The sequence below is a fragment of the Salvelinus alpinus genome, chromosome 5, assembly GCF_045679555.1.
Source record: "Salvelinus alpinus chromosome 5, SLU_Salpinus.1, whole genome shotgun sequence".
In the NCBI taxonomy this organism is placed as follows: Eukaryota; Metazoa; Chordata; class Actinopteri; order Salmoniformes; family Salmonidae; genus Salvelinus; species Salvelinus alpinus.
Genome location: NC_092090.1, coordinates 22391119 through 22442967, shown reverse-complemented (window position 1 = coordinate 22442967; position 51849 = coordinate 22391119). Strand labels below are relative to the sequence as shown.

The 51849-nt window shown below is 44.3% G+C and overlaps 1 protein-coding gene across 4 annotated transcripts; it reads left to right on the top strand.

Annotated features, from left to right (window-relative positions):
• The first annotated feature begins 16972 nt into the window (after positions 1-16972).
• On the top strand, positions 16973-30578 carry LOC139575744 (E3 ubiquitin-protein ligase TRIM39-like). 4 transcript variants are annotated; one of them, XM_071400992.1, is made up of 7 exons: positions 16973-17081; positions 17616-17680; positions 20713-20807; positions 21490-21603; positions 21926-22406; positions 22546-22930; positions 29557-30578. In XM_071400992.1, the coding sequence occupies exons 3-7, from the start codon at positions 20770-20772 to the stop codon at positions 30099-30101; spliced, it is 1563 nt and encodes a 520-aa protein (XP_071257093.1). In that variant the 5' UTR covers positions 16973-17081; positions 17616-17680; positions 20713-20769; the 3' UTR covers positions 30102-30578. The 4 variants fall into 4 exon arrangements, with proteins under 4 accessions (XP_071257093.1, XP_071257095.1, XP_071257094.1 ...); XM_071400994.1 differs by having other exon boundaries at positions 20713-21074; XM_071400993.1 differs by having other exon boundaries at positions 20713-21180.
• Positions 30579-51849: the final 21271 nt, after the last annotated feature.

The following is a 51849-nucleotide window of genomic DNA, read 5'->3' as shown; positions in this document are numbered from 1 at the left end:
CAGAGCCCTGACCTCAACCCCATCGAACACCTTTGGGAGCCAGGTCTATCGCCCAACATCAGAGCCCTGACCTCAACCCCATCGAACACCTTTGGGAGCCAGGTCTATCGCCCAACATCAGAGCCCTGACCTCAACCCCATCGAACACCTTTGGGAGCCAGGTCTATCGCCCAACATCAGAGCCCGACCTCACTAATGCTCTTGTGGCTGAATGGAAGCAAGTCCCCACAGCAATGTTCCAATATCTAGTGGAAAGCCATCCCAGAAGAGCGGAGGCTGTTATAGCAGCAAAGGGGGGACTAACTCCATATAAATGGCCATGATTTTGGAATGAGATGTTTGACGACAAGGTGGCCACATACTTTTGGCCATGTAGTGTACATGATTACTAACGAAAATACACACAGGCCAATTTAATTATTAATAACCTATAGAGTGATAAACATTACGGCAAATGTATTATTTTGCAATGGGATTTATTTTCTCCCGGTCATTTGGGCCAAAAACAGTTTTATTTATCAGCTTTCATGTAATCATTTTTGGGCCAAAAGCCGCTATGCCATGGTGTGAGTGTGTGTTAAAGACAGAGCCCTGGGTGAGCTCTACGGGTCTCAGTGTGAGTGGTAAAGACAGAGCCCAGGGTGAGCTCTACGGGTCTCAGTGTGAGTGGTAAAGACAGAGCCCTGGGTGAGCCCTACGGGTCTCAGTGTGAGTGGTAAAGACAGAGCCCTGGGTGAGCCCTACGGGTCTCAGTGTGAGTGGTAAAGACAGAGCCCTGGGTGAGCCCTACGGGTCTCAGTGTGAGTGGTAAAGACAGAGCCCTGGGTGAGCCCTACGGGTCTCAGTGTGAGTGGTAAAGACAGAGCCCTGGGTGAGCCCTACGGGTCTCAGTGTGAGTGGTAAAGACAGAGCCCTGGGTGAGCCCTACGGGTCTCAGTGTGAGTGGTAAAGACAGAGCCCTGGGTGAGCCCTACGGGTCTCAGTGTGAGTGGTAAAGACAGAGCCCTGGGTGAGCCCTACGGGTCTCAGTGTGAGTGGTAAAGACAGAGCCCTGGGTGAGCTCTACGGGTCTCAGTGTGAGTGGTAAAGACAGAGCCCTGGGTGAGCCCTACGGGTCTCAGTGTGAGTGGTAAAGACAGAGCCCTGGGTGAGCCCTACGGGTCTCAGTGTGAGTGGTAAAGACAGAGCCCTGGGTGAGCCCTACGGGTCTCAGTGTGAGTGGTAAAGACAGAGCCCTGGGTGAGCCCTACGGGTCTCAGTGTGAGTGTTAAAGACAGAGCCCTGGGTGAGCTCTACGGGTCTCAGTGTGAGTGGTAAAGACAGAGCCCTGGGTGAGCTCTACGGGTCTCAGTGTGAGTGGTAAAGACAGAGCCCTGGGTGAGCTCTACGGGTCTCAGTGTGAGTGGTAAAGACAGAGCCCTGGGTGAGCTCTACGGGTCTCAGTGTGAGTGGTAAAGACAGAGCCCTGGGTGAGCTCTACGGGTCTCAGTGTGAGTGGTAAAGACAGAGCCCTGGGTGAGCTCTACGGGTCTCAGTGTGAGTGGTAAAGACAGAGCCCTGGGTGAGCCCTACGGGTCTCAGTGTGAGTGGTAAAGACAGAGCCCTGGGTGAGCTCTACGGGTCTCAGTGTGAGTGTTAAAGACAGAGCCCTGGGTGAGCCCTACGGGTCTCAGTGTGAGTGGTAAAGACAGAGCCCTGGGTGAGCTCTACGGGTCTCAGTGTGAGTGGTAAAGACAGAGCCCTGGGTGAGCTCTACGGGTCTCAGTGTGAGTGGTAAAGACAGAGCCCTGGGTGAGCTCTACGGGTCTCAGTGTGAGTGGTAAAGACAGAGCCCTGGGTGAGCTCTACGGGTCTCAGTGTGAGTGGTAAAGACAGAGCCCTGGGTGAGCCCTACGGGTCTCAGTGTGAGTGGTAAAGACAGAGCCCTGGGTGAGCCCTACGGGTCTCAGTGTGAGTGGTAAAGACAGAGCCCTGGGTGAGCTCTACGGGTCTCAGTGTGAGTGTTAAAGACAGAGCCCTGGGTGAGCTCTACGGGTCTCAGTGTGAGTGGTAAAGACAGAGCCCTGGGTGAGCTCTACGGGTCTCAGTGTGAGTGGTAAAGACAGAGCCCTAGGTGAGCTCTACGGGTCTCAGTGTGAGTGGTAAAGACAGAGCCCTGGGTGAGCTCTACGGGTCTCAGTGTGAGTGGTAAAGACAGAGCCCTGGGTGAGCTCTACGGGTCTCAGTGTGAGTGGTAAAGACAGAGCCCTGGGTGAGCCCTACGGGTCTCAGTGTGAGTGGTAAAGACAGAGCCCTGGGTGAGCCCTACGGGTCTCAGTGTGAGTGGTAAAGACAGAGCCCTGGGTGAGCTCTACGGTTCTCAGTGTGAGTGTTAAAGACAGAGCCCTGGGTGAGCTCTACGGGTCTCAGTGTGAGTGGTAAAGACAGAGCCCTGGGTGAGCCCTACGGGTCTCAGTGTGAGTGGTACATCTTTAGACCTAATGTGGTTCTGGAGGTTTCTTTCCCCTGAAATGGACCCTGACATCTCTGAGGGATACATAAACGGCCTATAGTGCACTATCTTTTCACTATATAGTGCACTACTTTTAGTGCATGACCAGATCCCATGGGCTCTGGTCAAAAGTAGTGCACTATATAAGGAATAGGGTGCCATTGTGGACGCAACCAGACACTGAGCCACCAGCCCTCAGGGATGGAACCCAATACTAGTCGTTAGGCCTATGCTGTCAGATGTAGTAGTATAGGCCAATGCATTCATCATTTTATGTAAGATGGAATTGTATTATTTTAAACAATACAAAACATACACGTAGAAACGACAACATCACACAAAGATCAACTGCATCACCCCGGCTCAGACCCACATGCTCACACCCCCATTTCCAGGGCCTGTATCTCTCCACCACATGGCATCAAAATTCACCATTTTGTTAGGCCAATGCATTTGTAAAGAAAATGTCTCATGAGGCTGTTATAAAAGCTTTATGAATGTGCCTACAATAACGTGTTACCATGTTTTCCATGTTATGCTAGCCATGTTATGCTAGCCATGTTATGCTAGCCATGTTATGCTAGCCATGTTATGCTAGCCATGTTATGCTAGCCATGTTATGCTAGCCTATGTCCCAAAGCAGGTAGCCTCTAGCTTAGGTTCCATTCCCATGGTTGTTTCACCACATACTATAAGCAGCTGGTTGAAAATCACTACACTGTACGCTATTATTAATAACATTTAGAAGTCTGAATATAGAGAACGCCCTGAGCGCCGACCATGTGTGTGTGAGTGACATGAAAGTGTTTAGTATTATCCCTCTCGAGCAAGTTTCACACAGAGGACAACATTATGTACCACAAGCAGCTAATGTGAGCAATGATGAGGTTCTCATATCTCTCAAAACACAATCAGGGGGAAATAGTTTGGACAGCAAATGGCTATTGCTGTCAAGAGAAGACAGTGAAAAGACTATTCTTTTACAGTTATGAAAATTCTCAACCTGATTGAGCGAACAGTACCATCTTATTGACACCAGCGGAGAGCATCGGCCATATCCCCGGTGAGTGGGAATATTCACTCTTTATCATTGTTGGGTCAGTCAGTGCCACATCAAAGTTAGTTTCTGGACAATAATTTCCTCCTCCAGGTCAGATGGATGTCCTATTGTAGGCTGTGTGTCTCCTCCTTCTCGTAGGCCTTTTATATGGATGAGACAGCGTTGTTTTATTGATCTGATCTGTCAGTCAGCCCAGTATTCTACCCTGTCATTTTTGTCATATTAAAAAAAGATGATCCTAATGTCTCCAGTAATACAAAGTTTAGTAGAATTACATGAAATGTGTTTATAAAAGGCGACATTTATCCCGTGCAGAGAAAGGAGAACAAATGTATCTGATATAGCCTAGAGTCCACTGAACGGTCTATTTTGTGAAAAGAGTTATATTATTAGCCTAGATTATGACTATCCAATCTACTCATCACATTAGGAATAATAGGCTTCTTTACATAAGTCTGCAAATGTGCTGCATGGAATGCTTTATTATTAAAGAAGAATTTTTAGGTTAAAATTTGCTTCCCCAAACTTGAAACTCGTGTACCGCATATAGCACCGACGTCCGGGGCACTAACCTCCGCTCCCCTTCCTGCATTTCAACACATTTTTGCCATGGTGCAGAGAGAAAAATTTGCAGTTTTATAATGCTATTCTACACATTTTGACATGAGGCTTACAGAAAATATTGCAGTTTTAAAGCTAATTTCCTGGAGGCCCAAGACATCACCCATAGGAGACAGTGAACCCGACCTAATAACACACCCTGAGACTGTACCACTACAGCTCCTGTACCTCCCCATAGAACTACAGTATGTGAGTGTACCACCGTCTCTGACAGGGGGTCTTTGTGGCGCAGCGGCTAGTGAACAGCTTACCCTGCCACTGCAGGGGTTACTGGTTCAAATCCTGCTTAGGCTGTTCCCTCTCGTCAGCTCTGAGATGCTGCAGCTCAGTGTGTAGGCTAGTATCAGATAGACTTCACTGTTAGGCTAGCTGTATGTAGGCTAGTATCAGATAGACTTCACTGTTAGGCTAGCTGTGTGTAGGCTAGTATCAGATAGACTTCACTGTTAGGCTAGCTGTATGTAGGCTAGTATCAGATAGACTTCACTGTTAGGCTAGCTGTGTGTAGGCTAGTATCAGATAGACTTCACTGTTAGGCTAGCTGTGTGTAGGCTAGTATCAGATAGACTTCACTGTTAGGCTAGCTGTGTGTAGGCTAGTATCAGATAGACTTCACTGTTAGGCTAGCTGTGTGTAGGCTAGTATCAGATAGACTTCACTGTTAGGCTAGCTGTGTGTAGGCTAGTATCAGATAGACTTCACTGTTAGGCTAGCTGTGTGTAGGCTAGTATCAGATAGACTTCACTGTTAGGCTAGCTGTGTGTAGGCTAGTATCAGATAGACTTCACTGTTAGGCTAGCTGTATGTAGGCTAGTATCAGATAGACTTCACTGTTAGGCTAGCTGTGTGTAGGCTAGTATCAGATAGACTTTACTGTTAGGCTAGCTGTGTGTAGGCTAGTATCAGATAGACTTCACTGTTAGGCTAGCTGTATGTAGGCTAGTATCAGATAGACTTCACTGTTAGGCTAGCTGTGTGTAGGCTAGTATCAGATAGACTTCACTGTTAGGCTAGCTGTATGTAGGCTAGTACCAGATAGACTTCACTAGCTAGCTGTGTGTGAGAGCTAAGGCCAAAAGCCATTCAGGCTACTGTCAGCAGATGGTACATTCTTACAGGTCATCATATCCATATAATAGGCCCACTTCTAATGGGATTTCTATGATCATTATTGTACTTCAGATAGCCTGCTACTCTGTTACACAATCATACAGAGAACAGTTCCATATGCTCAATCACTCACTCACAGAGGGATAGGCAATCTATTACACAAACACAGACACAGGCTAAAAAAAGGAATTTCAAGACAGACAATGCAAACATCGCTCATGTATTAATCAATAGACCAAAGTAACTTCCGCTCTGTCGGGCTGGCAGCAAACCAGGATAGTCAGACAGGACACTAATACACCTTTCAAACCAAGACGTTTTCCCACTAAGTTTAGCATCCAGACAACTGTTTGTCTACTTTTCTTTATATGAAAGGTACTGCAGGCAACAAAGCCTATGCTTTTATTTCCGCCAACTGACCTAGTCATGATTGAGGTAAAGTTCTGCCTACGGCTTAGTACTGTATATGCATAATGCTGAGGCACTAAGCTCTTGATGGTTGCTAGGCAGCGCACTTTTCTACTATAAATCCGGTAAAGGTGCCAATGGATACAGACTGTCCCATTGACCAGACTGGTGCACATTCAACAAATCTGATCTAACAAAGTGGAAATTCGTCAAATTCTTCATGATTGATATATTGTAATAGTCCCACAATGGATTACTTAAGTCCAAGTTGGATATATTGTTTTGGTTGAGTTTGATTGACCTCTTGACCTCTACCGCATCTATCCTCCTGTCCTGGCAGTTGTAAACTTTGTGAGGCATGTCACTTTACCCATCTCTTTGCATAGGCTAGCCCACCACATGCACTGTTTTCTTAACCACAACTGGATGGATCCAGAAAGAATTACTGTGGGAATAAATAAATATCACTGAATGACAAAATATTGGAATAAAGTAGGCTAATGCAATTGAAGGCATCAAATTGTTGCTTACTGAAACTCCCAAAGTCATCTAATTGTTATAATACATTATATTATATTATAATACATAGCCTGCCCGCGTGGTCAACTATTTCAGCACCGTTTCACGCTGCTTTAAAACAAGCGTGGGGACTTGATAAATCAATCAGTGGAAATGAGTGCTGCTCATGATCATCTTGTCTAGTCCACTCATTCATTATCACTGATCAGAACATGTTGACAGCATGCTATGTATCGTAACATTCATTATCACTGATCAGAACATGTTGACAGCATGTTATGTATCGTAACATTCATTATCACTGATCAGAACATGTTGACAGCATGTTATGTATCTTAACATTCATTATCACTGATCAGAACATGTTGACAGCATGTTATGTATCGTAACATTCATTATCACTGATCAGAACATGTTGACAGCATGTTATGTATCTTAACAAGTGGATAATTTTGCTCTTCACTTGACCCCCGACCAAAAGCCTGGGTCTTAATCCATCAATGTGATTTTGTTTCACTGAATCTCTCTGTCTGTATACAGAATGGTTCATTCTCTGGCTGGGAAAACAAGTGGAGGTGGAATAACTATCTTTGTTTCCTCATCTATCCCTGATCTGAAACATTTAGCATGCTATATTTAAGCAATAAGGCCTGAGGTGGCCAATATACCACAGCTAAGGACTGTTCTTATGCACAACGTAATGCGGAGTGCCTGGCTACAGCCCTTAGCCGTGGTATATTGGCCATATTCCACAAACCCCAACTTAATTAGAGCAGTAAAAAAATATATATTTTGTCATACCCGTGGTATACGGCTGTCAGCCAATCAGCATTCAGGGCTCGAAGCACCCCGTTTATAATGTAGCCTAAATCAACAGTAGGGCTAGTATTTTGCTTGATCCGGTATAGGCAACTCCAAAAGCCTGCAGAGGTTGTTGAATATGAACACGGACTCACATGAAAATATGATTGTCATGATATTGATAAAAAATAATAGCAAAGACCCTACGCCTGCTCCCTAGCAAAGACCCTACGCCTGCTCCCTAGCAAAGACCCTACGCCTGCTCCCTAGCAAAGACCCTACGCCTGCTCCCTAGCAAAGACCCTACGCCTGCTCCCTAACAAAGACCCTACGCCTGCTCCCTAGCAAAGACCCTACTTCTGCTCCCTAGCAAAGACCCTACGCCTGCTCCCTAGCAAAGACCCTACGCCTGCTCCCTAGCAAAGACCCTACGCCTGCTCCCTAGCAAAGACCCTACGCCTGCTCCCTAGCAAAGACCCTACGCCTGCTCCCTAGCAAAGACCCTACGCCTGCTCCCTAACAAAGACCCTACGCCTGCTCCCTAGCAAAGACCCTACGCCTGCTCCCTAACAAAGACCCTACGCCTGCTCCCTAACAAAGACCCTACGCCTGCTCCCTAACAAAGACCCTACGCCTGCTCCCTAACAAAGGAGTGATGGTAGGAAAAATATGAAACACAGATGAAAAAACCATGGGATTGGGCTTGGTTTCAAAATATCACTTTTTTTGTATTTTATTCCACTATATTCTTACTATAAAATGTGTGTGTGTATTGACTGACCGGGTCGGTGTGTCTTGTCTGTTTAATGAACAAAATAAGGAACTATTGATTTCATTTGGAGGGCCTGTTTGTAAGGGGGTCCTATGAACATGAGGGGGGGGGGGGTATTTTTGAGGGTGACCAACATCAAATGAGAAAATGCACACTGACTAACTACTATATTTCCAAATGACTATCATATTATTCAGATGGATAGTAGATGGATAGTAAATGAGATATGATGCATGCACAATAACACGCAACCTCTTTGCGCTGAAAGGATGCCAGCTAGCTGTCTACGTCACCGCCTGCACAGCTGATGCTAGCTTGACAGCCGCTCGAGCTAATGACACTGACGCCAATGTTAGCTAGTCTCGCTCACAACACACACCCCCACACCAAGCCCTAGCCCCGGGATAGGTGTGGCGTTAAAATCATATCATTCAATGTATTGTTTGGATGCTGGAAAGAAAACTGCATTATTATCGATGTTATATGTGAAATTGAGTAAAAACATCAAAGGAATTCCCCTGTCGACCCTTGTTACACGCAGCATCATAAAGGTCATCTGACAGGCTTTCCGTCTTAGGACCAAAGCAAATAAACAGAACGTTAGCTCTGGCTCTATATCCTCTGCGAACATCGTAGGATAACCTTGAACACCCACTGTTAGCTGGCTAATGCCGACCGTTAATGTCAGGGCGAATGAATGATGTGGTGGATTGGCAGCCTCACAGACCTGACTCAACGTTACCCGCGAATATATCGGTGCACTTCATGCAGACGACTCTGTGAATCTTGTTAGCGCTCTGTCTGTACATGGCTAGCCAAGATGCTATCTAGCGCTGCTTAGTTAGCAAGGATGCTATCGCTGACAGCTAGGTAGCTAATCATCGTCTCCCAAACAGCGTCAGATCAGTTCAATATCAAAATAAAACCTACGGTGAAAGGAATGTCGTTGACGCTCCCCACAGAATAGCAGCAGTCACCGGGGTTCACAGCTCCCGTTAGCACCTGGTGGAGATGCATTTTCCCCTTATTTTAGCTTCAACAGATGCCTGGATATTTAATTATTTACGACAGCGACTCGTCCACCCTCTGTTTCTCCATCTAACTCGCCACTGCTGCTGGGAATTGCGTCGGTCTGCCAGCGACTTGTTTTTTGTTTCTCCGAATATCCGCTAAAACGCCGCGGAGGTGGAGGATAATCTTCAGTCGGTTTGAATCAAATAGCAGGTTGTGTACATGTATGTGAAATAGGCTGCCTTCGCTGTCAGTGTCAAAACACACAGCGTCTGGATTCTACAGGCAGCGCTTCGCTGAAGGAAGAATATCTGCAGCGAACATGACATGCGCGTTCACGGCCATCCGAAGGCACGACTGCATGACCATAGACATATCATGTCTAGATTGTGAACGAGACTAGCGTATGTAGTTATATTTTCTAAGTGTCGCAATATTTAATCTTATTAAATTACCTTATCTGTAAATATGTTAAAATGTCTGAAAAATATTTCATGGCAAGTGTCTCCATTCGGTCAGAGACAATATACCCGCTCTAGTTTATCATTTCTATGTTTGATGACGCTCCAGGTGTGGGGATCACGCACCAGTGTGACGAATACGCAGGCGTTCATTGATCTTCCAGAGATACGTGGGGTTTGGGAAAAATGCTTCGATATCGATGATGTGCTGTCAATCAGTATAAGAGCTGGTCGAAACAGTTGGTCGAAACAGAGTCAATTATTAACAGTGTTAAAACAATTCCAACAGCCGCTGTCATATCTTGCTTTGTGTCTCTGGCATAACAGCGGGTGGTTAGGGAATCCCAACCCCCTACAAGAGAAGGCTTTTGGTGCATTCTGGAGAATATGACATGACTGCACATTAGTGTTTGCAAAGGTCCATTGCAAGTACACTGAACAAAAATATAAACGCAACATTCAAAAATTTCAACGATTTTACAGTTCATATAAGGACATCAGTCAATGTAAATAAATAAATGAGGCCCTAATTCTGGATTTCACATGACTGGGAATACAGATATGCATCTGTTGGTCACAGATCCCTTTAAAAAAAAGGGTAGGGATGTGGATCCGAAAGCATCAGATGGTGTCACCCCCATTTGCCTCCTGCAGCAAGACACATCTCCTTCGCATTGAGTTGATCAGGCTGTTGATTGCGGCCTGTGGAATGTTGTCCCACTCCTCTTCATTGGCTGTGTAAAGTTGCTGGATATTGGCAGGAACTGGAAAATGCTGTCGTACACGTCGATTCAGAGCCTCCCAAACATGTTCAATGGGTGACATGTCTGGTGAGTATGCAGGCAATGGAAGAACTGGGACATTTTCAGCTTCCAGGAATTGTGTACAGATCCTTGCGGTATGTGAGCGTACATTATCATGCTGAAACATGAGGTGATGGCGGCGGATGAATGGCATGACAATGGGCCTCAGGATCTCGTCACGGTATCTCTGTGCATTCAAATTGCTATCAATAAAATGCAATTGTGTTCGTTGTCCGTAGCTTATGCCTGCCCATACCATAACCCCACCGCCACCATGGGGCACTCTGTTCACAATGTTGACATCAGCAAACTGCCCGCCCACACGACGCCATACACGCTGTCTGCCATCTGCCCGGTACAGTTGAAACCGGGATTCATCCGTGAAGAGCACACTTCTCCAGCGTGCCAGTGGTCATCGAAGGTGAGCATTTGCCCATTGAAGTCGGTTACGATGCCAAACTGCAGTCATGTCAAGACTCTGGTGAGGACGACGAGCGCGCAGATGAGCTTCCCTGAGACAATGTCTGACAGTTTGTGCAGAAATTCTTCGGTTCTGCAAACCCACAGTTTCCTCAGCTGTCCAGGGGGCTGGTCTCAGACGATCCCGCAGGTGAAGATGCCGGATGTGGAGGTCCTGGGCTGGCGTGGTTACATGTGGTCTGCGGTTGTGAGGCTGGTTAGATGTACTGCAAGATTCCCAAATACGATGTTGGAGGCAGTTTATGGTAGAGAAATTAGCATTACATTCTCTGACAACAGCTCTGATGGACATTTCTGCATTCAGCATGCCAATTGCACACTCCCTCAACTTATTACATCTATAGCATTGTGTTGTGTGACACAACTGCACATTTTAGAGTGTCCTTTTATTGTACCCAGCACAAGGTGCACCTATGTAACGAGCATGCTTTTTAAAATCAGCTTCTTGACATGCCACACCTGTCAGGTGGATGGATTATCTTGGTAAAGGAGAAATGCTCACTAACAGGTATGTAAACAAATATGTTCACACAATTTGAGAGAAATAAGCTTTTTGTGCATATACAACATTTCTGGGATCTTTTATTTCAGTTCATGTAACATGAGACCAGCACTTTACATGTTGCATTTCAATTTTTTGTTCAGTATAGTAAGATGCTTTCTATATTGTCTTTTCGGGTGTAGTAATGAACTATATTCCATGTGCAGAGCTCCCATTTTCTTTATCTAGATGTAAATACTTAGAATATGTGATGACAATGATTTCATCATGCATAAATAGCCTAGAGTAGACAAGTAGGCCTACATCATAGAACAAGAGCTGTATATCTATGTAATCTATGGATCGGCATTGAACTTGATCGATGTTGTGACATTTCTTCTGTGCTGTCACAGATGTGTAGCTAATACACTAGCAGTATTCACAGAACAAGAATGAGATTTTGTTTCTATGGTGGTATTACTGTAGCTATGTGATACATAAAGGATATTGTTCCTTCAGATCAGGCAGAGGAGGCTTAGTGAGTCAGACAGTCAGGCCTGCAGTCAGAGGGCTGAGGGCTGCATCTCAATACTCTGATGCAACTTCCACTCATGTTCTTCTCTCCTCAAATATAAATAACCTTAATCTACACTGTGATAAAGAACTCAGAGCTGAATACAAATGTGTGATGTTTATTTGATCACCCTGTTGCAGGAAAACTTTACTGCAATGCAAAATGAAGATCCTTCATCTGTAGGTGAAAGCTAATTCATCCGTTGTGGTGCTTTCCCTCCGCCTGTTTTTCTTCTTCTTAAGATTTGTGGATAAGATCGAAGAGAGGAGACGAAGACAGGAAGCCGCTAACACACAGGGCCAGCTAGCAGCAGGGACACACTTGACAACAAACAGGGCATTGTGTGTGTGTGTGTGTGTGTGTGTGTGTGTGTGTGTGTGTGTGTGTGTGTGTGTGTGTGTGTGTGTGTGTGTGTGTGTGTGTGTGTGTGTGTGTGTGTGTGTGTGTGTGTGTGTGTGTGTGTGTGTGTTGTAATTAGTGAGAGTTGTCCTCTGGCTTATGCTGTGTCCAAGAGGCCGTCTGCAAACGGTGTGTGTGTGTGTGTGTGTGCTGCTGACACAGTATTGCTTTTGTCCTGAGAGAGCATGACACACACACACACACACATATATGTTTACACACACACACACAAACATGTTCATACACACGGAGGTAAACACTACCAAAATGCATTACTTACTGTACGCATCATGTGCAGTGAATCTTCCATAGGACCAAGACTGATGTGTTACTATTCTAAGTGTAGGACTCCTTACTGTCTAGAAGTTATCCCTATATTTTGAATTACCATCCTAATGTCAGTTGTACATGACTTTCAAAATCCTAACATGGCTTAACATTAAACAACCGTCTTTACTGTGCTTTGTTGTCTTGACAACAGAGTGGAGTGCACAAGAACACAACGGGGTCAAACCCTACAAGATTCCTTACTTGGTGGTGATTATTCTCCATATCATATCCTGTTATGATACCCTCAGGCTCTAAGAATATCTGTTTGCAGGCGGCCTCTTGGACACAGCATGAGCCAGAGGACAACTCTCACTAATTACAACACACACACACACACACACACACACACACACACACCAACCTCTCCAAGGGGTGAGTCTCAATAGTTCAACGTAAAATCCTTACATCTGCACCTCCTTGCTTTTTTATATAGCCTGTGTTTTCAGATTGGTGTAGATAAATGAGAGGAGGCAACGAGGGAACCGCTTCAGATTATTGAGACACAGTCCTTGGCTTCATCACAGACAGAGAGTACATCTGGCCAAAAGTGATGGCATTGCTGCTTCCTATAGGCTGTTCTCTGAGAGATACCAGGGCTGGGGAGGCAGACAGGGCTACTCTCTGAGAGATACCAGGGCTGGGGAGAGACAGGGCTACTCTCTGAGAGATACCAGGGCTGGAGAAACAGACAGGGCTACTCTCTGAGAGATACCAGGGCTGGAGAAACAGACAGGGCTACTCTCTGAGAGATACCAGGGCTGGGGAGAGACAGGGCTACTCTCTGAGAGATACAAGGGCTGGAGAAACAGACAGGGCTACTCTCTGAGAGATACCAGGGCTGGGGAGAGACCGGGCTACTCTCTGAGAGCTACCAGGGCTGGAGAGAGACAGGGCTACTCTCTGAGAGATACCAGGGCTGGAGAGACAGACAGGGCTACTCTCTGAGAGATACCAGGGCTGGGAGATCACCTGCACTAGGACACTCCGAGGCCCAGTTCCAAACCAACTCTTCACTCCTACCCGTATGTCCTTGTTCACTTCCATCTGCAGATCTGAGAGGACCGAATGGGTATAAACAACATGGTGGAAAGTCAACACACCCCAACAGAGCTGCATGGAGCCTGGGGACTATAGTAGCTATCCACTCAGAACCAAAAGGAGAAGAGATGGTGCAGCTTCCTTGAAAGCATTTGTTCTATGTCCGCAGACAAGAGGTCCTGACATTTATGACACAGGAGATAGTGTGCTTAACAGCAGAGTCACTGGTTCAAGTCCAGCTGTGACTTTATTCTCTTCAGCGCTACAATTGGCATCGAGGACCTAATGAGGTAGTGTGAGATTGGTTTGGGATCAGACAGAGAAAGTGCATTCAACCAATCCACTCCGATGTGTGTGTGTGTGTGTGTGTGTGTGTGTGTGTGTGTGTGTGTGTGTGTGTGTGTGTGTGTGTGTGTGTGTGTGTGTGTGTGTGTGTGTGTGTGTGTGTGTGTGTGTGTGTGTATCCATCCTCCTTCCCTGTGAGCAGATGTGGAGAGCAGGCCAGCCGGCGGCTCCAATTCATGTGACCAGCCAGCGTGCCCCAGTTAGGAAGTGCAGGAGGCTCTCAATGTACAAGTGGGTGTGTGTCTGTTTTGTGTGTGTGCAGTGAATGTGAGAGAGAGACAGAGAGAGAGAGCGAGACAGAGAAAGAGAGAGAGAGAGAGCGAGAGTGAGACAGAGAGAGAAATTTGATTTAAAGAAAGCTTTTGACTCAATTTGGCTTGAGGGTCTGCTATACAAATTGATGGAAAGTGGTGTTGAGGGAAAAATATACGACATTATAAAATCCATGTACACAAACAAAAAGTGTGCAGTTAAAATTGGAAAAAAACACACATTTCTTTCTACAGGGCCATGGGGTGAGACAGGGATGTAGCTTAAGCCCCACCCTCTTCAACATATATATCAACGAATTGGCGAGGGCACTAGAACAGTCTGCAGCACCCGGCCTCACCCTACTAGAATCTGAAGTCAAATGTCTACTGTTTGCTGATGATCTGGTGCTTCTGTCACCAACCAAGGAGGGCCTACAGCAGAACCTAGATCTTCTGCACAGATTCTGTCAGACCTGGGCCCAGACAGTAAATCTCAGTAAGACAAAAATAATGGTATTCCAAAAAAGGTCAAGTTGCCAGGACAACAAATATAAATTCCATCTAGACACCGTTGCCCTAGAGCACACAAAAATATATATTAACCTTGGCCTAAACATCAGCGCAACAGGTAACTTCTACAAAGCTATGAACGATCTGAGAGACAAGGCAAGAAGGGCATTCTGTGCCATCAAAAGGAACATAAAATACGACATACCGATTAGGATCTGGGTAAAAATCAGTTATAGAACCCATTGCCCTTTATGGTTGTGAGGTCTGGGGTCTGCTCACCAACCAACAATTCACAAAATGGGACAAACATCAAATTGAGACTCTGCATGCAGAATTCTGCAAAAACATCCTCCGTGTACAACGTAAAACACCAAATAATGCACGCAGACCAGAATTAGGCCGATACCCGCTAATTATCAAAATCCAGAAAAGAGCCGTTAAATTCTACAACCACCTAAAAGGAAGTAATTCCCAAACCTTAACAAAGCCATTTCACCTACAGAGAGATGAACCTGGAGAAGAGTCCCGTACGCAAGCTGGTCCTGGGGCATTGTTCACAAACACAAACAGACAGAGCCCCAGAACAGCAACACAATTAGACCCAACCAAATCATGAGAAAACAAATTACTTGACACATTGGAAAGAATTAACAAAATAAACAGAGCAAACTAGAATGCTATTTTGCCCTAAACAGAGAGTACACAGTGGCAGAATACCTGACCATTGTGACTGACCCAAACTTAAGGAAAGCTTTGACTCAGTGAGCATAGCCTTGCTATTGAGAAAATCCGCCGTAGGTAGACCTGGCTCTCAAGAACAGACAGGCTATGTGCACACTGCCCACAAAATGAGGTGGAAACTGAGCTGCACTTTCTAACCTGCCAAATGTATGACCATAATAGAGACACATATTTCCATCAGATTACACAGATCCACAAAGAATTTCAAAACAAACCCAATTGTTATAAACTCCCATATCTATTGGGTGAAATGCCACAGTGTGGAATCACAGCAACAAGATTTATGACCTGTTGCCACAAGAAAAGGGCAACCAGTGAAGAACAAACACCATTGTAAATACAACCCATATTTATGTTTATTTATTTTCCCTTTTGTACTTGAACCATTTGCACATAATATGACATTTGACATGTCTTTATTCTTCTGGAACGTCTGTGAGTTTAATGTTTACTGTTACTGTTTTTATTGTTTATTTCACTTTTGTTTATTATCTACTCCACTTGCTTTGGCAATGTTAACATGTTTCCCATGCCAATAAAGACCTTCAATTGAAATTGAGAGAGGGAGACAGAAAGAGAGCGAGACAGAGGGAGAGCGAGAGAGAGAGAGAGTGGTACATGATGTGTCCATGTTTATGAACTCCTTCCAGTCAGACAGTCAAGACTATACATACTTCACATCATGACTCTGCACATTCACCAACACACTATGATATACTACTATGTATTATATTACACAATTATATACTGTATACACCAATATATACACTAATAATAATGATATGAAAATACATTTCATAGAGTTTAAACAATTCATATTTAACATTCCTATTGTTCTACGTTGAACAGGGTTGAACAGGGTGACAGGCCCACATTGTGGTTGTTCTATTATAGGTCAGTCAGTGGGGCTTCAGTTGATACAGACCCTTTTATGATTCATCATTTAGTCTGTTCATCACTCCTCTGCTCTCTGTGCATGTGCCATTCCACTCACACACTTACACACGCACGCACGTAGACACACAGACACACAGACACACACACTCTCTTTCTCTCTGCTCCTATTCAGCTTACACTCATGTATACTCACACAAGTCTGTGTGTCTGCAGAGAATCTGGAAGATTGATGACAGTCCTGTTAAATCAGCAGGACTGACAGGTCAGATAAAGAACAGCAATAATACTGTTCAGCGATGAGTGTGTGTGGGTGCTCCCTGCAAAGCTGTTACAGGGTAACCAGTTTTTCATTTCTAAATCATAGCACATCACAAACGGCTGGAGAGAGAAAATTTCTGAAGTGTCATTTAAGTGGTGGGATCAAGGGCCTGACACACACACACACACCCCTCCCGTAGCACCTCATACCGGTGCCTTCTCAACAGGTTACTGGGTTGCGATGATTGTTTGTGTGTGTGTGTTGTGTGCATGTGTGTGTGTATGTGAAATGCCTTACTGAGTCAGTGCTCAACACTGTATGTTAGTGCTGCCTGCTGGTCAGTAGAAGACACAGCAGTCTTTATCAGACCAGTCAACTGTGTGGACTGAAGCTTTGTGAGAAATGTGTAAAATATAATATAATAATATATATTTCAATACATAAATATTAAGTAATTTATAATAAGCAATCTGAATGTCAATTATTAATTTAAATGTTTTCTTAAAACTATCTAAAATCACACATTTTCAAATGATTCAGTGTTTGGCCACTAGATGGTGGCATTGTACTACAATAGGTCTACCCAGCAGTAGAGCAGTTTTCAGAATGTAGTTTGGTCTCTAGCGGTTATACTGAAAGTAAAAGTAAAAGTTACAACACACACCATTTTAGAGGGCGCACAGTTCGATACTCCTGTTCCAATTGTTTGCAAAGATTGGGTAAGTCAGATGCAATAATCGCATTTAATGTTTTCTTCATAATTGAAAGTGTTATAGAAACACGTATTATCGTTACTTTATTCCATGAACAGTGTGCTGTATGTAACCACTGTGTTAGACGTACAGTGTTGGCCTAGGTTATGTAACCTGTTACATATTTGATTGTTCTGATAAAGTTCTGGTGAAAAATACCACTGAAATGTTTTATTTGTTTACCTGATGTACTGTGTAAAGTGACTACAGTATGAATGAAATACAGTACATTTTGGCTGTATTCTGTCGTTTTCAGGAGAGTAAGGGGGTTTCAGTATAGGTCTCTCACTAGGCCTGAATTGTATGGGGGAACACATATTTCTAAGGGGGTTACATGTAACACCACTTACAAATATCTCTAAATGGCAATGATATATCTGTAGAAGTAAAGAAATAAAAAATATATAATTCTTGAAAGTTTGTATTTATTTTTTACATTAAGCAACCAGCCAGCTTCCGCATACAGCCTCTTCCTGTTTGACATTGGGTTCTCTTTTTCAGAGAGGTTGAAAACGTGAACACGGGGCCTAGTTCACATCGCTACGACAGGTGATTTATGTGATCAGGTAAGAAGGCAGGGTTCCTCTTTAAACTAACAACACTTATAAAGGCTTTATATAACATATGTAAAGTCTTTAAGCACTACATAGATGATTCACAAGTCATCTATGAGCTTATGTAATACTCTATAAAGGGTGAAATAACTGCTCACTATAGGATCCATTACCAAACGTGACATAACATTTTGTTGATAAAAAACAACTGTGCTTTATAAAGGGTGACATAATGCATGATTACTAAGATACAATGCTGTATAAAACTACTTATAGATAGTCTTATATTGTACTGTACAGTCATGGCAAAAAAGTTTTGAGAATGACACAAATATTAATTTTCACAAAGTCTGCTGCCTCAGTTTGTATGATGGCAATTTGCATATACTCCAGAATGTTATGAAGAGTGATCAGATGAATTGCAATTAATTGCAAAGTCCCTATTTGCCATGCAAATTAACTGAATCCCCCAAAAACATTTCCACTGCATTTCAGCCCTGCCACAAAAGGACCAAATCAAATCAAATGTATTTATATAGCCCTTCTTACATCAGCTGATATCACAAAGTGCTGTACAAAAACCCAGCCTAAAACCCCAAACAGCAAGCAATGCAGGTGTAGAAGCACGGTGGTTAGGAAAAACTCCCTAGAAAGGCCAAAACCTAGGAAGAAACCTAGAGAGGAACCAGGCTATGAGGGGTGGCCAGTCCTCTTCTGGAGATTATAACAGAACATGGCCAAGATGTTCAAATGTTCATAAATGACCAGCATGGTCAAATAATAATAATCACAGTAGTTGTCGAGGGTGCAACAAGTCAGCACCTCAGGAGTAAATGTCAGTTGGCTTTTCATAGCCGATCATTAAGAGTATCTCTACCGCTCCTGCTGTCTCTAGAGAGTTGAAAACAGCAGGTCTGGGACAGGTAGCACGTCCGGTGAACAGGTCAGGGTTCCATAGCCGCAGGCAGAACAGTTGAAACTGGAGCAGCAGCACGGCCAGGTGGACTGGGGACAGCAAGGAGTCCTCATGCCAGGTAGTCCTGAGGCATGGTCCTAGGGCTCAGGTCCTCCGAGAGAGAGAAAAAAAGAGAGAGAGAATTAGAGAGAGCATACTTAAATTCACACAGGACACCGGATAAGACAGGAGAAGTACTCCAGATATAACAGACTGACCCTAGCCCCCCGACACATAAACTACTGCAGCATAAATACTGGATGCTGAGACAGGAGGGGTCAGGAGACATTGTGGCCCCATCCGATGATACACCCGGACAGGGCCAAACAGGCACTATATAACCCCACCCACTTTGCCAATGCACAGCCCCCACACCACTAGAGGGATATCTTCAACCACCAACTTACCATCCTGAGACAAGGCCGAGTATAGCCCACAAAGATCTCCGCCACGGCACAACCCAAGGGGAGGTGCCAACCCAGACAGGAAGATCACGTCAGTGACTCAACCCACTCAAGTGACGCACCCCTCCTAGGGACGGCATGGAGGAGCACCAGTAAGCCAGTGACTCAGCCCCTGTAATAGGGTTAGAGGCAGAGAATCCCAGTGGAGAGAGGGGAACCGGCCAGGCAGAGACAGCAAGGGCGGTTCGTTGCTCTAGAGGCTTTCCGTTCACCTTCACACTCCTGGGCCAGACTACACTCAATCATATGACCTACTGAAGAGATGAGTCTTCAGTAAAGACTTAAAGGTTGGGACCAAGTCTGCGTCTCTCACATGGGTAGGCAGACCATTCCATAAAAATTGAGCTCTATAGGAGAAAGCCCTGCCTCCAGCTGTTTGCTTAGAAATTCTAGGGACATCATGTCAGTGATTTTCTCGTTAACACAGGTGTGAGTGTTGACGAGGACAAGGCTGGAGATCACTCTGTCATGCTGATTGAGTTCGAATAACAGACTGGAAGCTTCAAAAGGAGGGTGGTGCTTGAAATCATTGTTCTTCCTCTGTTGTGAAGAAGGCTTCAGGGCGCCCAAGAAAGTCCAGCAAGCACCAGGACCGTCTCCTAAAGTTGATTCAGCTGCGGGATTGGGGCACCACCAGTACAGAGCTTGCTCAGGAATGGCAGCAGGCAGGTGTGAGTGCATCTGCACGCCCAGTGAGGCGAAGACTTTTGGAGGATAGCCTGGTGTCAAGAAGAGCAGCAAAGAAGCCATTTCTCTCCAGGAAAAACATCAGGGACAGACTAATATTCTGCAAAACGTACAGGGATTGGACTGCTGAGGACTGGGGTAAAGTCATTTTCTCTGATGAATCCCCTTTCCGATTGTTTGGGTCATCCGGAAAAATGCTTGTCCGGAGAAGACAAGGTGAGCGCTACCATCAGTCCTGTGTCATGCCAACAGTAAAGCATCCTGAGACCATTCATGTGTGGGGTTGCTTCTCAGCCAAGGGAGTGGGCTCACTCACAATTTTGCCTAAGAACACAGCCATGAATAAAGAATGGTACCAACACATCCTCCGAGAGAAACTGCTCCCAACCATCCAGGAACAGTTTGGTGACGAACAATGCCTTTTCCAGCATGATGGAGCACCTTGCCATAAGGCAAAAGTGATAACTAAGTGGCTCGGGGAACAAAACATCGATATTTTGGGTCCCAGGCCAGGAAACTCCCCAGACCTTAATCCCATTGAGAACTTGTGGTCAATCCTCAAGAGGCGGGTGGACAAACAAAAACCCACAAATTCTGACAAACTCCAAGCATTGATTATGCAAGAATGGGCTGCCATCAGTCAGGATGTAGCCCAGAAGTTAATTGACAGCATGCCAGGGCGGATTGCAGAGGTCTTGAAAAAGAAGGGTCAACACTGCAAATATTTCCTCTTTGCATCAACTTCATGTAATTGTCAATAAAAGCCTTTGACACTTATGAAATGCTTGTAATTATACGTCAGTATTCCATAGTAACATCTGACAAAAATATCTAAAGACACTGAAGCAACAAACTTTGTGGAAATTAAAATGTGTCATTCTCAAAACTTTTGGCCACAACTGTATATATAGACATAACTGTTTATGTTTACTGGCTAGGTTTTCTGAGTGAGATCTGTCTGAGCAGTCCATAGTCTAAATCAGACATTAGACTGGATGGAGCCTGAGGGAGACCCTGGAGTCCTGAGCAGGAGGTGAGTCAGAGAGAGAGAGGCTGTCTGAGGGAGATCCTGGAGTCCTGAGCAGGAGGTGAGTCAGAGAGAGAGGCTGTCTGAAGGAGATTCTGGAGTCCTGAGCAGGAGGTGAGTCAGAGAGAGAGGCTGTCTGAGGGAGACCCTGGAGTCCTGAGCAGGAGGTGAGTCAGAGAGAGAGGCTGTCTGAGGGAGACCCTGGAGTCCTGAGCAGGAGGTGAGTCAGAGAGAGAGGCTGTCTGAGGGAGACCCTGGAGTCCTGAGCAGGAGGTGAGTCAGAGAGAGAGGCTGTCTGAGGGAGATCCTGGAGTCCTGAGCAGGAGGCGAGTCAGAGAGAGAGGCTGTCTGAGGGAGATCCTGGAGTCCTGAGCAGGAGGTGAGTCAGAGAGAGGGGAGTCTGATGTTGAAGGTGATCAGAATGGCTGTGTATTTATTGGCGTTTACCTTGCCTTCTAAGGGGTTGAGTGGACCTCATCACATGCCAGGAAAATGCACGCTACACCATAACAGAGCCGCCAGAACCCTCATTTACTCAAGGGTTTCCTTTGTTTTGGCAGTTTACTGTATTTCACTGTTGATGAATGTGTTTAGTTTCATCTGCTTTCACTTTAAGACAACACAGAAGATAATGTGATGATATCACTACAGATACTATAATTATACTATAACTATAATATAATTGCAGAGCCAAGCGGGAGTTAATGGAGTCTCCTGCTCCCAGCTGTCTCTCTATGAACAGTGCCAGGTCAATGGAGCCACCCTTTAACTTTAAAAGAGAACCCTTGACCCCTGATCTGAGGTGAGTGTTGAAATGAGTAGCTTAAAAAAAAATAAATAAAAAAATACACCCCACACTCACTCACTCACTCACTCACTCACTCACTCACTCACTCACTCACTCACTCACTCACTCACTCACTCACTCACTCACTCACTCAGTCTCTCTCTCTCTCTCTCTCTCTCTCTCTCTCTCTCTCTCTCTCTCTCTCTCTCTCTCTCTCTCTCTCTCTCTCTCTCTCTCTCTCTCTCTCTCTCTCTCTCTCTCTCTCTCTCTCTCTCTCTCTCTCTCTCTCTCTCTCTCTCTCTCTCTCTCTCTCTCTCTCTCTCTCTCTCTCTCTCAGTCTGCTGACTGAGGATCGGTTCAGATGCTCTGTGTGTTCAGAGGTGCTGAGGGACCCGGTCTCCATTCCCTGTGGACACAGTTACTGCAGGCAGTGCATCAGCACATACTGGGTCCAGCCCGGCCCTGCAGGAGACTATGTGTGTCTCCAATGCAGTAAGAGATCCAGAGTCCGGCCTGTGCTCTGCACTAACCCAGCTTTGGCCAGGTTGCTCCAGGGCCTCCAGCAGGCAGGCTTCAGTCCTGCCCTCCCTGCTCTGGGCTATGCTGGTCCTGGGGACGTGGCCTGTGATATCTGCTCTGGACAGAAGCTCAGAGCGGTGAAGTCCTGTCTGACCTGCACTGTCTCCTACTGTGAGAGCCACGTCAGGCAGCACTACACTGTCCCAGCACTGCAGAGACACATCCTGGCTGATGTCACTGGAGACGGGGGACACAAAGGTCACCAAGGCAATGCTGGACAGACAGAGAGGATCAAAGAGGTGCTGTCATTAACAATACACTATGTGAAATGACTACAAACACTTATCTACAAGCACTTATAACACTATTAGAATGAGACGAACTGAAGTGTGAATGTATTATATTACCTGAACTGTGTGTTTCATGTTTTCTCTTAAGGAGGAGACTATGGAGACTGAGGAGGAGGAGAGAGAGAGTGTCTCTAAAAAGATGACGGAAGTTAAAGAGGAGGAAGAAGATTCTGATGAGGGACTCTCTGATCTGAAGAAGAACCCTAAAACTAAAACTCTTCTCTCTGAAGTGAAGAACATCTCTAAGTTCTACTCAGACTTGAAGCAGGAGAACTCTGAGCTTAAACATGTTGTTCGTGAACTCAGTAAAAAATATACTGTGTTAAAACAAGAGGCAACATTTGAGAAAGAACTGGTGGACATCAGAACTGCTGATCTGAATAAGATCACAGCTACTCTCATCTCAGACCCACAGCAACAGAGAGAGGCTGAGTATGTGAGAAGAAACCTGAAGAATATGACCATGGACTATGGTTCGTATGACAATAATGACTCCTTAAAGTGACAGTTTTTATTTTTTAAGGTAGTAGTAGGTGTCACGTTCCTGACCTGTTTTCTGTTATTTGTATGTGTTAGTCGGTCAGGACGTGAGTTTGGGTGGGCAGTCTATGTTATGTGTTTCTATGTTGGTTTTGGGTGACCTGATATGGTTCTCAATTAGAGGCAGGTGGTTTACGTTTCCTCTGATTGAGAGCCATATTAAGGTAGGTGGTTTCACATTGTTGGTGGTGGGTGGTTGTCTCCTGTGTCTGTGAAGTGAAGTTCGTTTTCGTTCCTTGTTTAATAAATATCATGTCAAATCACAACGCTGCATTTTGGTCGAATCCCTGCTCCTCCTCTTCGGATGAAGAGGAGGAGGAAATCCGTTACAGAACCACCCACCAAACCAGGACCAAGCAGCGTAAGTTCGAGCAGTGGAATACTAAACAGGAATGGACATGGGAGGACGTGTTAAACGGCAAGGGTTGCTACACATGGGAGGAGATCCTGGCTGGAAGGGATCGCCTCCCATGGGAACAGCTGGAGGCAGTAAGGAGAGCGGAGGCAACCGGAGAGAGGAACCGGAGATATGAAGGTACGCGGCTAGCACGGAAGCCCATGAAGAAACCCCAAAAATGTCTTGGGGGGAGGCTAAGAGGTAGTGGGCCGAGGGCAGGTAGGAGACCTGTGCCCACTTCCCAGGCTAACCGTGGAGAGCGGGAGTACGGGCAGACACCGTGTTACGCAGTAGAGCGCACGGTGTCTCCTGTACGTGTTCATAGCCCGGTGCGGGTTATTCCACCTCCCCGCACTGGTAGGGCTAGATTGGGCATTGAGCCAGGTGCCATGAAGCCGGCTCAACGCGTCTGGTCTCCAGTGCGTCTCCTCGGGCCGGCATACATGGCACCAGCCTTACGCATGGTGTCCCCGGTTCGCCTACATAGCCCGGTGCGGGTTATTCCACCTCCCCGCACTGGTCGGGCGACGGGGAGCATTCAACCAGGTAAGGTTGGGCAGGCTCAGTGCTCTAGGGAGCCAGTACGCCTGCACGGTCCGGTATTTCCGGCGCTACCTCCCCGCCCCAGCCCAGTACCACCAGTGCCTACACCACGCACCAGGCTTCCAGTGCGTTTCCAGAGCCCTGTTCCTCCTCCACGCACTCTCCCTGTGGTGCGTGTCTCCAGCCCAGTGCCTCCAGTTCCGGCACCACGCATCAAGCCTCCTGTGTGTCTCCAGAGTCCTGTACGCACTGTTCCTTCTCCCCGTACTCGCCCTGATGTGTGTGCCCTCAGCCCGGTACCACCAGTGCCGGTACCACGCACCAGGCCTATAGTACGCCTTGAGAGTCCAGTGTGCCCTGTTGTTGCTCCCCGCACTAGCCTGAAGGTGCGTGTCCTTAGCCCGGTGCCTCCAGTTCCGGCACCACGCACCAGGCCTACAGTGCGCCTCATCCGGCCAGAGCCATCCGTCTGCCCAGTGCCATCTGAGCCATCCGTCTCCCCAGCGCCATCTGAGTCATCCGTCTGCCCAGTGCCATCTGAGTCATCCGTCTGCCCAGTGCCATCTGAGCCATCCGTCTGCCCAGTGCCATCTGAGCCATCCGTCTGCCCAGTGCCATCTGAGCCATCCGTCTCCCCAGCGCCATCTGAGCCATCCGTCTGCCCAGTGCCATCTGAGCCATCCGTCTGCCCAGTGCCGTCTGAGCCATCCGTCTGTCCCGAGCCATTAGAGCCGCCAGTCTGTCCCGAGCCGTCAGAGCCGTTCGTCAGTCAGGAGCCGCTAGAGCCATTCGTCAGTCAGGATCTGCCAGAGCCGCCAACCAGACAGGATCTGCCAGAGCCGCCAACCAGACAGGATCTGCCAGAGCCGCCAGTGAGCCAGGATCTGCCAGAGCCGCCAGTGAGCCATGAGCGTCCAGAGCCGTCAGCCAGCCATGAGCGTCCTGAGCCGTCAGCCAGCCATGAGCGTCCTGAGCCGTCAGCCAGCCATGAGCGTCCAGAGCCGTCAGCCAGCCATGAGCGTCCTGAGCCGTCAGCCAGCCATGAGCGTCCTGAGCCGTCAGCCAGCCATGAGCGTCCTGAGCCGTCAGCCAGCCATGAGCGTCCTGAGCCGTCAGCCAGCCATGAGCGTCCAGAGCCGTCAGCCAGCCATGAGCGTCCAGAGCCGTCAGCCAGCCATGAGCGTCCAGAGCCGTCAGCCAGCCATGAGCGTCCAGAGCCGTCAGCCAGCCATGAGCGTCCAGAGCCGTCAGCCAGCCATGAGCGTCCAGAGCCGTCAGCCAGCCATGAGCAGCCCCTCAGCCCGGAGCTGCCATTAATCCAGAACTGCCCCTCAGTCCAGAGCTGTCTCTCTGTCCGGAGCTGCCCTTCAGTCCGGAGCTGCCCCTCTATCCTGAGCTATCTCTCTATCCTGAGCTACCTCTCTATCCTGACCTACCTCTCTGTCCTGAGCTACCTTATCCCGGTGCTGCCCCTTGTCCCGGTGCTGCTCCTTATTTCGATGTTACCCTTTAAATTAAGTGGGTGTAATGGGAGGGTGGTCATTCGGAGGGGGAGACGTAAGCTGGGATTGACTATGGTGGGGTGGGGACCTCGCCCAGAGCCTGAGCCACCACCGTGGTCAGATGCCCACTCAGACCCTCCCCTAGACTTTTGGTGGTGCGTTCGGAGTACGCACCTTGAGGGGGGGGGTTATGTCACGTTCCTGACCTGTTTTCTGTTATTTTTATGTGTTAGTCGGTCAGGACGTGAGTTTGGGTGGGCAGTCTATGTTATGTGTTTCTATGTTGGTTTTGGGTGACCTGATATGGTTCTCAATTAGAGGCAGGTGGTTTACGTTTCCTCTGATTGAGAGCCATATTAAGGTAGGTGGTTTCACATTGTTGGTGGTGGGTGGTTGTCTCCTGTGTCTGTGTTTGTCGCGCCACACGGGACTGTTTCGGTTTGTTTGTCCGTTCGTTCTTTTGTGTAGTCATTTTTCCTGTTCGTGAGTTCTTCGTTGTATGTAAGTTCGCATGTCCAGGTCTGTCTACTCCGTTTTGTTATTTTGTTAGTTATTCAAGTGAAGTTCGTTTTCGTTCCTTGTTTAATAAATATCATGTCAAATCACAACGCTGCATTTTGGTCGAATCCCTGCTCCTCCTCTTCGGATGAAGAGGAGGAGGAAATCCGTTACAGTAGGTTATTAGATAGTATTGTTAACAGGTTCTTATGAATGATAGTTCAACACTCATGGTGTTATGACTGGTTTCATAAAGATGTTATAAATGTCTTAAGTATACCCCATTCAAGTAAAGTGTTACCTTTTATATTTTAGATCTTGAAACGATCAGAAAATAATTTTGCCAGTTAGACTCAACAGTCCTGTACGTTACTCTTCAGTTAGACTCAACAGTCCTGTACGTTACTCTTCAGTTAGACTCAACAGTCCTGTACGTTACTCTTCAGTTAGACTCAACAGTCCTGTACGTTACTCTTCAGTTAGACTCAACAGTCCTGTACGTTACTCTTCAGTTAGACTCAACAGTCCTGTACGTTACTCTTCAGTTAGACTCAACAGTCCTGTACGTTACTCTTCAGTTAGACTCAACAGTCCTGTACGTTACTCTTCAGTTAGACTCAACAGTCCTGTACGTTACTCTTCAGTTAGACTCAACAGTCCTGTACGTTACTCTTCAGTTAGACTCAACAGTCCTGTACGTTACTCTTCAGTTAGACTCAACAGTCCTGTATGTTACTCTTCAGTTAGACTCAACAGTCCTGTACGTTACTCTTCAGTTAGACTCAACAGTCCTGTACGTTACTCTTCAGTTAGACTCAACAGTCCTGTACGTTACTCTTCAGTTAGACTTAACAGTCCTGTATGTTACTCTTCAGTTAGACTCAACAGTCCTGTACGTTACTCTTCAGTTAGACTTAACAGTCCTGTATGTTACTCTTCAGTTAGACTTAACAGTCCTGTATGTTACTCTTCAGTTAGACTCAACAGTCCTGTACGTTACTCTTCAGTTAGACTCAACAGTCCTGTACGTTACTCTTCAGTTAGACTCAACAGTCCTGTACGTTACTCTTCAGTTAGACTCAACAGTCCTGTACGTTACTCTTCAGTTAGACTCAACAGTCCTGTACGTTACTCTTCAGTTAGACTCAACAGTCCTGTACGTTACTCTTCAGTTAGACTCAACAGTCCAGTACGTTACTCTTCAGTTAGACTCAACAGTCCTGTATGTTACTCTTCAGTTAGACTCAACAGTCCTGTACGTTACTCTTCAGTTAGACTCAACAGTCCTGTACGTTACTCTTCAGTTAGACTCAACAGTCCTGTACGTTACTCTTCAGTTAGACTCAACAGTCCTGTACGTTACTCTTCAGTTAGACTCAACAGTCCTGTACGTTACTCTTCAGTTAGACTTAACAGTCCTGTATGTTACTCTTCAGTTAGACTCAACAGTCCTGTACGTTACTCTTCAGTTAGACTTAACAGTCCTGTATGTTACTCTTCAGTTAGACTTAACAGTCCTGTATGTTACTCTTCAGTTAGACTCAACAGTCCTGTACGTTACTCTTCAGTTAGACTCAACAGTCCTGTACGTTACTCTTCAGTTAGACTCAACAGTCCTGTACGTTACTCTTCAGTTAGACTCAACAGTCCTGTACGTTACTCTTCAGTTAGACTCAACAGTCCTGTACGTTACTCTTCAGTTAGACTCAACAGTCCTGTACGTTACTCTTCAGTTAGACTCAACAGTCCAGTACGTTACTCTTCAGTTAGACTCAACAGTCCTGTATGTTACTCTTCAGTTAGACTCAACAGTCCTGTACGTTACTCTTCAGTTAGACTCAACAGTCCTGTACGTTACTCTTCAGTTAGACTCAACAGTCCTGTACGTTACTCTTCAGTTAGACTCAACAGTCCTGTACGTTACTCTTCAGTTAGACTCAACAGTCCTGTATGTTACTCTTCAGTTAGACTCAACAGTCCTGTACGTTACTCTTCAGTTAGACTCAACAGTCCTGTACGTTACTCTTCAGTTAGACTCAACAGTCCTGTACGTTACTCTTCAGTTAGACTTAACAGTCCTGTATGTTACTCTTCAGTTAGACTCAACAGTCCTGTACGTTACTCTTCAGTTAGACTTAACAGTCCTGTATGTTACTCTTCAGTTAGACTTAACAGTCCTGTATGTTACTCTTCAGTTAGACTCAACAGTCCTGTACGTTACTCTTCAGTTAGACTCAACAGTCCTGTACGTTACTCTTCAGTTAGACTCAACAGTCCTGTACGTTACTCTTCAGTTAGACTCAACAGTCCTGTACGTTACTCTTCAGTTAGACTCAACAGTCCTGTACGTTACTCTTCAGTTAGACTCAACAGTCCTGTACGTTACTCTTCAGTTAGACTCAACAGTCCAGTACGTTACTCTTCAGTTAGACTCAACAGTCCTGTACGTTACTCTTCAGTTAGACTCAACAGTCCTGTACGTTACTCTTCAGTTAGACTCAACAGTCCTGTACGTTACTCTTCAGTTAGACTCAACAGTCCTGTACGTTACTCTTCAGTTAGACTCAACAGTCCAGTACGTTACTCTTCAGTTAGACTCAACAGTCCAGTACGTTACTCTTCAGTTAGACTCAACAGTCCTGTATGTTACTCTTCAGTTAGACTCAACAGTCCTGTACGTTACTCTTCAGTTAGACTCAACAGTCCTGTACGTTACTCTTCAGTTAGACTCAACAGTCCTGTATGTTACTCTTCAGTTAGACTCAACAGTCCTGTATGTTACTCTTCAGTTAGACTTAACAGTACTGTATGTTACTCTTCAGTTAGACTCAACAGTCCTGTATGTTACTCTTCAGTTAGACTTAACAGTCCTGTATGTTACTCTTCAGTTAGACTCAACAGTCCTGTACGTTACTCTTCAGTTAGACTCAACAGTCCTGTACGTTACTCTTCAGTTAGACTTAACAGTCCTGTATGTTACTCTTCAGTTAGACTCAACAGTCCTGTATGTTACTCTTCAGTTAGACTTAACAGTCCTGTATGTTACTCTTCAGTTAGACTCAACAGTCCTGTACGTTACTCTTCAGTTAGACTTAACAGTCCTGTATGTTACTCTTCAGTTAGACTCAACAGTCCTGTACGTTACTCTTCAGTTAGACTCAACAGTCCTGTACGTTACTCTTCAGTTAGACTTAACAGTCCTGTACGTTACTCTTCAGTTAGACTCAACAGTCCTGTACGTTACTCTTCAGTTAGACTCAACAGTCCTGTACGTTACTCTTCAGTTAGACTCAACAGTCCTGTACGTTACTCTTCAGTTAGACTCAACAGTCCTGTACGTTACTCTTCAGTTAGACTCAACAGTCCTGTACGTTACTCTTCAGTTAGACTCAACAGTCCTGTACGTTACTCTTCAGTTAGACTCAACAGTCCTGTATGTTAACTCCATCTAGGCTGCTACATGAATACACTATTACAATAGTTTAGATGTCAGACCATTCACAAAATAGCCATATGTCAGAGAATAATGTATTATACGGTAAAATGCGGTTTCCCAGATTTATGTTCTATATCCACTGATTTTTTCTAATTCTAATAAAGTGTATGTTTCTCTCCACAGTGGATGTGACTCTAGATCCTGATACAGCACATCCCCAACTAATCCTGTCTGAAGACAGGAAACAAGTTATATTTGGAGATGTATGGCAGGATCTCCCTGACAACCCAGAGAGGTTTGATATCTCTGTCTGTGTCCTGGGAAAGGAGGGCTTCTCCTCAGGGAGATTCTACTATGAGGTGCAGGTGAAGGGGAAGACTGGCTGGTCTTTAGGAGTGGCCACGAAGTCAATCAACATGAAGGGGACGATTTACCTAAATCCTGAGGATGGATACTGGACTGTGATGCTGAGGAATGGACAGTACTGGGCTGGCGCTGTCCCCACTGTCCCCATCTTCCTTAGAGAGGAGCTCCAGAAGGTGGGGGTGTTTGTGGATTATAAGGAGGGACAGGTCTGCTTCTACAATGTGGAGGCCAGGTCTCATATCCACTCATACACTGGCTACACCTTCACTGAGAAACTCTATCCATTCTTCAGCCCTGGTAATAATTACAGTGGTAAAAACTCAACCCCACTGGTCATCACTCCTGTAGATGTCACTGACTGACTGGTTTATACCAAACATTGAAATACTGTTAACTGCTAATGTAATAGCGACCAGGTAATGTAATAATTAATTGTAATGTAATACATATTACATAAATCAGCAGATAATTTATTTACATTTTACATTTATAATGCAATAACTTTTCCTGATAATGTAATCATTCAATTGCAGTTATTAATGCAGAACTAAATTATTTTGTGGATAAGGTTATCATTTCATGTGTTAACATAGTAAATCACAGTCTCATAATGTAATCCAATAAGACCTACCTGTCCATCTATCTCTGTGGACCATATCATCTTAGTGGATGAGATCCACATTCTTCTTCCTGATGTAACATGACATTGGGAAGAATGAAAACAGTTCACTAAATACCACAGGAAGCCCAGGTCTGTATGCACTGTCATATGTTCAGTAAACCCCTGCAATTACATTATTACATGACTTACTATAATAATTAAATACTGTCCTGCGTGATGATGCTTCTTACTATACTTTAGTTGAATACTTTTTTTGCTGTTGAACTAGAAGGAGAGCTTGCAAGAAATCCTTTCATCGCCCTGTGTACTACGCTGTATCCTGTGAATATGACAGTAAACGTTGATTTGAAATGAGCAGTCAGTTCAGCATCAGTCATGTAGGTAACTGACCAAATGAAAGAATCAGCAACATAAAGAGATGTAATAGGGCCTTGTGCCACGAGCCAGAACAGCTTCAACGTGTCTTGGCATGGATTCTACAAGTGTCTGGAACTCTATTGGAGGGATGCGACATCATTCTTCCACAAGAAATTCCATCATTTTATGTTTTATTGATGGTGATGAAAAACGCTGTCTCAGGTGCCTCTCCAGAATCTCACATAAGTGTTCAATTGTGTTGAGATCTGGTGACTGAGACGGCCGTGGCATATGGTTTACATCGTTTTCATGCTCATCAAACCATTCAGTGACCAAACCATTCAGTGACCAAACCATTCAGTGACCAAACCATTCACTGACCACTCGTGCTCTGTGGATGGGGGCATTGTCATCCTCTGGGTCATAGCGATGGTAGCCAAAATAATGTCCTGCCCAGCATTTTTATACATGACCCTCCCTAAGCATGATGGGCTGTTAATTGCTTAATTAACTCAGGAACCTCACCTGTGTGGAAGCACCTGCTTTCAATATTCTTTGTATCCCACATTTACTCAAGTGTTTCCATTATTTTGGCAGTTACCTGCAGTGCTTGACTTGGGCAGGAGTTCACCTGAGCTGAGTACCGACACCTGTTCTACTTGAGCTCCTGTACCTCTTATAGAATATTAGCTCCAAAGTATTTTGGAGTTCCTGCACCTAAATATAAACAGTACCGGCACCCAAAATGAGTACCGACACCTATTTCAGTCCAAGTCGAGCACTAGTTAGTTACCTGTAGTTTCAGACAATCGACCATCAGCAGTAGTGAAGGAAGGTTTTCTATGTCAATGTACAGCCACAAGATGGCGGTGTTTCCCTACAGTCCATTAAGTGCAATAATGTGCTTACTGCTCACCGGAGCAACATTGTAGTAATGTTGTTATAAAGCTTTGAGAATACAGATGAGGATAACATATCACATCCTCAAGTCAACCTTCAATTAAAACCCTTATTGGAAGAGTGTTTTTCAAGCAAGATTTAAGATATTGCCATTTGGTTTCTGCACACACACACACCTAGAACCAGTTGGGTTCATGCTGGGCTTAGCAGGGTGGGCTGTTAGCATCATTGATTAGCCACCTAGAGTTTTCTTATCTTAGAATCATCACATCCCATCGATCTCCAGCCTCCCGAGAGAGATCAGACTTCACTCAGATAGACACTGTTAATGTGACTGAGGAACTGCTGGGTAGAGGTGGATGGAATCTGAGGGTGTAGGAGTAAAATGAGATGTATAGGACAGCACATAGATGTATAAGCTAGCTGAACATTAAAAATAGACTTCTAAGACAATTGCACACACTAAGGATAGGGGAGAGCAGAACAAAGGGCAACTGGACACACTAATGCTAGAACAGACACATAGTCTGACAATTCCACTCAGGACACATACCAGAGACACGTAGGCGCCTAGGGCAATTGGACACCTAGATATATAGTCTGCTGATTCCCTTAAGTGCATGAGACCAGACATGTAGGCGCCTAAGAGAATTGGACACACTAAGATAGGGGGTCCAGCCACCATTATAAACTAATTGAAAGCAGATGGCGTTATAGGGCGTGAACAAGTAGGAAGCTTGAACTAAAGGATAATGGTGGGGAATGACTTCAGAAAGGAAACTTCATTTGCATAGGGGATGGACATAATACTATGTGGGTATAAATATAAAGGACTGGACTTCTGAGTGTGGGTGTTCCGCGGGGACATGCCAGTTGGCTATACAATTGTAATAAAAAGCATGTTTGATTTTACAAGTTCTGGTAAGCGTTGTATTTGAAATGATTTTCCACGACATATTTGGCGAGCTGAGCCAGGAGGGACAGGGACTGAGGAATGGCGTTCAGGGCTGGAGATAGTTTCTTTGGACAATCTGACAAACAAGGGTGGCCGCCCAACTATAAGAAGGTAAGCAAGTTCTTACAATAGTTGAAATGTTTGTGTAAGATTGCTTCAGAGATACTGTCTCAGCGAGAGGGGCGCCACGTAAGTCTCTCTTTCAAATTTCCTAAAATGAAACCAGTAAATACAAAAGAACTTTTAAATTCAATGAATTTGCATGTATGTGTAATTAGGGGAATTGTATTAAATATAAATGTATGCGCATGTATAGAGACTGAGTGAATAGGTGCTGTGAACTTTGCTTGTGTTAGATGTAGAGTGGGCATGCATGCGCTCATTCAGATCAGACCGTTCGAATGTGTAGCTTAAATGATGCGGTTGTTTGCGCATCTGGCTGAGATGGTTGGCTATAATGTGGGACAGCCCATACGGTCAAAACAGATAATGTAGGTAGAAAATCCTGTGATACCTCTTCAATAAAATTAGTAGAAGGAATGCTTGGACAGGTTACTTATGAATAACGGCTCTAAAAGTAATAGAGAACTGCATAAATAAGTAGTTAGGAAGCCACGATACCGCTCTTTAAAAAAGGAACATTTTTAAAGAGGTCTGAATGGGTGGGATATTCACGGCAAAAGAATCTATGGGTGAATATTTAGTAAATAAATATTTCATGGCTACCGCCCCAGAACGGGGGACTGAACGGATGAATATTTAGAAGGCAGGAAGAACGTGAGCCCGATTGTGCGGCGTTCAACTGCAAAAGTAGCTTATACGGTCAAAGCATAAATCAGTAGTTAAATAAATATTTCATGGCTACCGCCCCAGAAAGGGGGACTGAACGGATGAAATCTTAGGTTGTAGGAAAACGTTGGCCCGATTGTGCGGCGTTCAACTGCAAAAGTAACTTATACGGTCAAAACATAAATCAGTAGTTAAATAAATATTCATGGTTAACGCTCTGAAAAGAGGACTGTACAGGTGAAATATTTAGGACGCAGGAAAACGTTGGCCCGATTGTGCAGCGTTCAAATGCAAAAGAAATCCTGCGAATAAAAAACCGCTTTGTCTAGCTAACAGGGTTTTGTAATTCAGTAGGTCACGCCACAATACTACTCTAATAATAGAAGAAAAGATCAGTATTGGGGGGGTGAATAGGATATGAAGACAAGCTGATCCGATTAGACAGTAGTCTCGTCATATTGTAGAAATCTTAGCAGTCTAGGCTTATGTAGGAGGAAGTGAATTAAGTCAATAAAGAAAGACTAAGTTGTTTTGAGGTAAAAACAAAGGGATTGAATGAACAGGTGAAAAATAAAAAGGATGAATGAGAATGTTGTAAGAAATGAGTGGATCTGTGTAAAAATAGAACATTAGGAAGGAAAGACAAGTTGTGTGTGTGTAGGCAGAACGTCCAGAAAAGGGAGCGCGCAGCTCTCCTGTGACAGAGTAGAGTTGATGAAGGGTGCCGTTAACTGCTATTAGGCAGAGGGAAAGAAGTTAAGAAACATCGAAGTAAAATAAGTTATAAGCAAGGATAAAAACACTGATGTGATAAAATGGTAAGAGACCGCGGTAAGAATAACAAAAAGGTGTCAAAACAAATAATAAATAAAAATACTTAAAAAGGTGTTAACCGAATAGTATAATACGAATAGGAAGTGGGTAACAAAAGAGAAAACAGAATCGCCAATAAACTGAAATTGTACTATAACGTTAAAACGAATCTAAGTTAGCTAAGATAAAGAGTGATAAATAGGTAAAATCCAGGACACATTAAGAATTCATAAACAGTGTAAACGGAGTAAGGGGAAAAAACAGGTGCTAGTCACTCTGTGGTCACAGAAATTACGGTCTAGGAATAGTCTGAAGGGCAGAGAGGGGTATAAAAAATACTGAGGCTTGCCTCACTAGTAAATTGACCATATGATCAAACAATAAGAATATAGAGAAGAGGTAAGAAAGTATAGACAAAATAAATAAATAAAGGTAAAAGTAAGACGTTAGATAGAGATCTTAACGGAGCGGGCAGTGGACCTGTGTGGCTCAGTTGGTAGAGCATGGTGCTTGCAACGCCTGGGTTGAGGGTTCAATTCCCACGGGGGGACCAGGATGAATGTATATGAGCTTTCCAATTTGTGAGTCGCTCTGGATAAGAGAGTCTGCTAAATGACTTAAATGTAATGTAAATGTAATCATAAAATTGATTAGAGCTATAAGAATAGAATAAACCAAACGGATAAAATGAATTAATAATGATATCTGTAAAGGGAAAAACACAGTGATATTTGAAGTACTGTACTAGAATAAGACATTAAGTCATCTGTAGTATTCAGAAATAATGTCTGTACTATAAAGAGTAGGCTTTGATAAGAGAAATTAAGTGATGTGACAAATTAATTGGAAAGGAGATTAGCTCTACCTCGGAAAAATAATAAATAAAAGGTGTATAATACATGGGAGTATTTAGGAAAAATAAATAAATAAATAGTGGCATGAAAACAAAAATGATTGTTTCTCCCTAGCATAGAGGGATTTAAAAAAGCCATGGAGTCACTGAAAGACGCGCACATTAGTTCTACCGAATTCGGATTGAATATGAAAAAACTGGATAATGGGGGACGCCATTACCCGGTAACATTCTATCATCAGAAAATACATTACTATAAAAGACAAATGTGGTTTCACTCGTCCTCGCAGACGTGCGGGTGATTAGTAGAACTATTGACAATATCTAAAAACGAATAAGAAAATAGCTCCTGTTTTGAATATGGATATAGCGGGTTATGGGGAAAATTAGTGTAAGGTGACACTAGAACTTAGTGCGGTAGCAGGAAATGCCGATATACGAGAGTTTATTTCCTTGTCAAAATAACAAACAACTAATCGGTTTGAGGTTAGTGAGAATGGAATTTTTACTTGGCGGTGTATTGTCTCTGAGCGAACAATGAGTGGTTCATAGAGATTACAGTTTATATGTGGTCAAGAAGAAGTATTAGATCACGTTTGACTTGACATATAGTAGAGTACAGATGGAATTTTAATTGTTAGACATTCTATACCGTCATTCTCTGAAAAATGTTAAGTCGTTTATGGAATAAAAACTATTTGCTGTTTAAAAGGTAACATTGTGAATATAAACGATATGTATACTTTCTTTTCCAGGAAAAAAAAAAGGGTTTAATCTTCTCTGGTCAAAATATCATTGGAGACTGTATTACTGTGGAAAGCAGTTAATTAAAGTCAGCTGCTATAAAAATATCTGGATAAGGCTACAACTTTGGAGTTCTGGATAAGTGAGTCCAGTCCCTGTGTGCTATTGGCTATGGTTCACTAGTAAGTGCACCATGTACTGGGAATGAATATGCATTAGTAGATTTATTGGAAGGGTTTTTTCCAATTCAGTTTCAAATTGGGTATGCAGAATGATGGAATTGTTTTTTGAAAAATGTATTTAAGTTGTTCCTAAAGAAAGGGGAGTGGAAACATTTTAATGGTGTCAAAATGCCCTGATTCCTAAGAATTTCCTGTGAAAGACTGATCACCTTTTACTAGAAATTGTTGGTGGGATTTAGGTGGGATTTAATTTTAAAATGATTAAAAGACACAAGACTCTATTCAAAATGTATAATTACTTTGAAAATCTATTATGTCCCTGGGAAAATTATGAAGAGTTGTACCCTTAAATTGAATAAGTTATTCAGATAGGTTTATTTTTTATTTTTGTTTTTTGATATAACATGTGTTCATAGGTAAAATTATCAGTTCCTTGGGGTTATGGTCTTTGGGTAAATACACAAATGTGCTTTGTTCATTCTGCATATAAAAAGTGATGTAAGTTACTCCAAAGGGTTTATTGGAGTGTGGGTTTCTGTGAGGGTTTTGTTGATAAATACATAATCTGTAATTCATCTGAGAGATCACCAGTAGAATAAGGGAGTTATCATAAAAGGTGACGTCAGAATGCTTTAAGGCATGGGAGAGAATATCACTACAAGTGGGTGTGGAGCTCAAACCCACCCTAATCGACTGAATAGTGAGGGACAACTGTGTCTGATGACCTGTGAACTGTATCTAAAAATAGACATGTTGAAATGATATGGGCCAGGGTGAATTATGAATTAAAGGAATTGGGGTATTGAACTTTTATTACCAGGCCACTCATGAGAGCAAAACTGAGACAAAAGGGCTATTGGGAAAATAGATAATACTGGTAATAAAAGTGTTTAGTATAAATGTTAATTATTAAAGGGATGATGTGTATTGAATAGATAAGGTCAAATTTGAGTTAAAGTAAACACTAAGGACTGTTATTCTGAATATTGGGTTGGAAAATGTATTTAAAAAAGAACTGTTTAGTTATTTAGATATAGAACTGTTTAAATTTAATAGGCCTAGGGCCGCTCTGGAATCTAATCCTGAGACAAGGAGGTTGACAAAACTTCCAGAATATTTGATTAAAGGTTTTTTGTTTCTTTTGTTTTATAATGTCATTGGAATTGTAATGATAAATTGTAATGTTTGATTGAATAAAAAGGTAGTCTGTTGTGCGATGATACCCAAGAATGAAGAAGAAAGAGACCAATAATAACATGGGCATAGAATGACACGGATGGACGTTTTCTCCAGGTTTAATTACATTACAAATAGTGGTAATTTATTGCAAATGTGTAATTATTATAATTTTTATTTCTCTTTTTCTCATTTGGTCAATTTATTTTTGTTTTGAGGAACATAAGGTTGTGTATATGTTCCTGAGGAGGGACTGATACTGATATAAATGATATATAAATTGACTTAAGGATGTTTTAAGTATGTATCAAACAATGGCAGTTATGGGTTAGGGGACTCATAAAAGAAGGTAATGGTAGTGAAGGGGTGTTATTTCTAGAAACTATGTATAAAAATAGAGATAATTCACAGAAAAGGAAAGACAGCTGGCTGTGTAAAATATAGGGACAATTCTAAAAGTAAATAGAACAATTCACATATCTAAAGATATGGTAAAAAGAATAAGTGGTGGCATTTTGAGCATTAGCGCAAAAGTTTAAGAAACTTATAACTTAGTTTTGTTAGGATTGGATATTAATCCAACTGGAAGACGCTTGAATGATTATATGTTATTTTACAGCAGTTGCTGTAGGGACAATCATTTGACTATCATTATGAATATTTCTGTGGCAGAAGGCCAGGTATTTGAGGCAGAATGTTTACATAGGGCTGTTATTAAAAATTAAGATTTAGTGATCTTGCTATAAGAAGGAAGTCTGTTGTCAGGGAATAACCCATGTGTTAGTGTGTATGTCCTCAGGAAAAAAAAAAAAAAACAGCCAGAAATGGAAGGGCTTGGGCTGCATTCTGGAGACTGAGTGTACATCAAGATACACCAGGCTGGTGGTATACTTCTTACAACACTGCAGTGGTAAAGTTCTTCATGTTTCTCTTTGGTGGGTACATAAGTCTCACGAGAAGTGAGGTCCAGCTGAATAAAGGGTGAGCTTGAAAACACCATGACAGAGGACGTGGAATCAGAGAGAGAGAGAGAGAGACTAGATTCCACTATAGACATACTGGGTTGAGTTTGGGGGCTACTTGTTTCATTTTTTTATGCATCATGTGAAAAAGAATAGATGATAGGATATTATACTCTAAACAAACATGTTAAAGGGATTGATATGAACGCATATACAGTGTTGAATTAATTCAAGAAGAGATAATGTTAATTGTAGGTTATGCACATGATTATCAGTTGAAATGGAGCAAATGGGAAACTAAGTAAAAATTGACATGATTTGGGAACACCTCTCAGAACCTGGGGCCGAAAGGGGAAGACTGGGTGGAAGCATGAGGAAGCTTTTTAGGGCTTTTATTTTTGTGGAGTCCAGCAGAAAAGTATCCTGGAGGCATAGAGTCAGGTAAAGAGAGAGTGGGAATTGTCATGGTCTCAGATTTCAGTTTGCATGAATATATTTATGCATAACACATAACATTGTCAATGCTGTTATGTTTTGTCTGTTGTTTTCCAAGTCTTATGTCTAGGAAAACAGAAGGAGAGGGGTTCGCCAGCTTCAGCTGGAATGTCAGTTTGTTGTGTGATGAGTGATGGAAGTAAGAGGATGTATGGTGTAATCATAGAACAGAGGCCATAAGTCTCTAAGTATGAATGCCTCACAGAAAGAAGGCAGAAACCTGAACCAGGACGAGAGGTTCCGCGTCTGATGATCCAAGGGGACCAGAAGGACCTCTTCCAGTGATACCAGGAGATCTAGTCTACGTTCGAGTGTTCCGGAGGAAGTGGGATCAACCGAGGAGAGAAGGACCCTACGAGGTGGCAACAGCCACAAAAACAGCAGTCCAAGTGAAAGGAAGCAAGACGTGGTATCATCTAAACCACTGCACACGAGTCCCAACAGGGAGAATGATACAACCACATAGAGATGAGGACACAGAGGATGCTGATTCACCAGGAGGGAGCCCGGAGGGAGCAGGAGCAGCGGAAACGATTGAGACGCCAGGGAGGAGCCAAGAAAACAGCAAATCAAGTGAAAGCCAAAATACGACAAGTGCACCGACTAATGCACCCAGAAGAGGAGGAGAGGCCTCACAAGGCACAGAATGAGAACATCTTTTCCCTAAAAATTGAAACCTTCCAGATGGAAGTTAAGTCCGGCCTGAGGAGGGAGCCTCAGGTGAAGAAAGAGGAGGAAAAGTCCTGCAAGCTGAAGAAAATGGGGATTTCCCCACAATTGACTTTTAAACTTTTGAATGGTCTCCTTTACAGACAATTGAAGTTAGAACAACAAAAGAATAATGACATTGACATAACAGAAGTAATAGTGAATGCTAGTATAGAAACAACAGACTAATGCACAATCAAGATGTATGGTGGAAGCAGGAAGAGAAGAAAGGAATCAGCCGAACAATCCAAAAAGACTGACAAGGTTAGAATCTCTGTTCCACCTCAATTTATAACAGAAGCAGGAGAACTGAAGTCTATCTCAATCATAAGGATCAAACCCTTACTGGAGATGGCCCTCTGTGGATGGACACGTCACCAAACAAAGGGACAAGTCGTTTGGGACCCGAAAGGATGTGACCTGACATTAATCAAAGAGAAAGACGAGAGGGTGCTCATCATGAATCAGATTGAACCAGTTGAAGGTGAAGAATTAATAGTTGAAATAACAAGAACAACAGTGACCGAAGGGAGTAGCACCACGGTCATTAAGATTGATCCTACCCCTGCATCTGAACAGGAAGAACCTGTGACAACAACAAGGGTGGCGGCTGCTGTGACGACCACAGTAGCTACCGCTAAGATGACATCGACCTCCCTTACCAAGCAGATCACTGTACCCACAAAGCAACCTGAGACATCAGAGTCAGGAGAGTTTTTTACTGACATTTGGAACTTTCTGATAAACTCTAATGATCTACCTCAAGATAAGAACATTGAAAAAGCGACAGAATTAGATATATTAGAACCACTCAAGGACAGCACACGAGAAGAAGTAGTGAAGAACGAGTGGTACAAATGGGCTAAGTATATGGCAAACAAACACAGAATGGACAATTGTATTTTGTGTAGGAAATCACATTTGTCTGATCTTTTAATAGTCTCTGAACTGTCATCATTTAAAAACTGTAAGTTGGAAAAATGACCATTGTACCAATAGAAAGTATTCTATTCCCTTGTGTGACATAGAATATAGGATTGCTCTGGGTAAGCACTAGGGGTAAAACTATGTTGAATGAGACCATGTTGGGAGACAATGATTGTGATGCCTATAACATTAGAACTGAATTAACTGTACCTCAATTAGACAGAGGTACCGTGGTTGAAGGAAAATATGAATGTTTTTACAGACACCACACCGAAGGAATTGATGTAGGAAACACCACAGTAGAAGTGATACTATTTGGGTGTTAGAGAATGTGGGAGTTCGTAAAAGTAATGATAAAGGGTTGATTATGAATAGAAAAGGGTTGTGTGGTCACATAACTCAGGTTGCACCGTCTCTCACTATGCTAAAGAATCAAGACAGAGGTATTGCGGATAATTTCTGGATGTGTGGAAAAAACAAATTGTTGAATGTATTGCATAATGAATGGATTGGTCTTTGTGCCTTAGTTAGAACAATTCAACAGGTTACCATTATTAAATCACCCCATGATGACTATGTTAATCCTAGGGTTAAAAGGGCGTATGAGAAAAACTCTGAGGTATACCTTGATGCAATTGGACAACTCAGGGGGGTACTTCGGGAGTTCAAGGCAAGAGATGAAGTTAAATCAGGATTTAAATCTATGTTTTTGTGGATAACACCAAATAAAAACTTAGAGTGGATTAATTATATATATTATAACCAACAGATATTCATTAACTATACTGATTCGGCTCTAACGGCGTTGGGGGAACAGGTACGGGCTACCTGTAAAATGACTTGGCAAAATAGACAGGCTCTCAATTGGCTCTTAGCGGAGAAGGGTGGAGTTTGTGTCATGTTTGGGGATGACTGTTGCACCTTTATTCCCAATATTGCTATGGACACACTCAAAGGATTATGAGCAGAAGTAAAGGCTAATGCTGGTTTAGACTCCCATGTATGGGATTGGTTAGACCTAGCGTTAGGAAAGTGGGGAGCCATGTTTGCTAGGATGGCCATCATGTTGGGAGGAGGGTTATTGACTCTGGGTATTGCAGTTTGCTGTGTTATACCCCTGGTAAAGTTAATTGTGGTTCAGACAACAGTTAAACAGATGTCTGTAATGAGAGATGACTCTCCTGTGGTGATTGATCCTGTACCGGGAAGCCCAGGCAATTATACCAATAAGTATGGAAAGCCTTGCAATGCGGTTGGAGGACCTCTTGACTGCCCCTTTGGTAACCCTAACTGTCTCTATGAAGTGATTGGGGGGGGTGGTCATGCGTGTCACGATTTTCGTAAGGATGGTTTCCATGTATATGTTAAATTACCCAGTTCAGATGAATGTTTACTTATACATGTCCACAAAAAGTGTCATTTGCGTCACAATTGCAAGTGGTGTACAAAAATTCATGAGGATGGTCATAACCATCACCCGGAACCTTTTTTCTGTGCCAAGTGTCAAAGAGGAGATTGTTTTATTTGTAAGGATGAGGACTGTGCTCCTAGATAATGGGGTTTAGCATTTTTATTTTGCCTAATGCTTTGTGTTCTTTGTATGTTTCTTTGAATTTTTATATATATATCGATGAACATATATATTTTCTTTTAATTAAAGTTAGTTTTGCCTTCTAAAAATAGGATCATTTTACAAAAACATGTTAGGTGACAGAGGGTATTCCGGTTACAAGTGTCTATGGACCATGTATTAAATCATCTAACAAAGGTTGGTAGGTGTCTGCACGGGGGGATAATGTTGAAATGTTTTGTCTAGTTAGGTTTTATTGAATGTTTCTAATTGGATCTTTTACTCCTATTTTAGTATTAATCATTTGGAGATGTTTGGTCCAGTTGGTTTCTATGCTTTACTCTGTTTTTTATATTTTCTTGTCCATCATAGGTATTCTCATTTACTATCCCAAAGTCATGTTTGTATAATTTATGTGGCTAATAAGCCCCAGAGGAGGGTTTGTAGGAGTAAAATGAGATGTATAGGACAGCACATAGATGTATAAGCTAGCTGAACATTAAAAATAGACTTCTAAGACAATTGCACACACTAAGGATAGGGGAGAGCAGAACAAAGGGCAACTGGACACACTAATGCTAGAACAGACACATAGTCTGACAATTCCACTCAGGACACATACCAGAGACACGTAGGCGCCTAGGGCAATTGGACACCTAGATATATAGTCTGCTGATTCCCTTAAGTGCATGAGACCAGACATGTAGGCGCCTAAGAGAATTGGACACACTAAGATAGGGGGTCCAGCCACCATTATAAACTAATTGAAAGCAGATGGCGTTATAGGGCGTGAACAAGTAGGAAGCTTGAACTAAAGGATAATGGTGGGGAATGACTTCAGAAAGGAAACTTCATTTGCATAGGGGATGGACATAATACTATGTGGGTATAAATATAAAGGACTGGACTTCTGAGTGTGGGTGTTCCGCGGGGACATGCCAGTTGGCTATACAATTGTAATAAAAAGCATGTTTGATTTTACAAGTTCTGGTAAGCGTTGTATTTGAAATGATTTTCCACGACAAGGGCAGGGTTGCCTACTCAACCACCACATTCATAGTGTGCTGTCTAAAGGAGGATATATTATATTGGAGAGAGAGGTCTGGTTTTGATGTTGATATTTACACTTGTAAACTGAATATGCCTTTCCTAATAAAGTTGTTTTGAATTGAATTGACTCTCATCTCAGAGGAGAGTACTATCTGTCTCTACCTGCCCTTTCTCTCCCTCCTCTCTCCCGCTTCCTCTCTCCTCCCTCTCTACTTCTCCTCACTCTATACCTTCCTTCTCTCAGCCTATCCCCTCTCTTCCCTCCCTCCTTTCTCTAAAAGCACTCTCGCTGATAGAGTGGGTGTCTGTTTAGCCTAGTGATGACTCAGACTCAGTGCCCTCCATGAGAAAGTCACTGTTGTTAACACAACTGTAGAGAGACATGAGAAAGTCACTGTTGTTAACACAACTGTAGAGAGACATGAGAAAGTCACTGTTGTTAACACAACTGTAGAGAGACATGAGAAAGTCACTGTTGTTAACACAACTGTAGAGAGACATGAGAAAGAAGCTTAGATTAGGAGATAATGACACTAATCAAACTGAAAGAAACTCAACTGCTCGATATTCTCTCATCAACTAATATAAACTCTCCAGTCTTTCATCATTCCACGTCACAGTGTGTGATTACAGAATTATTTGGTGTCTAAGGATGGGCTGTTTGTTACTGTTTATTTTCTCTTCTGTAACACAGAACAGCTGCTCTTCTGTTAAATAGTTTTAGTCACTAGTTGTCACTAGATGGCCATGCAGGAAGAACAGAAGTGACATCAGAATTGTTGATGTACTTCAGCTAGTTGTTCTTTGTGAAGCGTTAGCTTTATAGTCCAGGGGTAAGGGGTTAGGATAAAAAGGTAAGAGTTGGACTCCTAATTCAACCTTATTGGAGGAGAAGGTCCATGGTCCCACCCCTAAGATCTTCTTGTACAGTGTGTTTTGAGAGGGAGGTGAGCAGAGAGGATATGAGGAATCAAGTAAAAATGAATTGAGAAAGAGACTTGGGGTCAGCTTATTTAAAAGGCCATTTGCTGTTAGATAGCATCATAGTCTGTTCCTCCAAGCACGTCTCCATAGTAACGACTCTCAGAACAGCTGAGCTCCATCAGATAAACACTTCCAAATCCTGACAGCATTGGCTGACATCGCTGACCTGCCGGCCTGTCACGAGTGGGGCTTCTTAAGATACACCCAATGGGAACGTTTTGATGTAGGAAAATGTCAGCAAATTAATCTGTGTATTTTCTGTTTAAATACATCACTTCAGTTTAACATGTTTTGCTTTTGATTTCCACTTCTTCACCTTTGTCACCTGCAGACCACAGTGAGGTTTGTTGTCTTTGTCACCTGGAGACCACAGTGAGGTTTGTTGTCTTTGTCACCTGGAGACCACAGTGAGGTTTGTTGTCTTTGTCACCTGCAGACCACAGTGAGGTTTGTTGTCTTTGTCACCTGCAGACCACAGTGAGGTTTGTTGTCTTTGTCACCTAGAGACCACAGTGAGGTTTGTTGTCTTTGTCATCTGGAGACCACAGTGATGTTTGTTGTCTTTGTCACCTGCAGACCACAGTGAGGTTTGTTGTCTTTGTCACCTGGAGACCCCAGTGAGGTTTGTTGTCTTTGTCACCTGGAGACAACAGTGAGGTTTGTTGTCTTTGTCACCTGGAGACCACAGTGAGGTCTGTTGTCTTTGTCACCTGGAGACCACAGTGAGGTTTGTTGTCTTTGTCACCTGGAGACCACAGTGAGGTTTGTTGTCTTTGTCACCTGCAGACCACAGTGAGGTTTGTTGTCTTTGTCACCTGGAGACCACAGTGAGGTTTGTTGTCTTTGTCACCTGCAGACCACAGTGAGGTTTGTTGTCTTTGTCACCTGCAGACCACAGTGAGGTTTGTTGTCTTTGTCACCTTGAGATCACAGTGAGGTTTGTTGTCTTTGTCACCTGGAGACCACAGTGAGGTTGAGGTCTGTTGTCTTTGTCACCTGGAGACCACAGTGAGGTTTGTTGTCTTTGTCACCCGGAGGCCACAGTGAGGTTTGTTGTCTTTGTCACCTGCAGACCACAGTGAGATGTTTTGTCTTTGTCACCTGGAGACCACAGTGAGGTTTGTTGTCTGTCACCTGGAGACCACAGTGAGGTTTGTTGTCTTTGTCACCTGGAGAACACAGTGAGGTTTGTTGTCTGTCACCTGGAGACCACAGTGAGGTTTGTTGTCTTTGTCACCTGGAGACCACAGTGAGGTTTGTTGTCTTTGTCACCTGCAGACCACAGTGAGGTTTGTTGTCTTTGTCACCTGGAGACCACAGTGAGGTTTGTTGTCTGTCACCTGGAGACCACAGTGAGGTTTGTTGTCTTTGTCACCTGGAGACCACAGTGAGGTTTGTTGTCTTTGTCACCTGCAGACCACAGTGAGGTTTGTTGTCTTTGTCACCTGGAGACCACAGTGAGGTTTGTTGTCTTTGTCACCTGCAGACCACAGTGAGGTTTGTTGTCTTTGTCACCTGGAGACCACAGTGAGATTTGTTGTCTTTGTCACCTGGAGACCACAGTGAGGTTTGTTGTCTTTGTCACCTGCAGACCACAGTGAGGTTTGTTGTCTTTGTCACCTGGAGACCACAGTGAGGTTTGTTGTCTTTGTCACCTGGAGACCACAGTGAGGTTTGTTGTCTTTGTCACCTGGAGACCACAGTGAGGTTTGTTGTCTTTGTCACCTGGAGACCACAGTGAGGTTTGTTGTCTTTGTCACCTGGAGACCACAGTGAGGTTTGTTGTCTTTGTCACCTGGAGACCACAGTGAGGTTTGTTGTCTTTGTCACCTGGAGACCACAGTGAGGTTTGTTGTCTTTGTCACCTGGAGACCACAGTGAGGTTTGTTGTCTTTGTCTATGTGATTATATTTGTCTACATCATGTGACTGTCACTTCTTTGCCTGCGTGTGTGTAAGTGCGTGAGCTTATACGTTTGTGTGTGTGTGTGCAGTGTGTGTGTGTGTGTGTTTGTGACGTTAATTGTCACCTCTCTGTGAATGGTCTGTCACCCCAGTACAGAACATTGTCATCTCCTATCAACATCAGGGAGAGAGGAGGAGGAGGAGGAGGAAGACACGAGGGAGAGAGACACAAACTGCCGTGAAAAAGTATTTGCCCCCTTTCTGATGTTCTCTATTTTTGCATATTTTTGATACTGGATGTTATCAGATCTTCAACCAAAACCTAATATTATATAAAGGGAACCTGAGTTTACAAATAACACAACAATTTTATACTTATTTTTTAAATTTAATTTAACAAAGCAAGACCCAATTCCCCCATGGGAAAAAATTATTGCCCCTTTAAACTCAATAACTGGTTTTGCCACCTTTAGCTGCAATGACTGCAACCAAACGCTTCCTGTAGTTGTTGATCAGCCTCTAATATACCTGCAGAAGAAACTTGGCCCACTCTTGCATGAAGAACTGCTTTAACAAGCATGAACTGCCATTTCAAGTCCTGCCACAACATCTCAATTTGGATTAGGTCTAGACTTTGACTAGGCCATTCTAAAACTTCAAATGTGTTGCTTTTTAACCATTTTCATGGAGACTTGATTGTGTGTTTTGGATCATTATCTTGCCGCATGACCCAGCTACACTTCAGCTTCAGCTCACAGACAGATGGCCTGACAGACAGATGCCCAGACAGATGCCCTGACATTCTCCTGTAGAATTGTCTGATACAGAGCAGAATTCATGGTTCTTTCTATTAAGGCAAGTCATCCAGGTCCTGAGGCAGCAAAGCATCCCAAACCCATCACACTACCACCACCATGCTTGACCGTTGGTATGAGGTTCTTACTGTGGAATACAGTGTTTGGTTTTCACCATGTCAGGACCCGGTTACGAACTCGGGTCTCCGGTGTGAGAAACAGTCACTTAGTAAACTGAGCCACTAATAGTCGGCAGAACCCAGAAGATGAGGCAGACACAGCAGTACTAGAGACGGTGGTTTAATAAAGGAAAAAGGAAAAGATCTTCAGGCAAAAAATATAAATCCACAACGTCTAAAAGTAATTCCAAGAGAAAAAATGTATATCCTCCAAGACACAAGGAAAAATCCACAAAGTGGTAAGAACAGCAGGGAAAAAACAAACCTCAAAAGAACAATAAAAAATAAACAAGAACAAAACCAGAGTACCTCAAGAAAATCCAACTAGAGAAACAAATGTTCACAGCATGGCTGGGGCTGGGTGCTAACATACAAACACAGAGCAAAGAACTGAGGAACACTAAGGGTTTAAATACTTTCAAGGGAAATGAGGCACAGGTTCAAATAATAACTGGAACAAGGGAAAAAAACAAAAGGGTCAAAAAAGCACAATGGGGGCATCTAGTGACCAAAACCTGAACAATCCTGGCCAAATCCTGACACACCAGGCATAATGGGACCAATGTAGTCCAAACAGTTGACTAAAGTTTGCCAAAAAGCACCTGTAAGCACCTGGATGAACATCAAGACTCTTGGCAGAATGTTCTATGGACAGATTTATAACTGTTTGGACGACTTGGGTCCCATTATGCCTGGCAAAAACCAAACACTGCGTTCCACAGTAAGGAACCATGCATTCTGCTCTGTATCAGAGAATTCTACAAGAGAATGTCAGGCCATCCGTCTGTGAGCTGAAGCTGAAGTGCAGCTGGGTCATGCAGCAAGACAATGATCCAAAACACACAATATACAGTCGTGGCCAAAAGTTTTGAGAATGACACAAATATTAATTTTCACAAAGTCTGCTGCCTCAGTTTGTATGATGGCAATTTGCATATACTCCAGAATGTTATGAAGAGTGATCAGATGAATTGCAATTAATTGCAAAGTCCCTCTTTGCCATGCAAATGAACTGAATCCCCCAAAAACATTACCACTACATTTCAGCCCATTTCAGCCCGTTTCAGCCCTACATTTCAGCCCTGCCACAAAAGGACCAGACCTATCTGATTACCATCTGCCTCTGATTGAGAACCATATTAGGCTGTACATAGAAACAGACAAACTAGACACACAACATAGAATTCCCACCCAGCTCACGTCCTGACCAACACTAAACAAGCAAAACACATAAGAACTCTGGTCAGGACGTTACAGTACCCCCCTCCTGAGGTGCGGACTCCGAACGCACCCCTACAACTCAAGAGGAGGGTCTGGGTGGGCATCTGTCCGCGGTGGCGGCTCCGGCGGTGGACGAGGACACCACTCCACCACTGTCTTTGTCCCCCTCCTTAGCGTCCTTTGAGTGGCGACCCTCGCCCACGACCTTGGCCTAAGAATCCTCCCCAAGGCCCCCACATGATTTTGGAGGTAGCTCAGGACAGAGAGGTAGCTCAGGACAGAGAGGTAGCTCAGGACAGAGAGGTAGCTCAGGACAGAGAGGTAGCTCAGGACAGAGAGGTAGCTCAGGACAGAGAGGTAGCTCAGGACAGAGGGGCAACTCCGGACTAGTGGCAGCTCCGGACTGAGTGGCAGCTCCGGACTGAGTGGCAACTCCGGACTGAGTGGCAGCTCCGGACTGAGTGGCAGCTCCGGACTGAGTGGCAGCTCATGACTGTAGGGCAGCTCATGACTGTAGGGCAGCTCATGACTGTAGGGCAGCTCATGACTGTAGGGCAGCTCATGACTGTAGGGCAGCTCCTGGTGCGTGGTACCGGAACTGGAGGTACCGGGCTGAGGGCACGCACCTCAGGGCGAGTGCGGGGAGAAGGAACAGTGCGTACAGGGCTCTGGAGACGCACAGGAGGCTTGGTGCGTGGTGCCGGAACTGGAGGCACTGGGCTGGAGACACGCACCATAGGGAGAGTGTGTGGAGGAGGAACAGGGCTCTGGAGATGCACTGGAAGCCTGGTGCGTGGTGTAGGCACTGGTGGTACTGGGCTGGGGCGGGAAGGTGGCGCCGGATATACCGGACCGTGAAGGAGGACACGCGCTCTTGAGCACCGAGCCTCCCCAACCTTACCAGGTTGAATGGTCCCCGTAGCCCTGCCAGTGCGGCGAGGTGGAATAGCCCGCACTGGGCTATGCAGGCGAACCGGGGATACCACCTGTAAGGCTGGTGCCATGTACGCCGGCCCGAGGAGACGTACTGGAGGCCAGATATGTTGGGCCGGCTTCATGGCACCCGGCTCGATGCCCAACCTAGCCCTACCAGTGCGGCAAGGTGGAATAGCCCGCACTGGGCTAAGCACGCGTACTGGGGACACCGTGCGCTCCACCGCATAACATGGTGTCTGACCAGTACGACGCCCTCTCACTCCACGGTAAGCCCGGGGAGTTGGCTCAGGTATCCAACCCGGCTTCGCCACACTCCCCTTTTGGGTGAGCCTCTCGGGCTTCCAGCCTCTCTTACGTGCTGCCTCCTCAATCCACCGCTCCTGGGCTGTGGCTGCCTCCTCCTCCCGAGAGCGGCGATTCTCTCCAACCTTAGCCCAGGGTCCTTCTCCGTTGAATATTTGCTCCCAAGACCATTCCTCCTGGTACCGCTGCTTCTGTTGCTGCTGCCCATTGCCACGCTGCTTGGTCCGGGTTTGGTGGGTGTTTCTGTAACGGTTTTCTTCCAGGGGTGAAGGAGAGGACCAAAGTGCAGCGCGGCTAGTGTTAAACATGTTTAATAACGAACAAGTGAAACACTACAAACAACAATACAAAATAACAAATGTGCAAAAACCGAGACAGACCTATCTGGTGCAGACAATCACAGAGACAGGAAACAAACACCCACAAAATCCCAACACAAAACAAGCCACCTATATATGATTCTCAATCAGGGACAACGATTACCATCTGCCTCTGATTGAGAACCATATTAGGCTGTACATAGAAACAGACAAACTAGACACACAACATAGAATTCCCACCCAGCTCACGTTCTGACCAACACTAAACAAGCAAAACACATAAGAACTCTGGTCAGGACGTTACACCAGCTGACATCATGTCAGTGATTCTCTCGTTAACACAGGTGTGAGTGTTGACGAGGACAAGGCTGGAGATCACCCTGTCATGCTGATTGTTCGAATAACAGACTGGAAGCTTCAAAAGGAGGGTGGTGCTTGGAATCATTGTTCTTCCTCTGTCAACCATGGTTACCATGGTTACCTGCAAGGAAACACGTGCTGTCATCATTGCTTTGCACAAAAAGGGCTTCACAGGCAAGGATATTGCTGCCAGTAAGATTGCACCTAAATCAACCATTTATCGGATCATCAAGAACTTCAAGGAGAGCGGTTCAATTGTTGTGAAGAAGGCTTCAGGGCGCCCAAGAAAGTCCAGCAAGCGCCAGGACCGTCTCCTAAAGTTGATTCAGCTGCGGGAGCTTGCTCAGGAATGGCAGCAGGCAGGTGTGAGTGCATCTGCACTCACAGTGAGGCGAAGACTTTTGGAGGATGGCCTGGTGTCAAGTAAGGCAGCAAAAAAGCCACTTCCCTCCAAGAAAAACATCAGGGACAGACTGATATTCTGCAAAAGGTACAGGGATTGGACTGCTGAGGACTGGGGTAAAGTCATTTTCTCTGATGAATCCCCTTTCCGATTGCTTCGGGCATCCGGAAAAAAGCTTGTCCGGAGAAGACAAGGTGAGCGCTACCATCAGTCCTGTGTCATGCCAACAGTAAAGCATCCTGAGACCATTCATAAGTGGGGTTGCTTCTCAGCCAAGGGAGTGGACTCACTCACAATTTTTCCTAAGAACACAGCCATGAAGAATGGTACAAACACATCCTCCGAGAGCAACTTCTCCCAACCATCCAGGAACAGTTTGGTGACGAACAATGCCTTTTCCAGCATGATGGAGCACCTTGCCATAAGCTAAAGTGATAACTAAGTGGCTCGGGGAACAAAATATCGATTTTTGGGGTCCATGGCCAGGAAACTCCCCAGACCTTAATCACATTGAGAACTTGTGGTCAATCCTCAAGAGGCGGATGGACAAACAAATTCGGACAAAATTCGGACAAAATTCAAACCCACAAATTCTGAGAAACTCCAAGCATTGATTATGCAAGAATGGGCTGCCATCAGTCAGGATGTGGCCCAGAAGTTAATTGACAGCATGCCAGGGTGGATTGCAGAGGTCTTGAAAAAGAAGGGTCAACACTGCAAATATTGACTCTTTGCATCAACTTCATGTAATTGTCAATAAAAGCCAATAAAGCCAATAAAATGCTTGTAATTATACTTCAGTATTCCATAGTAACATCTGACAAAAATATCTAAAGACACTGAAGCAGCAAACTTTGTGGAAATTAATATTTGTGTCATTCTCAAAACTTTTGGTCACGACTGTAGTCTAAATTACATTTGCCTAAAAAGCAACACATTTGAAGTTCTGGAATGTCAAAGTCCAGACCTAATCCCAATTGAGATGTTGTGGCAGGAATTGAAATGAGCACTTCATGCTTGAAAACCCACAAATGTTGCTGAGTTACAGCACTTCTGCATGGAAGAGTGGGCCAGTTACAGCATTTCTGCATGGACGAGTGGGCCAGTTACAGCAGTTCTGCATGGAAGAGTGGGCCAGTTACAGCACTTCTGCATGGAAGAGTGGGCCAGTTACAGCACTTCTGCATGGAAGAGTGGGCCAGTTACAGCACTTCTGCATGGAAGAGTGGGCCAGTTACAGCACTTCTGCATGGAAGAGTGGGCCAGTTACAGCACTTCTGCATGGAAGAGTGGGCCAGTTACAGCACTTCTGCATGGAAGAGTGTGCCAGTTACAGCACTTCTGCATGGAAGAGTAGGCCAGTTACAGCACTTCTGCATGGAAGAGTGGGCCAGTTACAGCACTTCTGCATGGAAGAGTAGGCCAGTTACAGCACTTCTGCATGGAAGAGTGGCCCAGTTACAGCACTTCTGCATGGAAGAGTGGGCCAGTTACAGCACTTCTGCATGGAAGAGTGGGCCAGTTACAGCACTTCTGCATGGAAGAGTGGGCCAGTTACAGCACTTCTGCATGGAAGAGTGGGCCAGTTACAGCACTTCTGCAT

What these genes read in the sequence shown, in the direction of transcription:
- LOC139575744 (XM_071400992.1), top strand. Translation starts at nt 20,770, where the DNA reads ATGGAGCCTGAGGGAGACCCTGGAGTCCTGAGCAGGAG. An exon ending in CCCTTGACCCCTGATCTGAG is followed by an intron (nt 21,604 to 21,925) that starts GTGAGTGTTGAA and finishes TCTCTCTCTCAG; the next exon opens with TCTGCTGACTGAGGATCGGT. An exon ending in AGACAGAGAGGATCAAAGAG is followed by an intron (nt 22,407 to 22,545) that starts GTGCTGTCATTA and finishes TTTTCTCTTAAG; the next exon opens with GAGGAGACTATGGAGACTGA.